Below are 60948 nucleotides of genomic sequence, written 5' to 3'. Positions count from 1 at the left end.
CCTATACACCAAAGGCTTGTACACCTGAGCACTTTCTAGGGAGCACACTCTCGCTCAAGAGTCCTCCGCTGGGGTAACTGGGAGTCAATGAAGAGCTACATGTAAGCCCGGGAAGGAATACTCAGAACCAGACTTGGTTTTCAGCAGCTCCTGTTTATACTCAATTGATTTCCAGCAGAGGTACCAAGGCAATCCAGTGAAGAAGGGATGTATTTCTCTACAAATGGTGTTATAACTTTCAGACATATATAAGGGGAAAAAAGGTGAAATGCTTGTGACCATAATAGGCAAATATTCCTTAGATAGCAGGAAAAAAAAAGCATAGATCATTGTTATGGGCTGAATTGTGTCCCCCTAAATTCCTATGTTGAAGACCTAACCAGCAATATGACTGTATTTGAAGATACGGTCTTTAAGGAGGTAATTAAGGTTAAATGAAGTTTAAAAATGTGGAGCCCTAATTTGATCAGACCAGTCCTTATAAGAAGAAGAGACACCAGAGAGCTCTCTCTAGCTGTGTGTGCACAGATAAAAGGCCATGTGAGAACAGAGTGATAAGGTGGCCCTCTGTGAGCCTGGAAGAGAGGTCTCATCAGGAACCAACAGTGATGACATCTTGATCTCAGACTTCCAATCACCAGAGTTATAAAATAAAACATTTCTGTTGTTTAAGTCAGCCGGTCTGTGCTATTCTGTTATAGCAGCCTGAGTATACTAATACATTCATAAAAGAACAATAAACTGAAAAAAAATAACAAATGGATACATTAAAAAACCTCTGCTCTTTGAAAAATATTAAGAAAATGGAAAAAATAAGCTGAGAGAAAATATCTACAAATCATGTATCTGAAGAAAGATTTTTATAGAGCATCTATGTCTCCAAATTGGTGAGAAACAATTTTTTTTTAATGGGAAAAAGCATGTTTTAAATGGGCACTTTACCAAAGAGGAATGGATGACAAACAAAAACATGCTTGTTATTAGACATTAGAAAAAGTCAAATTAAAACTGGGATGTAATACCAGTACAAACCTAAAACAATGGCTCAAATAAAAAACCTGATATTAAATGCTGGTGAAGATGCAGAGTAACTAGGACCCTCCCTCCCACATTGCTGATAGGAATGCAAAATGGGACAGCCACTTTGAAAAAACACTGACAATTTGACATCAGACATACAATTATTATGAGAGCCAGTAAATCCACTCACTCCTTCATACTAACCCAAGAGACTGAAAATATATTCACACAAAGAAATCTGTATATGAGTGTTTATGGCCAGAAATAACCCAAATATACATCACCTAGTGAATGGATAAATAAACTGTGGAACAGATGACTAGGGCTTCATAAAAAAGAACAAACTACTGAAACATGGACCTGAGATAGGGTGAATGGCACTGTCTTTGACTCCTGGATCTGTCACAAATAATTGGGCAAATTCACTGACACTCTCAGGTCTAATTTCTTCAAAGTTTTAAATGAGTCAGAGGCAGATGACCATGGAAACCCTTCAGGAACCATCACTGTGGGACTCTATGAAGTCAGGATAACATCACTAGTGCCACATGTATGGCACAGCATCTGTAAAGAGCAAGGTTGCTTAGGGAGAACGCAGACAAAATTTCCTCCCTGCGCCTGGTTATTCCTTGTCCCCAGATCTCACCCGCACAAGCTCTCCAACAAAGTCGCCTTTCCTGAGTAGCCTGCCTCTGGGCCACCCCAGCTTATCTTGCTCTTTTTAAGGCTGGCCCAAACTCCCAACTGTCACATCAACATCATGTGGTGGCTTCTGAATGTGTGGTATAACCAAGTCTGGTTTATTCTTGGCAGAAGGATCGAGAACTGCTTCTTGATCCTGTGCAGACCTGCTCCTGTCTGGGCTCTTCTGCCTCTCCTCTGTAGCTTTGGAGAGAGGTCTAAGGTCAGGGGTGCCCTCTTCCAGGTAAGACGCCTGATACTAGAGTTTCTCTCCTTCTTACTTTACAAGAGCTGCTTTGCTCTAAAACGAATTTCCCAAGAGCTGGGGTCTGGTTCTAGGCAACTAATTTTATGGCCACAAAACGGACCCCCTTTAAATTCACTATAATCTTAGACTAGAAACACAGCCTGCAGTGCATGAGGGGCTACTAGGCTCTGTCTGACTCAAGGGATCCAAGGACACACAGAAATCCTGAAATACATTTGACACATGGTAGGATTCCATTTACATTCACTTCCTATTATAGCCCTGGAGATTCGGGGACAGGTCTCTCTGTTAAGTGCTGTGAAGGCTGCAATGCTCATTTTTACCAGGTATGATATTTATACAATGCCTGAGATCGGAAGTAAAGCACCCCTGCCCTTGAATCCAGCCTCCCTTACTGCTAGCTCGTGACCTGAGCCATCACTCCACTAACCTGCATCTCGGTTGTTATAATCTAGATGGTTTTACCGACCGCAGAGAATGATTGTGAGGCTTATACATAAGCCATCCAGTGAAAACAACGAAGTGTCCTCTAAATATAATAGCAGTTGTCAGCTGTCCCGTACTCAGGGCTTAGTACCATGCAGTAGCCTGTATGATTTACAGGTGATGACTTATTTGAGTTTAAAAACGACACCACGAAGCAGTCATTATCAATATCCTCATTGACAGATGAGAAACCTGCCTGTTACCCAGGTTCCTTCCGTCGCCCCTGCTTACAGTTGGCACAGCAAGAATTTACCCGGGTCTTCCCGTCTCCACTGCAGACCCAACGCCTGCGCTTTCTGCCAAGCTCGCCGTACGCATTATGAACAAAAGCAGCACCCTTCTCCTCCCCACCCCCACCCCTTGGCCGGCGGCAGGGGATTTTCTCCGGTCGGGGTGCAGGTGGCGCCGGGCAAAGGATCCCCGCGCACTCCGGCACACTCCGCACACGCTCCTTCCCGCTGAGTCCGACAAGGGGTATGAGCCTGGGGGTCTCCGGGACGTCCTACTCCCGCCCTCGGAGTCACAAGCCCACTCCTCTCAGGAAGTTCCCGGGCCATGCCGGTTCCCCGACCCCCACAACCCATCCTACACGCATACAGTCAAGAACCCCAGCATCAACTGCAGGCCAGGGCCGAGAGCGCGGAAACAGGAAGGCGGGGCTGAGCCTGCACATGCGCAACAGTAGCCCAGGCACTTCCCAGGGGACTCCTCGGTGAGCCAACCGGATTCAAGACTACATTTCCCATAAACCTCTGTGCCTGAACGTTACTTTGCAGCTTTTCCTCTTCATTAGCCAGTTGAAAAAGATGTGCTGCATGGTACCTTTTCCTCAGGGTCTCTCAAAGCCCCCAGGTGTCCCGGGTAAACTTAACCTACAAATGCTACATTGCGTGGTCCTCCATCAGGTGGGGAAAACACGTTTCCAAAGAGGTTGGGAACAATTTAGGAAATTTGAATGTGGACTGCCAATTAGGAATTGAACATATCAATAGTATCAATGTATATAAGTTACTCAGTTGTTACGTGGAATTATATTGGAAAAGGTCTTGATTTTGTGAAGGCATGCGTAGTGATTTGTTTAGCACCGAAGTAATCTTTATTAGTTCTCTTTACAAAATTTCAGCAAATACTTGTTAAAGCAAATATGACAAAGGGTTAGGTTTCTTAAATCGAAGGCATGGCTATTTATGGATATTCATTTTCTACTTTTCTGTCGCTTAGGAAAAATTAATCAATAGGTGATCTAGAGGAGAGATTTTATTCAAGTCATCCTGCGGATTATAGACAGTCTTTCAGAAAACTCTCAGGACTATTCCGCTCGTCAGAAGTGAAGGGCACTGTCATGTACATTTTTGAGACAGAGGATGATACATCAAAATGACTGACATTTTACATAAAATTCAATACAAGAGGAGCGGTAGGGCACACTGCCCCTTACAAGTTTAAGGAAGGAAAAAATAATCCTCTAGAGAATTATGATGCTGGTATCAGAAGTAGGGGGGGAAAAAGCATTGATTTTTATGATGGAGCAGACATTCCCAACTTTGAGGAGGGCTGGTTAATGTATAATGCAGATGAACATTGCACATTAGGATGGGCCCAATGGAGGAAGAGAACATGTTATGGTTAAATTTTCTTGTCCTGCCTTAAAACATAAATTTTATTCCATCACTAGGAATGTTTTTCCAATTTTTGTTAATACAAATAAGAAAAAAGGGTAGGCATTCTCTTTCCATCAATGCCTGTTAAAACTCAAAGTTGCCAAGACAAGTTAAGAAACAAACGTCTTTTGGGAATAAGGCAACTAAGACACTGGAATATGAAACACACCAGTACCATAAAAGAAAATATCTATAACCAGCAGAATTCATCTCAGGAAAAGGAAGTAGGCAAATTTCAAAAGTGCATAATATATGAAAATACACACATTGCAAAATAAGAAAATGATTATCAAGCAAATCACTTATTTCCCAGAGATGACCGTGCTTAAACTTTAGTCAGCATCCTGTTTGTCCGTTTTTTTTTTTTTTCTTTCACTTACTTCCCAGATATGACCCTGCTTAAACTTTGGTGAGCATCCTGTTTGTTCTTTTTTTTTCATTAACCAAATTAGGCCCATATGGGCATAATATTAAAGGAACATCTTTTAGCTGAATTACACGTATTGAGCATGTATCTGGTTGACATTATTTCACATCCATCATTTATTTTATGACAATGATTTTGAAAGTTGGATCCTCTACATACGGGGCAAAAAGGAACAGTCATCAAGAAGTTCGTGCGGTCTGTGTGAACACACGCGGACAGCTTTGCTCATCAGCTGTCTGACCGATCGCTGGTCCCCGCCCCTATGCGGGAGCCCCGTCCCGACCCGAGACCCCCCGCCTTAGGGCGCTCGCTCGGGCGCTCGGCCTGCTGCCAGCACGGCGCTGCGGCTGTGGACGCGGCTCTGGGTCAGCGGAGGGTCGGGGGGTGGCGTGGGGAGGGGACACTGCTCAGCGGGCGTTGACAAGCCCTCCCCGCCGTTCCTCAGCCCCGCCACCCCCGCGGCTCCCTCGGCGCGTCCCCTCGCCTCGCGCCGTCTGGTTTGGGGAATCCTCCGCAGTCCTGAGTTCGGCCGCGTCCTCCGTTCTCGCTCGGCTGGACCTGGGGGCGTCCTCCCGCCTGGCTCGGCCGGGCCCGCGGGCATGTTCCGCCGCCTGGCTCTTGGGGGGACAGGGTGGGTTTCCCCGTAGCCCGAGTCTAGACGCGTCTGCCCTGGAGGTGGGGCTCCTGCCACTCCCCACCCCCTACCCCGCTCCGTCCCGGGTCAATCTGGGTTAAACCCCGCTGGGTAAGGAGGCTTCTCTGTTGGTCAGTTCCCGATGGTCATGGATATGTCCCCTTAAGCCGACTGAATTTTTCCTCTTTGCAAAAAAGGACCCTACTTGGTGTCATGTGGACTCTTTGAGAAGGACAAAAAACTAAACAATGCAATTGGTTTGATAACCATGAAGCACCCTTCTTTTTCATTAAGTGCGGCTTTCCATGTAAATATCCTTAAATTTGTAATGTGAAAGCTAAATGTGACAATATAGTCGGTAGATGGTCAACCCAATTGCATTTATTCGTCTTGTAATAAGCTTTGCAACTTGGTATTTTATCGTCCTTAAAAACTGCTGAGCAAGGCTATTAAATGAGCCTTGTAATTTTTTAAACACTTGAGCTATTCCTGTTTATTTTTGAAGTGTTAGTACATTTAAACGTTTCTTTTAAAAGTATAAATACATGCTCAATTTGATGAAAATGCAGCAGTGCATGATGGGATAGTGGAATTTCCCTCCTACTCTCCGTCCCATCTTCCAAGTAAAACCAATATTAACTGATGCTGAATTCTAGACTTTATGTTAGGGCTAACTGTATTTTTCCAAAAGCGTTGTTACTATTTATTTACAACTTGTTTTTACACAAGTTGTCTTCTCATCCAGTTATCTGGTCAGGATACTTAGAACTAAACCATTCTTTTCCTTAGCTGTCATTGTAGCGGTATATCCTGTTTATTTGATCAGTCTCTTTGTGGTTGATGTTCAGTTTGTTTCCAGTTTTCACTTTCATAAATAATATATAGCAAACATCATTGCTCATACATCTTTTGTATAAATATGTGACTATTTCTTTGGCATAAAAATGCCAAAAATGATAAACTTGTCCAATTAAAATGTGTACACGTGTTACAGAAACAACAGGCCAGCCAAGAAACAAGTAACACTTGGAGGGTTGGAGTACTCAGATTTTTTATGCTGGTGGGCTCAGAGGGGCTTCTGCTCCGAAGCTCTGAGCACCTCCAAGACATGCGCATGAGGTTTTATAGGGTTAAGTACAAGCTTGGGATATTCAGCCAATAGGCGTGGAACAGCTTTAGCAGCATCATTATCACAAAAGCAGAGGCAGGGAGGCAGCAAACTGACATTCCAAGGCCAGATATGTCTCTCTGAAAATCCAGCTGGCTAGCAAAAAAAAAAAAAAAAAAAAAGAGCAGGGAAATCAGCAAACCAACACTTATTAACTTAGATTTACGAGTTAGCCCAGCAGAACTCAGATCAGTAATCTGTCACTTGTCAAACTTAGATTTACAAGTTAGGCCTAGCCCGGCTTTTCCTTCACACACGTTAAATATTTTGTAGACGTTAACAAATAGTCCTGAGAAAGGCAGTACCAGTTTATGCTGTTTCCTCACATCCATCCCCCCAACACAAGACTGCTTGCATTTTTGATTACTAATTATTAGTGATGCTTAAGGAACTGTTCTTCATGTTCTAATGGAGTGAAAGTGGACCATTCATATATTCATTCAACAAACGATTTATTGAAAACGTGCTGTGTGACAGACATCATTCTAGATGCTGGGATAATATAAAAATATGTTAAGAGCTATATATCCCTACTCCTGTGGAATGTATGATCAGGATTGCTGTGGGCAATTGTTAAGAAACAATGAAACACTTAAGGAGATCTAATAAAACATGGGCAGGGTTGGTGAGACACACCCAGTGACTAGAGACCATAGGGAGCCAACATCACCACAAGGCCTGGAATGCGGGCAGGGAGTTTTACTAGAATTTGGCAGGAAAGACTGCCCCAACCGGAGCTATGGTCTTAAAGAGAGGAGCATTAGAATGGCCAACTCATGGCTCAGCATGGAGAGCCAAAGGAATAGACACCCAAACTTCACTTGTTTTTCACCCTCTCATGTCCCATCCCTTATTTACACCCTCTCATTTGGCACCATTCCTAGAAGTGCATCAACATGGTCTTCTCCAGGGTTCCATGTTAATTTTTCAGTTAGATTCTTTCCCAGTCCTGGACTACCAGTGAACTCAGCGAGCCATTGGTCGTGAATCAGTATGATTCTAAACATATTTCCTTCTATTCAAAGCGGACAATCAAATATGCCTCCCCAAATTCTGCCCACTAGGAGGATTTCTCTCCACCACAGCCTTTCAGGGCCACCATGCGGCCACCATGCCTTGCATACATATCTGTAACCTAACGAGTGTACTGTTTCCTCCTCTGTTAAATGTTTACAATGGACTCACTCCCCTTGGGGCTCTAAGAAGCGCTGAGGGTCATGTATTGAGGCAGTAGGAGTAAGAACCATGTGACTGTGAACCATTTAATTCTACAGTTTGCTTGTGCCTTCTGGTCCTGTTCTGGTCTGGTCTTGTATTTACCATCCCATTCAACAAAGGAATAGCCTTACACACATCCAATATTCTGATTCAATGAAGCAGATTACGTAAATGTGTAATAGATATTTTGGGTCCCACAGTCATTTGCTTTTCCATGTTCAGGAGTTTAGTCTCTATCAGGATCCAATGGCAAATCGGAAGTTGCTTTTCCAATGGAGATGGTTATGGTGAGTTAAAGGCATACCTTACTCCAAAACCCCAGTAACTTGAGCTATAGCTCAAGTATAGCTCATACTATTATTTACAGTTGCTCCCCCAAAATTCTGATTTGGGGGGGACCAAACATAAATAGTATGTTTTTTATTTCAGTTGCCAGTGTTCTTTGCTAATATATAGAAATATGATTGGTATTTTTGTGTTAACCTTGTATTCTATGACCTTGCTAAACTCAATTGTTTTGGGAATGTTTTGGTAAGTTCCTTGGGACTTTCTACGTAGACAATCATATAATCAGCAAACAAGGGTAGATTTTATTTTCCTTTCCAATTTGTGTGCCTTGCCCTGCCCTGCCTTTTCTTTCACGAATTCTTTAATTTAAAAAAATGGAACTATTCTTCTCAATCTGTTTCCTCATGCATGTTCATGCATGTTATTTTTTTAATTGAAATAATACAGCACAAAGAGAAAGTGCCTCTTTTAAGTAACTCCAAGGAATAGACCTGGTTTATATCCTCAGAGAACTTTAAAAAATGCACGGGCAAGAATGTGTAAGTCTCTCAGTATTCAAAAACATTGTATCAAATTATTCATATTGATCTCCAATTTGCTTTCTTCACTCAAAATTATATTTCATAGACACAACTGCATGTTTCTTCTGTCACAATTAGATGGATTGACTTTGAGAAAATGACTCACGTAACTCCCTCAGAGATCTATTTTTTCCCTTAGGGTTTATTCTTTTCAAAGTCATGTGGATTAATTCTAGCGTCTCAAGTAAAACTTTGGCTGTAAAATAACATGGTTGGCCAATGAAAACCACTTATGTACTCACAATTTTCCATCCACTGACTTTTGAACATTTTATAGGAGATTCCCCCTTCTCCTATGGCTGGTTTTGAGGAGAGCTCAAGTAAGAAATCTATTGAGCCATTTCTTTACTGGGAGATGGGGAAAAAAAGAATTAAAACACACAACAAAGCAAGGAAGAGACACTCTGAACTACCTTATCACACCAGATGTGGCAAATTCTAACTCGGGAAATTCAACTCAATTTCATTACAAAATGGGAGACACGAAGACCATAATCCTGAGTTTTGTTGGGTGAAATTATGTAACATGAAATACTTTCTGATTCTCTCTAAATGGTGGTTATTATATTTACTTCAATTATTGCTATGGGAAGCAGTTTGGGGTTGGAGAAATAAACTCTAGATCGTGGAATGTTTGGCGACTAGGTGGCTTCTGTCCTGAAGACTGAAATCCTGAAGACATTTCCTGTTAAAAGTTATAGGGTGGGGATCAGTCCAGAAAAGGCATTTAAGAAAAAATACCTTCACCCAAAATGTATTAACTAGACAACAGCAAAAACTTACTGGGGCCATCTTGAAATGTTAGAAAAATAAAAAGAATAAAAACTACTTTGTGTGTGTGTGTGTGTGTGTGTGTGTGTTGAGGGCTGTAAGGTGGAAATAACATAAGAGAAGGACTAGATGGGAAGGCGCAAAAGGGGTTATGGGGAACGTGGGAGGCATATGCATCAGGGAGAAAACCCCTATGATGGCAAATATCATGTGTCAACTCGGCCACGCTACAGTGCTAAGTGGTTTGGTCAAACAATAGATGTGGCTGTGAAGGTATTTTGTAGGTATCATTAGCATCTATAATCAGTTGACTCTGAGTAAAGGAGAGTACCCTTCATCAAGTGAGTAGGCCTCATCTAATTAATCAAAGGCCTTAAGAACAAAACCTGAGGTTTCCTGGAGAAGAAGGAATTCTGCCTCAAGACCATAACACAGTAATTATGCCTGAGTTTCCAGCCTGCCAGCCTTCCCCACAAATTTTGGGCTTGCCAGCCCCCACAACTACATAAGCCAATTCCTTAAAATTCAGATTTCGTTACTGACAGTGGTTCTGGAGGAAACAGAATTTTTTTTAAAAAATTGAGGTATAGTCAGTTACAATGTGTCAATTTCTGGTGTACAGCATAATGTTCCAGCCATGCATATTTATACATATGTTCATTTTCATATTCTTTTTCATTAAAGGTTTTTACAAGATATTGAATATAGTTCCCTATGCTATACAGAAGAACCTTGTTTTTTAATCTATTTTAATATACAGGGGTTAACATTTGCAAATCTCAAGAATGACTTTTCTGGATTAGTTTCTGAAATTTCTAATCTGATTAGATTTAAAGGCACTCATGACTTTATTTCTAGTGGTAAACAGAGCGCTGATAGTCCATGGCATGATGTAGCAATAGAGACACTCAAAATGTCACCACTGGATATTCCTAATCAAACATTCGCAGGAGGCAAGTTTCTGGGTGACTGTGTATTTGATACATTAGAACATTTTGGTCACACTAATGAGTGTGAGATTGGCTGTTTGCTTATAACTGCACTGGCGAAGTGGCGACAGGAAAGGATGCGCTCAGAACTTCGAACTCCTGACTCGGGTGCTGCATAAATGGCCACAAAGTTTCCATATCTGTCCTGAAAGAAATTCTTGTCAGTGGTAGCCACAGAGCTAAGATTTCTGAGAACCAAACCCAAAGTCTCATCCTGCAAATGGCTGAAATACCATGCTAATTGGATTCTCAGTCTCATAGGATACGAGCTGTTAAAGCGAGGGCATTGATGGGAAGGGATGTCCTGAAATTTGAAATGGGGGTATATGGACTGATGAAGCTGGGGATGTTGAAATCCTAAATTCTGCTGGTCTTCTCTGCCAGGAGAAGCAGCCTTCCCCCTCTCTGAGGAGGTTAACCCTGCTTTACCTGAACAATGCAGGCATTGGCTTCGCCTGTAATGGCCTTCCCTGAGATGGTTTCCTTGGTTTCCTTGCAAGACACTGATGATTCTCCTCAGGACCTGGCCCCACCAGCCCCCTTGGATTCTAGACTTATAACCAGACTTAAGTCCAATCAAGCCCTGAAAAGCGAGGTACAAAGAGTGACCCATGTGGAGGTGCACTACATCCCAAGAGAAGTGCACAATTTTTCCAATCCATACAGACATAAATCTGGGGAATATGAGTAGGAATGGATATTAAAGGCGTGGGATAATGATGAAAGAAACATAAAGTTAGATCAGACCAAGTTGACTGATATGGGCTCATTAAGCAGAAATTCTGGATTCAACATTGTAGCTTGAGGGGTTAGAAAGGACATTATTAATTTGGTTTGTAGGCTGAAATTTGGACCAAAAGGTGGCCTGCACTAAATGAAGTTGAGATGGTGCAACTGCCTTTCGTATAATGTAGAAGACTGTATCCAAAGTCTTCAGGAGATTGGAATGTTAGAGCGGTTTTATCATGTAACACTTGCTCACTCACGCCGGGAGGGTACAGAGAACACATCTTTCAGTATGACTGTGAGAAATAAATTTTTAAGGGAGCCCCAGCATCCTTGAAGAGCTCTGTGGTCACTCTTCTACAGATTACAGTGGTAACTGCTGCCACAGAACTGGGAGTCTTAAATGCAATGGCAACATTGGATCCTGGATGGCAGAAGCCAAAGATAAGGTAGACTTGGTTACCATAAAGGACAATGCAGTCAGTGCAGTAATTAGAATAGTCTGACTTGCAGAGACTATGACATTGGCTAACTGACCAACCATGGTGTCACTAGAAGAGATGTAGGTGGGCAGTCAACTAAATTCTTATTTGATTTGTGTAAGTGGAAGAGTTCTAGGTCAAGTAAGGGAACAGAGGTCTAACTTGAGTAACAATAATAATAATAATAAACCAGAGTCACAGCCCCTCAATCAGTCCCCAGACTTGAGACATTTTATAGACCCTCAAGCCCTTGAATGAAGTGGAGACTGGGGCCCCACACTATACTGCCAAAAATTTATACTCTTAATTTTTCTCCCAGCCTTTCTCAAAAGGATCAACAGCCTTTTACCAAGGTGACTATGCATTGGAGAAAAGGTGATAATCAGACATTTGGGAGACTACTGGATATTGGATCTGAACTGACTGATTTCGGGAGACCCAAAACATCGTGGTGTCCACGAGTCAGAGTAGGGGCTTGTGGAAGTCAAATGATCGATGGAGTTTTTGCTCTGGTCCATCTCACAGTGGTTCCAGTGTAGTTATCTCCCCAGTTCCAAAATGGATAATTGGAATAGACGTACTCAGCAACCGGCAGGATCCCCACGTTGGTTCCTTACTTGTGGATTGAGGGCTTTGACAGTAGGAAACACCAGATGGAAGCCAGTAGGACTGCCTCTGTCAAGCAAAAGAATAATCAAAAGCAATGACTCATTCCTTGAGGATTGTATAGATTAGTGCCACCATCAATCACCTGCAGAATGGAATATGAAAATGAATATATGTGTGTACGTATATGCCTGAAACAGCGTGCTGTACACCAGACATTCACACAACATTGTAAACTGACTACACCTAAAAAACAAAAACAAACAAACAAAAAACCCCTGAAGGATGCAGAGGTTGTGATTTTTACCACATTCCCGTTCTACTTGCCTATTTGGCCTGTCAAGAAGACAGACGGATCCTGGGGAATGACAGTGAATTGTCATAAACATAACCAGGTGGTAATTCCCATTGTAGACGCTGTTCCACATGTGGTTAAATAGCTTGAGCAAATGAACCCCCCCCCCTCGCTCCTGGTATATAGTTACTGATCTGGCGAGTGCTTTTGTCTCCATACCTGTTTAGAGCAATAAAAGCTGACTGTCTTCAGCTGGCAAGGCCAACAATACACCTTCATTGTCCTGTCTTGGGTGTATATCAACTCTTCAGCTCTATGTCATAATTTAGACTGCATGGATCATGATGCTTTTCCTTCCACGAGACATCACACTGATCCATTACATTGGTGACATTATGCTAAACGGAACTAGTGAGCAAGAAGCAGCAAGACTAGACTTACCAGTCTTACTGGTAAGATACTCACGTGTGAGAGGGTGGGAGACAAACCCTACAAAAATTCAGGAGCTTCCCATCTCAGTAAAATTTCTAGGTGTTCAGTGATGCAGAGCCCATCAAGATACCCCTTCTACGATGAAGGATAAGTTGTTGCATCTGGCCCCTCTGATAACCAAAAAGAGGCATAATGCCTCGTGGGCCTCTGGATTTTGCAGGCAACATATTCCTTATTTGGTTATGTGACTCTGGTCCATTGACCGAGTAACCCAAGAAGCTTGGTTTTGAGTGGGGCTCAGAACAAGAGAAGGCTCTCCAACAGGTCCAGGCTGCCATGCAAGCTGCCCTGTCACTTGGGCCAAGTGATCCAGAAGATCTAATGGCACTCGAAGTGTCACTTGGGCCAGAAGATCCAGATCTAATGGTGCTCGAAGTGTCAGTGGCAAAGAGAGAAGCTGTGTGGAGCCATTGACAGGCTCCAATAGGCAAATCATAGGCTTTTGGAGCAAAGTCATGGTATCCTCTGTGGATAACGACTCTTCTGAGAAACAGCGTTTAGGTTGCTACTGGGTCTCAGCAGAAAATGAATGCCTAAATACGTGCCACCAAGTTCATGAGCAGCTCATTAGGAATTGGGTGTTACCTAACCCATCAAGCCACAAAACAGCACTCCATCATCAAGTGGAAGTCATATGAGACTGGGCCTGAGCAGGCCCTCGGGGCAAAAGTAAATTACATTACAAAGTGGCCCAAATGCCTGTAGCCCCCACTCCTGCCTTCTCTCTTCCAGCCTGCACTCACAGCTTCGTGTGGAGTTCTCTACAATCAGGTGGCAGAGAAAGAGATAACTTGAGCCTGGTTTTCTGATGGTTTTGCGTGATCGGCAGGCACCAAGTGAAGTGGACAGCTGTAGCACTAAAGCCCCTTTCTGGGACATCCCTGAAGGACTAGGGTGAAGGATAACTCTCCCTGGGAGCAGAATGTTGAGCACCTGGTTGTTCATTTTGCTTGGAAGGAAAAATGGCCAGGTGTGTTACTATACACTAATGCATTGGCCGTGGCCATGGTTTGGCTAGATGATCTGAGACTTGGAAGGAACACAATTGGAAAATTGCTGACAAAGAGGTCTGGAGAAAAAAGGTATGTGGATAGAGCCTTCTGAATGGGCAAAAAAGCATGAGTGTATTTGCATCCCAGGCGAATGCTCACCTGACGGTGACCTCAGTAAATCAAGTTAATAGGATGACCTGTTCTGTGGACACCACTCAGCTTCTTTTCCCCAGCCACTCTTGTCACTGCCAATGGGATCACGAACAAAGATGGCAGGGTTGGAGGTGGGCCTACAGCGTGAGAATTTAAGCTCAAGGGAGGGACTGTGACTATTTGCTTTGCTCTCGTGTCCCCAGAGCCCACACAGTGTTGTCACATTTATGTAAGTGCCCAATTAATACTTGAATGAGTGAACATATGAAGCACAAAAGTTTAAAAAAAAATGTAGTGCTAAGGAAAGAGATCATGCATCAGCTTTTGGTCAGTTTCTTATTAACTTATTTAAAAAGGCGATAATCATGAACATTTGTGAAATTCCATGCTTAAAAGCGAAGTGATGGGATATCACTAATACTTGCTTTTTTAAAAATCCCGGTTTTCCTTTGCTCTTCAAACTTTTATATCAGTCAAAGGCAACTGAGATTAGGAAACAGCCAATTTCAAGTTTAAAAGGCAAAACATTTAACGTGGTCTTCTTAACGCTAACTTTCGTCAATCATAAACCATGAACAGAAATAGGCAGAAATAACCTTAATTGCTTAAGATTTTGTAAACATGCTGAGATGGTGATTGAAATCTGTGCTCTGAATGCAGGTTTCTTAATTACTGAGCCCCTTCCCTCCCCTAAAAAGGTCCCCAAGTGTCATCGCCACACATAAGCCAGTTCCTTCCCCGTATTTGCTGAATTCTCTCTCACCTCTGCTCACTTCCTTTGCAATTCAACTATAACAAGAAACTATATAGATTTCTGGACTATAGGAAATACTGGTAATAAGTCTGTACTTCAGATTTTTGTGGTGATGAAATCTGTTCCCAGCTCTATTTATTTCAAGTCTATTGGCTCCTTTGAAAAATCCTGTTAGAAGACAGAGACGGTTTGGAACATTTTGCAGGCTCAGTATATAGGCTTAATAATATACAGGCTTAATAATAGTCTTTGAAAGTCACAAAACATCAACTATCATAATTTAGACACCTGCGGGGGTCTTCTACTGTGACAGATTCGAACCTTTATTATTTAAATAAAAAGCCATCATACTTTCATTCAGTTTAGCACCCTGGATGTTTCCTTAGTCTGGAGTTGTTCCAGGATTCTGCAGACAGCACTGAGCTAGCCAGCTACTGCAAAGCAAGATGAAGGAATCCTTTCTCGGAGAAAACTCTGAACGTGGTAGACCGTATTTTCCAAAGATGGCAGTGGACCAAGGCCACTGAAGGTTTTGTGGGATAAAAGGTTCCAGTTTCCTCCATCAATCATTCTCTTCACAATGGATTATGGCTAGACGACGTATTTCCACAGCTTATGTCTTGTATTCCCTTGACTGGGAACATGAGATTTTTAAACATATACACATGTGCTTTCTTTAGCCTTGCCCAGTGTAGGTATATTTTTACTCTGTTTTTTCCTGCTGATAAAAATACATGGTTTCTGCAGAGCAGGTTAAAATCTGCGTATTTATAATGAGAAGATCCAGAGAGCCACTCAGTGTCCCTCTCCTAACGCACCATCGGCACATTCAATTATGTCTTCAGAGCCCAATTATACATCCCAACTACTCCAAGTTAATGCATTAAAAAGAGAATGTTCTACCTTTACATATTCAATTAAAATTTATTTTAAAAGGTAAACTTTCATATATTCTTTTAAAAAATGAAAATTCAAAAGTCTTAGTGTTCAACAATGAGTCTTCAACATTATAAAGCTGTAACAGTAATTAAAGTAGTGATAATATTTTACCCTTATAAAAATGTCATAGAATTCAAATCACAACTTGGATCCTCAATGATCCAAGTGTCTTATCTTACACAATAGGGGTTTGGGCAGTTTTAAGATAAAACTCCTCCAGATAATGCTGGTCTGAAGTCCTCTGTTGCCACCATCCCTCAGCTCACACAGTGGGGTAGCTGGCTGCTGTCGCAATTCCACAATGGTTGTTCTCGTCTCTGGCCATTTTCACGTAGCCGTTCAAGCCCCATTCTGGACCCCAGCTGAAAGCACAACACGGTTTCCATCTTACACAAAGAATCCAGTACACGTTATCTTCGTTAATAATGATAACATCTAATACTTCAAATAGGGCTTACCATGTACACTATTCTAGGTTCTGTTACATACATTTAGACTAATTCCTGGGGGTACTTCTCTTGATTTTTTAAGACAGGAAATTGAGGCAGAACTGGGGTTCCAATGTAGCAGTCTGTCTCCACTGGCTATACCTCATCTCAGTTAAAGAACTTAAACCGTGAAAACGGATCCTCACGACCCTCAAAGACCTCTGAGAGCAGGGAAGTACAATGCAATGGCAGGACATCAAATGAGCACAGGAGTGATGCACAGAGGCCACCGGACCCTTGGACAGCCTTTCACACTTAAAAGAATTAGCAGAGGCAGACGTCGCTGCCCACTATTCCTTGTTCAAAAATTAGAGACAGAAAAAGGAAACCAGCCCTCAAGTCTACAGGTACAAAATCCTTTCTCTGAAACCTTTAAAGCTAGGTGTGTTTTTTGAATTAAGGAAACGTTCCAAATTTAGAAATGCAATGTCACAAATACATAATAATACCCCCAACAAGCTTGCTACAGAGTCTTATAATCACACATGGGCATTTCTACGTTTACTCGAAGTGGGAGAAAGACTTCTGGGATTTCCACATTGAGCTTTTTTGAACCTGAAATCAAATGTTGATTCCAAACAAGGATTCCCTTTTCAAATGAAAATGTAACATTTGGACTTTTATACCTGTTCTTGACAAGCCAAAATTTATTGTTATTTGAATCTGTTCCTTCAAAGCCATAGCCAACCACCAAAACACCATGATCCAGGTCCTTGCTGCTGCAGTTGGGCTCGTAATAGATGCCTGGGAGAGGAAAATTCAGTGTTGGGGTAAGGAGCTCCAAGACCCAAGACAGTAAACCCACCCTTATCAACCAGTTAAGGGAGCCATCTCAAAATCCAGTGAAATGTCATAAGCAAATTCCAAATAACACTTAAATATTTGCCAAAAAAGAGTAACGGCTGATGAAAAGGAAAAAGGAAAACTCAGCTTACTAGAAATCAACAAAATCCAATGAAATCTTAGATATATTTGCTACTTAAAAAAAAAGATTTCCCATAATAACCTACTTATCAAGGCTAAAGTGATTTAGGCATTCATCCACCAACTGCTCATATTAATTAGCATCATACTTTCTACTCCTAGACGGCCAACTAAGAAAACAGCACAGAACAACAAAAAAATACTTGAACCACAGGGTTCTTTACAGCTCTGACTACAATAGTAAAAACTCTTTGGACAAAGGATCTAACAACTGGAGTACAGTTACATAAATTCAGTTATATATATAGAATTAATTACAGTCATTTAAAAATATTTATGAAGAGTTTGTCATGAGAAAATGCTTACGGTATGACAAATGGAAACATTACTGTGGTTAAATGCATACACTCAAAACTCTATAGTCCTAGAGAACAGGACCCCATACCACAGTCAATCATGGTGGTGGTTTCCAATTTTGCCTGCCTGAATTCTTACAATAAAAGACAAACACCTACCTGATTTATAGAACTGGAAGGAGGAGTGGCCTGCATCTATAGCAACAGAGATGGGCCCCACACTTGCCACTGCCTTCATTAGGGCCTTCTCCCGCTGAGGGATGTCCACGAAGCCAGTGTCATTGGCAGCAGAACACTCCGGCCTGTAGTTACAGTTGTTTGTATCCTTTTCAAGGTAAACAGAAAAGACACTTGATGACCACCACCCACCTCCCGGGGAGCATGGATTTAGGACAAGACTCAGCAGTGAGAAGTGTGCAACGGCTGATAACTGATAATGACAGCTCTGACAGTTTGCCTCTAAGCTGTGAATGCTGAATGAGGTGTCTGTTATCTCTGAAAATGTTCAACGTTCAAAAGCAGAGCTGGAATGACAAGAAAAGGAGCTTTTTTTTTGTTTTACCCTTGCAAGATATGGATAGGATTCCTCTGAGTCCAGGCCTCCATTGTCCTTAACATACAGGAAGGCATTATCCATTAGGCCACCATTGCAGCCTTGATTGCCTTGAGCCCGAGAGCAGTCCACCAGATTCTGCTCACTCAGTGAAACAAGTTTGCCAGTTTTCCGGAACATCTGGCCTTCAAGGGCGCCAGTGGCACTAAAAGCCCAACAAGAACCACACTGACCCTGAGAAGAAAAAAGCCATCAGTTTACAGAACACATACAAACACTAACTAATGGCTAGATGACGTATTTCCACAGCTTATGTCTTGTATTCCCTTGACTGGGAACATGAGATTTTTAAACGTATACACATGGACCTAAGTACTCTTAAGAAGATATTAATCTGAATACCGTCATACCTGATTTTTTATGGGAGTTACATAGCCCTTCTCAGTCCAATCCACAGATTTGGGGACTTCAAGAAAGAGAGGTTCACGGAACATCTTCCCCTTCCCCTTCCTGTGCTTCTGGTTTTGAAAGCCATTCATCACCTGCCTAAATTCTTCATTGGTCTTGAAGGAAAAGTAAATAAAATGTTCAAAAAGCAAGAGGTTATCGTTCTAAAGTGCTGAGGAGAGGACGCACAGAAACTCATGCCACACACTCACCATGTCACCAAAGGCATTCATGGCCATGGTGAAGCCATGTCTCCCTCCGCTGTACTCTCGATTGTGCAGTTCAATCATTTTCATATTCTTCTCCCACACTGCTCTCCTCCATCCTTCTTCATTCTAGAGGCAAAACACACAACTGATCATCTTGATTTCTACTTAAAACCCAACCCATGCTCACCAAATGGATTTAAAGACAACTGGGTGAGGGAGGGGTTTATACTTCTGGAAACTGTTCTCCAAGCTCTGACCCAGGGATATATGCCGATGCTGTGCTCAGAAACAGGTGCCATTAAATTACTGCCTTAGTAAAAGCTGACCTCCAGAAACTAGTCTCTGGCTAGAGACTCCAACAGCACGGATCATTCTCTGTGGGGGTCCCTCTGGACATTTTCAGATGTTACAAACCGTGGCATATAGTCTCCTGTGTGTTGCCTTCCACTGGTACCAGTGTGTATCTAAATTTCGATCAAATTTTGGAGTAGCTGAGGCTATTCCCAAGCATAGGGCAGTCAGGAAGAGTGAAGGATTCATGTTTCAAAAACCTAGGAAGGGAAAAGAAATCAGTATTTGATGAGGCCAATCCTTAAAAAAAAAAAAGGCCGTCTAACGTTCTCCTGAGATGTTACAGCCAGTATGGTGGGGTAAAAACATTTAAATGATCTTCCCAAATGTTTACAGAAAATCTGTGGCTTAGGACATGGGTGAAGAAAAAGAGGGCAAAGACTTACAAAATGGAGGTATTTGATTCAACCATCAAAATGGAAAACAGGCGCACACGTACTGTAGGAATCAAGACAGGCTTCTTTTTAAGAACGCAACGATAATTTAGGTTTTGGTAAGGGTCTCTGCCGTACCTTAAGGGTCGGAATTTTAAAGCAACAACTGGTAAACTGTTGATCCAGGTTATTTACTGAAGGTACGGAGGTGACCCGGGAATTTTATTTACCAGGACGCTTGATCATAAGTAGGGACATGGATTCCCAAGAGTTTGGTGGCCACCTCACACCTTTCTTCTTAACTACTTTCAGGAGGTGAGAGATGCCTTTGAATGAATCTCCGCTACTTTAATTGAAACCTTTCTGAAACGCCTTCCCAAGGAGAAGGCGGGCAGGAGTGCACCCAGGGCTCCACTGTCCCTACGCTTGTCCTGGGTAGCCCACCCCCATCACGTCCCCCAAAGCGGGCACGCGATCACGCGGCACGACGGCGCCCAGAGCCCCGTTTCCGCGCCCGCACAGGGCCTGACTCCCCCGGGGCTAACCGAACCTGCGGGGGCCGAGCCGGTACCGGCGCTGCAGGCGGGGCCGGGCCAGGCCAGGGGCGTGCCGTCCTGCTCCCAGAGGATGTTTACGGCGGCGCACGGAGTGACCGGCCCGCCGTCTGGCTTTCGGGGGTCAGACTGCCGCGGCCGACCCGGACGTGTGCCTCCACCTCCCGCCGACCCGCCTAGGACCCCCGGGCGGTCTCAGCTCCGCCCTGGGTTTCCCAATCGCCCTTCCCTCTTCCCCGGCTCGAGGCAGCGCCGACCCAGCCTCAGCTCCCGGCGGGCAGAAGCTGCCGTTCCCGGGAGTCGCGTCCGCCCACCCCCCCCAGCCCCCGCCCGAGTCCCTGGATATCCCCTCCTCCAGTCCCTGATCGGCCTCGTCCCCAAACTGGGTCGCTGACCTGTGGCTGCCACAGCTGCGCAGGCGCACTCCGCGGACGCACGTAGCTCTCCAGAGGTCGCCGAGGCCGAGGTTCTGGCCGGGTCGCGACTGACTCAGCCTTTAAGGCCCCGCGTGGCAGCCCGCCCGGCCCGGCTCCCGCCCCCGCCCCCACCGCCTGCCCGCGCCGCGATTGGCTGAGCTGGCCGGCGGGCGGGGCCTCCGGGTGTGAGTACTCCGAGCGCGTGACGCGACTCTGCCCCAACTCGTCCCCGGGAAGGCCTTGCCCGCCTCAGTGGAACCGAAGACTGAGAGCTCGGGCCCCCTGGGCAGCGCCGAGTGGGCGCGCCGGCGCCTCTGCGGGGACCCGGGTCAACCGGTTACCTCGAATTCCTGCGCCCTTTCCCGAAAAGAAGCTCACTGGGAGGCCCAAGTGGAGTTTCACCGTAACCCCGCGCATCCTCTAGTCCTCGCGTTTTTGGCGAACATCTCCGGGAGGGCTGAGCACTGTCTAATCCTGTCTAGTGGTGCCCGTGGCTCCCGCAGCGGAGGTGGGGCGGGTGGAGGAACGCGGGGCCCGCGGGCAGACGCGCTGGCTCCCGGGCGGGGGGTGATGCCCGCGGGGTTTGCGGAGAAGCCGAGCGGAAGGGCGATTCCTCGATCCCGTGACGCGCTGGTCCCGGCCCGGGTGCCCGGAGGGAAAGGGGACCGATTGGACCGGTCTCCGGAGAAGGCGTGGCGTTCTCCAAGGTATCTGCTGCCTTCCCCAGTCGGGGGGCCTTCGCGCCTCGCCCGCTTTTCTCAAAACCAACAGAAACGAGTTATTTACGGGGAAAATTGGCTTAGAAAGACTGGTGACAAAGGGCGGAAACTGTTTTTAAGATCATTAAGTCTCCCCCAGTATCCAAAGTGCTCTCTTGAGATAAAAGGAATGTAAAGGAAAAGTAGTTTAATTACATTTGTCAAGGCTTCGGTTTACGCGGTTTGAAGAAGTGTTTTGTATGGAAGAAAAAATGGAGCTAAACATTTAAGGAAATTAATCCAGAAATTTAAAAAAAATTCTTTTTAAAAGGTATGTAAGAAATTCATTATAGAAAATGCATCTTAGAAAATAAACACCCCTGTCCCCTCCCCATAACTTTTCTAGGCTTATCTATATATGTATTCTATATATACTGTTTTACAAAATGGAATCATAGTACATACCGATTTGTAAACTCACTTAAAATTAAATTGATAACCTTCGTAGAAGCACAAATATTTTTGAAAACCAGCTTATTAAAATTTTCTATTTCATGTCCTTTGAAGTTGAATCCCTCTCACAAACAACTAGGGGCACGAAGTTCTCATTGTTTGGCATATGGCTGGAATTTTGCTTCGTGTGTGTGTGTGTGTGTGTGTGTGTGTTTCTGTTTTTAAAATTAATCTTGGCGGTGATCACAAGTATCATTCACAGATGGAAATAAATGAAGACCATCTACATGGGAACAAGTTGCTATGATGACAGGGTTCTTGTCTAGGTAAGGAAAAGCTTAATGAAAACACAGGGACGTTTCCGTAAGCCCTGATTAGAGACTGTTATCATGGGGAAGCTGGAGGAGGAGTAACTAGAAATTGCACATTTTAGGGAAATGGTTTAGGGAGAATATTTGGTTTTCTCTGGTTTGTCCTTAAGTGGAAGCAAAAATAAGAAGTTGGTAGCCCTTCAGGATGTCCTGACTGCTCTGAAAGTGGTGGTTACCGCAGAGATTTCTTTCGTGGGTCAGAGTTCTAGTGTCATTTAAGTCGCCATTGTCCTTTTGTTTACTCAGTGTATCACAAGAGATCTAAGTTATTCTAACACGTGGGTTTTACAGTTGCCGTTGGGTCACGGCTCCAGGAGATTCCACAGGGTGGAAAAACCTGCTGTTTCAGGACTGTCTGTGCCTTGAGCAATAGCCCGACTGGAAGCTGTGTGGCTGTTGCTGCACGGAAGTGTGGCATCCTCTGTGGTGTTTCTTGGCATGTGATACAAACGCAATAGAGGGAAAAGGGCTCTTTTTTCTTTTTTTCATATAGCAAATATGCTCAAACCTATAATTAAATTAAGAAATATCTAAATTCAGGAGAAATAATAGGAGGAAGCCATTTAAGCAGGAGAGAGGATTATTGCTCCAACTCATGAAATCTGCTTATAGATTATCTGTTACATAATGCATTACAGAGATGTGCTATTACTGACCATTATACTTTTTTCTTCTTCTATGCCCCTTTCTTTGCAAAGTAACTTAGATGAGTGCTAATTATTAAAATGGTCACAAATTAGCCAAACAACGAAGCCTTAGCTCTGCCTTTGATAAAAACACAGTTGGTAGAACTTCCCAAATTCCTGTTTAAAATGCAGTGTCTGTGAAAGTATATTTTTTGTGTGCATCTGTCTCGATTTCTTTTGCTCACTAGTAACAGGATATAAATTCTTTACCCCATTTCTGGGAATTTTAAACTGTAGGGGAATGAACAAATTTTAGGTGATAGTATGCAAGCCCCCGAGACCACTTAACACCTCTCCCCAGTAACCCCCTCCAATTTGTTTAAATTCAGTGAGCCATGAATTACTCTTAAAAAAACATTATCTAGTCCATTTGTAAAGTGGTTACCATCTATAATTTATAATTATACCGTTATAATTTATAAAATTACCATTTATAATTTTATAGACAGGATTATGTTTACGATTAGGTGTTTATATGAAGCCACTTATGAAATAACTTATTTTTCTAAGCTACTGTAACCTTGCTCTTCCTGTAGTGTTAAACAGTCAGCCAATTTGTTGAGTACATCAATCCACAAGAATTAATTAAACTCTTACTTTGTGTTCACTGACCACTCCTGGAGTAACGTGTGCGTTTACTTAGACGCATGACACATTCTACATGTCGCTTTACTGGCAGTGTTTCTGAAGGTCAGCCTTTCCTTTTAAAATCTCAGTTTAAATACAGTCATCTTGATTTTATAGCACACAAGCACATCCATGATCAATATATTTAAATGAGATTATGACAAAGCATATTGGTGTAGTAGGTAACATAGGAGCTGACCTTGAAGGATTTTTCCCCACCCCTAAGACTATAATCCACAAATTTTCCTTTGGATGCCAGAAGATCTCTTCCTAAACTCTGAAAAAGTCTTTTCTTAAAACAAGGTGTGTTAGTTTCTTGTGGCTGCTGTAACAAATTCCCACAAACCTGGTAGCTTAAAACAACAGGAACTTATTCTCTCACAGTTATGGAGATGAGAGATCCAAAATCAGCATCACTTGGGCCGAAAACCAGGGGTTGGTAAGGCTTTCCTTACTCCTTTCAGTGGCTCCAGGGGAGAACGTGGTCCTCCCCTCTTCCAGCTTCTGGGGACTCTAGGCATTCCTTGATTTGTGGCTGCATCACTCCCATCCTTGCCTCTGTAGTCACATTGCCTTCTCCTCTTCAGTCTGTGCCACCCCGCCTCATCTCCTGTAAGAACACTTGGGCATTTAGGGCCCATCCAGATAATCCAGAGTAATCTCTCCCATCCCCCAATTCTTAATTTAATCACATTTACCAAATTTTTACAATATAAGGTAACACTTACAGGTTCCAAGATTTCAGACCTGATATGTCTGGGGGCCGTAATTTAGCTTACTACACATGGCATAGGTAAGAACCAGTTTCTTGACAAGGCTGATGCAAACTTGCATTTAACCTCTTTAGGCTGGCTTCACTGGGACATTAGGTTTCAAGACTCCCGTGCCAACAGTCTTGATTACCCCCCCTTCCCCCACTTACTCTTTTCACAACCATTTATTCCATGGTCTCTGCATATAAAAGCATTACTCACCCACTCCTTCCCTGAGACATTTCTGGTTTAGGCTTTGAGGATCTCCCTTTTGCAGATGTCCCCATTAATAAATGCACTTCCTTGCATTTTCCCTTGCATTTCCTTGCGTAAAGTCTTTCCCCTGACACCTTGTATCATTATGCGAAGTGGTCGAGACAGAGAAGACCTTTGTGCTGTTTAGAGAGTTTGTATATATTCATGAGGGTAGGGGGTCTGGCGGAACCGGTGTTCCACAGAGCGGGCATCCCTATCTGTGAGTACCTGGCACTCCTGGAAATTAAAGCATGATTAGAAAAGATTGCTGTCATGATAATGATGATTCTAATTGCTAAATAACACAGGTGCCGGGCAATGTTCTGAGCTTGTGTACAAACACCTTCATTGACTCTTCGCGACAACACTATGACAGTGGTTCTCAAACTTGAGGGTGCATCCGAATCACCCTGGGTCGGGGGACCGGGCGAGGGGCTTGTGACAACACGGATTGTTGACCTCCATCCCCCAAGTATCTGATTCAGTGGGTCTGCGATGGGGTTCCAGAATTTGCTTTTCTAACAAGTTCCCAGGTGGTGCAGATGCAATTGATCAGGGGACCCACTTGTAGAACTGCCCCAGGAGATGCTACTTTATACCCCATTTTACAGACCAAGATGGTCACAGCAGTGGGGTACATAAAATCAAGGATGGTGCCAGTTTCCTGTCGAAAGTGAAGAAATAAATCTGCTTCAGACCGGCAGAGCTTAGAAAGGGAAGCTGAGCGTTGGAGACTTTGCCCTCGTCCCTCACCCCCAGCCCCCATCACTCCCTTGGCAAACTGGATTCTGGGTGCCAGAGGGCACCAGGAGAATGGAGCATGAGCACTGAGGACATCAGAGATAAGGAACCAAAGCTCCCTGAGGCCAGGCTCTGGACTTCAATGCGGATGCAGGCTTACCTGGTGTCACCCTGAAAGAAGGAAAAGACAGGTGAGCCACACAGAAGACACGCTGCCCACACTAGGCTGGGCCTCTTTCCACTGGCTTCCAGGAGGATGTTTTGCCTGGTGCCTCCTGGGTGTTTTCTTCCTTGATCATTTCTCAGAGACAGAAGGTCTACGTCTTACCTAAGATCAATTCATTGTCAGATTTTTAAGCCTGCCTCTGATAACAGTGCTTCAATGACTCATGATTTTGAGAAGCTCAGGTATTAAAAAAATGAGGCTCATTCATTCACCAATTCTAAAGACATACCTAAAAATATTCCTCTTAAAAAACTGGGGCCACACAAAGGAAATAGAACCATACAATCAAGCATCCCCAATTCCCTATATGATCACCTCAAAAAACAGAACTGGGAAGAGTTTTCAACATAAGCTTTGGTAATTTTGCTGAGTTACTGACTCCACTCTGGTGGTTTATGTTTGCTTTTTGTGTGTGTGTCTGGTGTGTCTTCCCTCTGCCCTGCCCTCCAAACTCCAGTGATTGCTACTTCTCTATCTTGGTTTCATTGTTCTCAAAGCAGTCCTGTAGCTGTGGTCTCAATCACATCTAAAACTTTATCCTTCTAGCCATAGGATCCATTGAGGAACCCAGAATCTGATCTTTCTTGGGGATCACTGCTAACACAGCCAAAGGAAATAATATGTAAGAGTTTCAATATAGAACATACAGTTTTGGTTGAAGGAAGCAACAACTGCTTCTTTTAAATACATTTTATTATTCATGGTATCTTGTGCTCAGATGCTGTTTTTCCTCTCTAGGAGAAGAAATTAGGCAGGTGGCAGAATGCACAGGTCCCCCGAGTCTTGCAGCCACACCACATACTGAATGAGTAAGCTTTCAGTCTGGCTGTTCTGCCTGAGTGTTTCCTTACCCATCATGCCTGGTTTCTTATCCAGGGAGCAAGGGTCACACAAGGTGACCATCCCAAGACTAATTAGCAGCTACACTGTGGATATGGCATATGTGTCTTCTGAATCTACACACCCTTTTCACCCCTAACACACACTTTCCCAGTTTCTAAATTTCCATGGGCTCAGTGTAAAAAGTTATTGTCATGCAATGCTCAGTGGTGGTGTCTGGCGATGGTTGCTTGACTCTGTGGAAAGTGAGTGGAATTTGAGAAAATTTGAGAAATGGTGAAAGAAGAATTTTTTTTCTCCAAATTCAAAGAGAGAAATGGAACTAAATAATAATTTGAATGATAGGAAATATCGTGTTGGGGTCCCCAGTGTGTGACCGACATGCAATAAACAACACTGCAGAATGACAATTATTGGGCTAAAAGAGGAATTGTTGCCAGTTTGGCTACAATTTCCTAGGGACCCTGGTACTTGGCCCAGAAATTAGTGGGTTTCAGGTGGATTTGGGAAACTTCTCTTGCCCTCAGGACACAGAAATCCTAGACTCTTCTTACTGTCCTTGAGGTGCTTAGAAATGCCACAGGGAGCTCAGAAATGCTTCTTTCTTTAGAGAGTCCCCAAGACCAGGAACTAGCCAACAAAAGTGCCCTGAGGCCTCACCGCCATCCTCAGGGTCCTGGTGGATTCCGGAACTCTACTGGAGTCCACCAGGGAAGTCCTGGAGGTCACTGTGGGTGGCCTCTTGGGATGGTAAGCCAAGTAGTTATCATTACCTTCCTGACCCCAGGGATGAAAAACACTCCCCTCCTGCCCCATCTCCTAGGAAAACCCTAGAGGGACATTAAGGAAAAAGAAATAGTTTGAGGTACACGAGAGAAACGGTAAAAACAAGTATGGAGGTTAAGACTCATCTTAATCAAGTGTTTAATCCAGTGATTTCCAAGAACACATTGTACTAGCGTAAGATTTCATTTGGTACAATGTTGTCACATTTCCCCCTTTTGAACACTAAAAAGATCTAGGCCTTGAATCCAACAGACAACGAAACCTTTCTGCAAGCACAATGGGGAGTTGCCATTTGAAAACGGATACTTTGATCATTTTGCCCAATTAATGAAAGGGAAGAAAATTGGGCACTTGTCTGAACTTTTATTTCTGTTTTATCTGTTTGGTTTTTCTTTTGATTTGGAGAAGCAGTAAAAATCATTTATACCTTCTCTCCTTCCTGTTTATTATTTTGATTGAGATGGAGGAGAGAACCAATAAGGAAGAATGTTTTTCTGGAAATACTAAACTTTGATAACCAAATTACTCAATATCCCAAAATGTCTGCTTTAAAACCTTTCTATGTTACAACCATGTCTTCATTAAAACAGTGGGAAAATGACAAACCAATAAAAGCAACAACTTTCAGTACCTCTTGACCCTTCCTGTCCAGTTGCACTGTCTTCAACATGTAGCTAACACCAGTCTTGTCTTTGGTAGGCATACACTTTGTACAAATAATTTATCCTTCCCAAGCTTTGGTTTTATCCACTATAAAATGTGGGTAGCACAAATGACCTCATAAGACTGTATTAAAAATTAAATGAGATAACATGAGTATTGACATAAGGGGCTACTTTACAGAACTTCTCCCTCAAAAATGGGCATATCCTTGATAAATGACATTCAATCCAAAGGCATACTAACATTGTAGTGACCTCTGTTGCCTCTGACATATTGTCTATGGATCATGATTATTGCTTTTAGTATTCATCTAGAATCCTACTGTGAGACAGTAGAGAACTTTGTACCTTGATTCAGGGAAACAGCCCTCAATTACCATAAAACCATGGGAGCTGGCATCCTTCCCATCCAGGGTGGTCCTCTAACAGATTTCTTCCATTTTTTCACATGGTAGCCCTAGGAAGGTCTCCCATCTGGGGACTCCCATGAACTTATGAGTGGATTTGAGACAAAGGATCTTGAGGAGTTGAAGCCTCGTCCACACAGCGCTGGCCTAGGGAGCCAGGCCTGGGTCTAGAGTGACCCAAGTGGCTGGGCCTTGCCTTTACTGCCAGCACCTGAGCCAGATCTATGGGAGGACTGGGTGTTGACTCCATTTCCTCTCCACTGTGTTCCTCCTGGAGATACTGTATAAGGTGCTGGAGTGGAAGGGCAGGGGTCTTGGGATAACAGCACGATGGCTGGATTCAGGCAGTGATGTTTTGCCATTTATCTATTCTAGAAGTCCTTCCTGAGTTCTCCCCCCACCCACCTACCCACTTTTATTTTTTCCTTAATGGAGGTACCAGGGATTGAACCCAGGACCTTGTGCATGCTAAACAAGCACTCTACCACTGAACCATGCCCTCCACCCACCTTGCTGAGTCCCTTTTATGCCAGGCCCTGAGCTGAGGAATCAATGCTGAGCAAACACTGATACATTGCCTGTGCTGAAGGCACTTATGTCCATGCAGGAGGCATGGAGCAAACATTCCCTTTGGATAATGTATAGACTTGTGCTTCCTGTCTTCCCCATTGACCCAATGATCTTGGCAATTTCCCATTTGGAGAGTCCCTGAGTGATGAAGTTTCCGTGTGGCCATCCCATCTCCCTGGTAGAGAAATCCTTGGAAAGTGTTGCAGCCTCCTCTTCCCTGGATTTCATCATGAAAGGAGGAGTCCTGAAAGACGTTCAATAAAAGACATCCTGACCAAGGTTACCTAGTGCCCTTCATCATGGATCAAACGCGTCTGGTTGATTCACATGTTTCTGCCGTAACCACATGGCCCACCGTCTGCCTCCTGGCTCTGCTCGGCTTACCCGACTGTGACCTGGTGTCTGGCCTCAGTCTTCAAGGAGTCATCTCACGGCACCGCTGACCCTCTGGCTGCCCGTGTGGCATCCCGTGGCGACCTCACTGTTGCCCTGTGCAGGTCCCCATGTGTTAACAGAGAAGACAAGAGCCAACATTCCAATCAGAGAAGACAGTGCAGGAATGGTGCAGCCTTTGAGGTCTTTAACCAAAACACCATCACCACCTTGAGGTTATTTCTCAGGGGCAAAATGTTGATTTTCACAATGGGTAGAGAACCTATCCCCTGTTCACCACCAAAGGTATTATCAAAATGTCTAGAATCATAAGGGGCTTCAGTAATACACAATTCTATTTTAGATCCAGTACTGTACCTTGGCTATCTTTCCTTGTCAATACATATAGCCTTCCATTGTTTGACTAGTCAGAATTCCTTTAAACACTCCTCTTTTATTGATGGGCATTTAGATTTGTTTTTCATCTACAAATAATAGCGTAATGAATATCTTTGCACGTGTATCTTTATAGATATGTGTAAATGTTATAAAAGAAATTCCTGGAAATGAAGCCACTTGCTGAAGAAATTTATCCAATACACACTCCTGCCTGGAGTGAGAGAGAGTGCATTTTCTCACGACTTTTAGACCAGCTCATTTCTAAGCAAAATGTGATCTAATTGTTTCGCAACATGGGGGACCCAGTGTGTCTGGGACTTTACATACACAGCTGGAATTGGCAATTTAATTTATTTCTCCCAATAACCGCATGAGGTAAGAATTGCTAACTATTTTACAATTGAAAAACAAAATGTGAATTAGCTGTGTACTGTTAGGCAAATAATTTTAGGCAACACTCAGTGTTTCCACTCCCCTAGTAAAAAAATGCAAATTGTCGTGCTGTCCTTACCGGCTGTATGGGTGTGATGGTCAGTTTTCTGTGTCACCTTGGGTAGGCTATGGCCCCTAGCTATTCAATCAAAGCTAATTTAGCTGTTGTTATTGAAGATGTTTTAAAATGAGATAAAAGTCCTTATCAACTGACTTCAAGTAAGGGAGATAATCGCAGATAACCTGGATGGGGATTGATTTAATCAGGCGAAAGATCTTAAAAGCAGAGCTGAGGCTCCGCCAGGGAAGAAGAAATTCCACATATAGACTCAGAGAATTCCCTCGGGTTTTTCCTGATGGTCTGCCCTGCAAATTTCCGACCTGCGTAGCCAGCCTCATAATTGCATAAGTGAATTCCTTGCAATGAATCTTTTAATATATATTTCTTACTGGTTCTGCCTCTCTGGTTGAACACAATGGGGCTGTGTTAAAAATTAAAGGACAATATCTCTGCAAGGTATTTTATGATGCCCTATGAATTGGGTGAAACGTGATATATTTACAGTTTGAATGTGCTGGGGACGATGGCAGGTTAGAAAGAAGACTGAAGTGACTAGGTGCTGGGGTGTGGTTTTGCCACCGGCAGGCTGTATAATTTTAACAAATGACATCATCTGTGGGCCTCCGTTTCCTTGTGATAAAGTCTAGAAGTAGCCAGTTGCACTGGATTATCTCTAAGGAACTCTTCAGGGCTAAAAAGTTTAGAAGTATGAGTTTGCCTTATATCCACAATTAGGCTTTAAAAACTTTTTTATCTTCAGCTTTGAGGTATCATTCACAAACAATAAAATTCACCCATTTTAAATGCACAGGCTGATGAGTTTGACAAATGCATCCAGCCGTGTGACCACCACCACCACAGTCATGCTGCAGAACAGTTCCATCTCTCTGGGACCCTCCCTCCTGCCCCTTTGCCCTTTGCAGTCTGCCCCTCCCCCAAGCCCTGCCCACCGATCTGCTTTCTGTCACTATAGCCTTGGTGTCACTAGACATTGATACAAAGGGACTCATACAGTATGTTTTCCCTTGTGTCTGGCTTCTTGCACTTAGCACTGTGCTTTTAGAGATTCACACCTTTGTTAGTGCGTTTTGTTGTAATTTCGTATTGGCTCTTTGTATTTCTTCTAAAACAGATTGTTTACGTACTTCTCCCATTTTTAAATTTTTAATTTGCTTTCTTCACTATATATTTATAGAAGTACAGTTTTTAAAAGTCAGTTAATAACATGGAAGTTGATTTTATTTTTCTAAAGCTTCCTGAGTGTCTTTTTCCACACAATGGCCTCCTTGGAGCAGTGATGGCCATAGATGCCATCTTCTTGCTCTCTTCTTTCTTTGGAGGTGCTTCCTTCCTTCCACCTCCCAGCTTACCACAGGGGAGCACGCGCTGGCCAGCTGCTCTCACTGCCCTGGAAGGACTGAGGGGCCTTGGAAGGGGAAAGGACAGGACAGAGCCTCCGTTTCCACCCTTGCTCCTTGGCACCCATCTGGGGTGATTCCCCAGCCACAGACTTATATCTCCTGACCCCGCTGGTTTTCCCTGAGTCTGTGCACCTGGTCCTGGGACCGGAAACCCTGCATGGCCAAAGCCTGGATTTGCTCTGACCTGCAGCCAAGCCTCTTTTTAGTCTTGTGTGGTAGGGTGTACCGAGGGGTGGAGGAAGGACTGTCGCCCTCATCACGTTCTGCCTCATCACCCATCATAAAGCCTGAGAAACTTACACAGGGAGGGGCATTCTCCGCAGTGGCCATGTCCAAATCCTTAGCAAAGAGGGAAGGCTGGGCAAGTCTGCGGGGCTGGGAAACACAAGGTGATGGGGAATCTGCTGGGACAGACAAGGTCACTCTGGCCCCACTCAGCCCCAGAGCCACCTAAATGCCACCCACATGTCTCCTCTTTCCCAGGCTGCACTGTCGTGTTGCGATGCTGGGAAGAGTCAGCATCTCTCACTGCCCTGCAGGACTTGGTCTACCGCCCTGGGACAGGTGTGTGCCTGGCTTCTGGGGAAATCTTGTCGCCCACAGGGGTTAGGTTTTATAGGGTGCCATCAGTGTGCCACTACTTAGGGTGCACCCCAGGTCACTGGGCTGCCCTGTACCAGCCTCAGTGCCTAACCACCAAGCACTTGGCACTTGGGGAAAAATACGTCTTATTTTCCAATCAGCCCATTGGCCACACACTAAGGACACATGACCTGCTTGTAAACTGGGGTTACCATGCTTAAATCTCATGTAAAGCTTAAGAGTACTTTTCAGTCAGGCACAGGTGGATTTTATTTTAATGTTCCTTTTTATTCTGCCTGTATCTAGTACAAGTTGGAACTGAAGAGGGTTTACAGCAGCAAGGAGTAATTCGAAATTAAAACAGTGACCGTGGGGGAAAAAATAGTCTTAATTCAATTCCAGTGCCCATCTAAAACCTCTTTTATTGAAAACTATGACCTAGGAAGTATTTGCATAACTCTCTCATGATAATTTCAAATATTCCAGAATATCTTTATGGAACCCTCCAGAATTCCCATCTCTTAAGCAACTGAATCTTCCTTAAAAATCTTCAGAGTCCCCAGATCTTTAGAGACTTGATGGGCACTGTAAAAGGATTCTGGAGATTTCAACTCAACAGTCAACAAAGTCCTTCCCAAATCTTTAGTTGGACTCTGGCATCCCCAAAAAGACTGGGATCTCTGTCTGGCTCTTGGGGTCCCCAGAAACAGGGAGCCGTCCTCAGCATATTCCCTGTGGAAGGAATCTGCTCTGTTTTCTGTTGCAACACAAATAACACCATGAAGCTCAATGGTGAGTTTCAATACGTTTATTTTACCGCATGTGACCCAGGTAGGCTCAGACTTACAAGTATGTTTGTGCTATGTTTCATATTCAAATGCACAGCTCTGATAGTTCACTTAGCAAGCTGCGCTCTTTGTCTCCCTTGACTTCTATCAAGCACCAGATATAGTGTCATCTCCGTGTGGGTGCTCAGCAAACACTAATTGATGGTGATCAGGATAATGCTGTTGACAAATGGCTCCATGAAACCGATGAATCATTTGCTGGAAGAGGCCACGTACAGCAATTATGTTGTCTTGCTTCACCAAACAGGTAATGTTTCATACCTCAGAGCAACACAGAATATTTTGCCTGCCAGTGCCTAGTCACTATTTCCAGTCAGTGTCGAAAAGGTGTCTTTGAAGAGAGCAGAACTTTTGAAACATGGATCCCGTAGGCAGACTCTTAATGTGAGAGATACAGCTGTTTCCTTTGGTTCAAGCTACTACCAAAACCTGGCTCCCTCACGAGCTGGCAATCGAATAAACAAAAAGGTGAAGCAAGAAGTTTGAATCAGCTAATAAAAACAAATGAACTAATTCGTATGAGTATTAACACTTCAATGGTATTGCTCCCACCCCTCTGTGGAAAGGTCTGGACCTTTTAAAATAAATTGGCTGTGGGATAGACAGGTTTACAGAAAAGCTTTTGATTCATCCATATCAAATTGCACGCATTCAACTGTTTTTGACCTTCAAAATGGCAAATTCGTGTGGTTCAGCTGAACGAAAGATTTAAAAATTCTCTTGCACAGAATGTGTCTATATAAACATAGGTAAATACTAAAGTAAAGAAGCAAATTCTTAATAGCTGCTTCCTGGCAAATTTATAATTAAAACAAAAAAAAACTGCCTTAAATATTAAAATTTTGACCATAAGGGGATTTTTTTTTTCTACAGAAGCCAAAATCTGGTATTTGGATGTATTTCTGTGGTCAGTCAAAATCTTTATCATTTTAGATCAGGGGTTGGAATATCCCAAGTGGGATTTGGTCCGCACAGTCATGAACACTTTTTAAAAATATGAATCCTTTAGATAAGGGTAGGATTCTCCAGTCACCAAAGGCCTCACCACTCTGTACTGTTTCCCTTCAGTGTTTAGTTACATTTTCCTGGGAGGCCCTCAAAATGTTTCAGTTTGCAACCTGTCTTAGATGGCATCATATCTCACCGCTTTGGGTCCTCCGATGGGATGAGAACTTTCTGAGTCAAGGAATTAAAAGGGGGTGCCCTGCTCCCTCCACAGATTCCACTTCATGGCCTGTTTTGTTCTGAGTATGAATAGAAGGAGATGAAATACCAGAAAATGCTCATCCATTCTTGTAATCCAGCAGCTACAAATTAAAATAAGATGTCTCTATTTTTTTTTATTGAAGTATAGTCAGTTTACAATGTTGTGTCAATTTCTGCTGTACAGATAATAGTTCAATCACACATACACTTACATATATTCATTTTCATATGTTTTTCATTTATTTCATAGGTTAGTACAAGATATTGAATATAGTTCCTTGTGCTATACAGTGGAAACTTATTTATCTATTTTTTATATAATAGTATCTGCAAGTCTCGGACTCCCAATTTATCACTTCCCACCACCTTCCCCCACCAGTAACTATAAGTTTGTTTTCTATGTCTGCGGAGTCTGTTTCTGTTTTGTAAATACGTTTGTTTGCATTTTTTTAGATTCCACATATAAATGATATCATATGGTATTTTTCTTTCTCTTTCTGGCTTAACTTCACTTAGAATGATAATCTCCAGGTCCATCCATGTTGCTGCAAATGGCATTGCTTTATTATTTTTCATGGCTGAGTAGTATTCCATCAAATAAATATACCACAACTTCTTTATCCAGTCATTTATCGATGGACATTTAGATTGTTTACGTGTTGTGGCTATTGTGAATAGTGCGGCTATGAACACTGAAGTGCATATATCTTTTCAAATTTGAGTTCCCTCTGGATATATGCTCAGGAGTGGGGTTGCTGGACTATATGGTAAGTCTATTTTTAGTTTTTTGAGTAATCTCCATACTGTTTTCCATAATGGCTGCACCAAACTGCATTCCCACCAGCAGTGTAGGAGGGTTCCCTTTTCTCCACACCCTCTCCAGCATTTATCATTTGTGGACTTTTTAATGATGGCCATTCTGGATGTCTCTCTATTTTTAACCTCTCAGTTTTGCAAAAGTAAAAAGATCGATGATATTTAGGGTTGGTGAGAGTGTGAAGAAATGAAAATTTGTTGGTAAACTGATGCAACTTTTTGATCAGAAAATAGGATGTGTTTATAATTTTGTAAATGTGTGTACTGTTTGCCTCAGCAAATCCACCTTTTCCTACAAAAATAGTTACAAAGCATGGAGACTACATACATCACATATTTGAAGACTTTTATCGTAGCATGGTTTGTAATACTAAAAGCTGAAAATAACCTAAATGTTTATCAATAGGTGAATGTTCAATTACTGTTACATACCATGGTTAAAAAGAATGAAGTGTACCTGTGTGTAATAGAAAGGTGTAAAGGATGTAACTCTGCAAAAAGCACACTTCAGAACAATGTCTATAATATGATCCCATTGAAAAACAAAAGAAGATAATTATACATGTGTATTTTAATGGGCAGATGTAAGTCTATGTATAGAGAAAGCCCAGAACAGTGATACTCAGCTTGGGGAGATTTTGCCCCTCCCGCCAAGAGGACATTTGTCAATGTCTACAGACATCTTTGAATTTCTTGACTATGGGAGGGTGCTATTGGCATCTGGTAGGTAAGAGACCAGGGATGCTGCTAAACACCCCTCTATGCACAGGACACCCCCCCCTTCTCAACAAAGAATGAATTGACTCAAACATCAGTAGCATAGAGGTTGAGAAACTCTAGTCTATAAGAATATGTAGCAGACTATTAGCAATTATCTTTAGCAATGTTGAAGAGATTAAGATATTCTTTTTATGTTAGTTAGTATTTTGCTGTATTTAAGTAAATTTCTTTTTTTTAAATCAATGTATTCCTTTGAAATTAGCACAAATGAGAAATACTAGTCCTTGGCTGGGAGGAAGTGGGTTACTCATTTTCATTCAGAAGTGGTCAGTCCACTTGCAGCAGTTGGGAAGCTAAACGATAATTTTTAAATTGAGACCAAATAGCTCTTTCGGGCAAAGAAGTATATATTAACAGATAACAAACGTTCCCTGTCAATCCTGATTTTGCTCTGTTTAGAAAGATGGTTCCACATTTTAGACAATCAGGGCTTCCTTACTCTGAAATGCCTGTGTAAAGCACTCCAGTGCTCCTGCTGTAAGCAGTACCCAGGACTGACAGCCCACACGCCCACATGGCAGGGAGCTGAAGGCAGCCTCGGGCTGACGGCCACTAGCAACTGAAGCCCTCAGTCCCTCAGCCTTTGTGGAACTGAAATCCTGCCAACATCACATGAGCTTGACAGTGAATTCTTCCCTAGTTGATCCTTCGCTCTGACAGCCCGTCAGACACCTGGGTTACAGCCTCAAGGAGATGCCCCAGAGCAGATGACCTGTATCTGGACTCCTGACCCACAAAAACTATGAGATATGAAATGTGAGTTGTTTTGTGCTGCTAAGTTTGCGGTAATTTTTTATGCACCAATAGATAACTATCACAGTTGTGAAATCTCACAACTTCTGACAGTGAGTCAGAGCCAGAGCAGCTCCTAATCACTGAATTTTCCTTCACCACAAAGGGCACTGTAATGTCATCCCACGGGCCAAGAGAGCTTGGAACACAATATCTAGGGTAAGAGGAATCAGTGCAAACAAGTAAAATTACCTTCATGACAAGTTGAGGCATTTGGGGTATGTGTTTATGACTGATATATACACTGTCCTCAAGTGTGTTTTCACTCTAAAATCTTTGAAAATCTGATGTGTGGCCATTATTCTGGATTATCCACAGAGAGCCCAGGGATGGTGGTCCACCAGGCTCCCTTTGGCTCCTAACAGCTTCCAGAGGAGGAACGCCCGATGGGGAGGGCACTTCTATTGCCTTTGTGGAAAATCAGTTTCCTAGAAACTGAACACACTGAAGTATTTTCAGGTGAATCGTGTCAGTCAGTTCCCAGGAGCACATGAGACCTAAGGTTTTGAGATTTCAGGAATGGGAACTCTCAAAAAAGTGATGTTCTCATGGCACGAGGACCTCCCACACAGTTATCTCAATGTCTCCTTGAGCCCTAATTTACTTTCGTGTTTTATTATGAGTTATGATCTTTCTTCAAGCTCCTTGAAGGAATACAGGTCATTACTCTGAATTTTAGTAGTACTAATAAAATAGGTAATGATACGGTATTTACTTTCTGGTAGCTTATTCTGTGCCAGTTATTGTCTCAAGTGACTGACATAAATTACCTAAGGGAATATCCCCTAAAAGGACTGTGGCTGATAATAATTATTACCATTTCACAGAGGAGAAAACTGGGCCTATGAGGGAGATGTGACTTGCCCAAGACCACACAAGGATGGGGGCAGGGAATAAACACCCAAGTGAGGTCAGCAAGCAGTTTGGTAAGTTCACAGCTAACTCTGTCTCATCACAAAATGAGGTCCTGAAACTCACCTGTATCATTTTTAAATCAATTGAGGCATAATTTATATACCATAAGTTGTATACGTTTTCCATACACTTTGAGTTTTAAATATTTATATAGCTGTGTAGTTACCACCACAATGTAAATTTAGACCTTTCCATCCTCCTAAAAGTTTCCCTGTTTCCCTGTCTATCTCCACCCCAGGCTGCAGGCAACCACTGATCTGTTTTCTGCCCCTCTAGACTAGTCTTTCCTAGAATTTCCTATGAGTAGAATTATAGAGTGTTCTCTCCTGTGTCTGGTTGTTTCTTCACTCAGCATAATCTTATTGAGATTTATCAATATTGTTACATGTGCCAGTAATTTTTTTTATTGCTATGTGCTGCTCTTTTGTGTGGTTATACATTTGATTTATTTTAGGAAGAAGTCAGCATTATCCTTATAACAAAGGCAGACGTAGATGTTACATGAAAACTAAACTAAAGGCTAAAATCCCTTGTGAATATATACAACAATCCTCAATGAAATATTATTAGCAAGTGGGATTCAGAAATATATAAAAAGGCTCGTTTCTGATGCCCAAATGGGATTCATCTGGAGAATTCATTTACATTTGAGAATCAATCACTGTAATTTATCATATTAAGAGACTAAATAAGAAAAAGCTTATAATCATCTCAATAGATGAAGAAAAAGCATTTGACAAAATTCAACATTCATTCATGATAAAAGCTCTCAGCAGGCTAGGAATATGCCTAGGCTAATCTTATAAAAATGTACAGCTAATATCATAATCCCATAAAATTAGTAAAAAGGCAAGAAATTCTTATTCGACATTGGGCTGGAAGCTCTGGCTAGTATAATAAGGTTAGAAAGAAAGAAAGAGAGAAAGAAAGAGAAGGAAAGAAAGAAAGAAAGGAAGGAAAGAAAGAAAGAAAGAAAGATCATACAGAATAGAAAGAAATAAAACTCTTTATTTGCAGACAGCAGGATTGTCTATAGAGAAAAATCTGAACAGATCCCTATGAAACAGCTCCTAGAACCAATAAGTTTGCTTATCAAGGTAGGAAGATATAAGTCACGCATACAAAAGTCTATTCTATTCATATAGAACAGCAATAGACAAGTGGAATTTGAAAATTTTAAAAAGTGCCATTAAAATGGCATCAAAAAAAGTTACTTATACATTTAACAAAATACGTGCATGGAGAAAAATACGATGTTCATGAGTTGGAAGATTCAATATTGTTAAAATGTCAATTTCCCCCCAAATTTGTGTAAATTCTAGTACAAGTCTAATCAAAATCCCAGAAAGCTTTTTTCTTGTAGATATTGACAAATAAATTCTTCAGATGTTAAAATTATGTTTATTTTACTTTTTTGATTGAAGTATAGTCGGTTTACAATGTTGTGTCAATTTCTGGTGCACAGCACAATGCTTCAGTCATACATGAATTACATATATTCATTTTCATATTCTTTTTCACTGTAAGCTACTACAAGATATTGAATATCGTTCCCTAAAATTATGTTTAAAAAAAGCTTTTGTAAACACCAAAGTTACCATCCATGAAAGAAATAACTGGTAAACTAGGCTTCATTAAAATTAAAAACTTCTGCTCTGTGAAAGACACTGTTGTGGGAATGAGAAGACAGCCACAGGCTGGGAGAAAATATTCGCAGTAAACATATCTAATAAAAGACTGTTATCCAAAAATACGTAAAGAAACTAACAATAAGAAAACGAACAACCCGATGAAAAAAATGGGCCAAAGATCTTAACAGATACCTCACCAAAGAAGATACGCAGATGGCAAATAAGACTATGAAAGGATGCTCCACATCATATGTTACCAGGGAAATGCAGATTAAAGCAACGATGAGCTATCAGTACACACGTATTAGAGTGGACAAGATTGAGAACATTGACAACACCAAATGCTGGTGAAGATGTGGACTGATAGGAACCTCATTCATTGCCGGTGAGAAATGCAAAATGGTACAGCCACTTTGGAAGACATTTGCAGCTTATAAGTAAAACTAAACATACTCTTACCATAAAATCTGGCAATTGCACTCTTCGATATATATTCAAAGGAGTTTAAAACTTATGTCCACACAAAAACCTGCACACACCTGTTTATGTCAATCTTATTCATAATTGCCAAAACTTGGAAGCAACCAGGATGTCCATCAGTAGGCAAATGGATGTAGGATGTTGATAGTAGGGGAGGGTATGGCAGGAGGTATATGGGAACTCTCTGGGAAAGTATGTGGGTACCCTCTGCTTAGTTTTTTGGTCAAACTTAAACTGCTCTAAAATATGAAGTCTCTCTTTATAAGAAGCTTTGCCTGTATAGGAGAATGCTTTTGATATGCTGACAACTGAAAATTCATTTAATGCCATCTATTTTTTCTATTTAAAGATGATTATAAGAAGAAATTATAATAAATTACTGATGTCCAAATATTAAGTGCGCATATCTATATGACAGACAAATGGATGCTTAAAATTTCTTTATACTAATTTTTCCCATTTTTGGGGAATATTCAAGTGTTTTTCTCATCAAAGTTCTCCTGTAACTATGCCATCAAAGGCTATTTAGGTCTGTAGTCAATATCCACTGAATGTTGGAAGGTAAAAAAGTGTAAAAAAAAGAGTTAAAACAGCAAGACTGAGATGGTCATAGTTAGAATTTTTGCAAAATTGACCCTTCACTGGCATCTTGAAACAGATATTTGAGGGTTTCCATCATTTCCCGAATGGGTAAAGGTGGTTTACTGTGCCTAAACTCTTTGTGCAAACAATGGTTTATGTTCAACATTTGCTTTCCTTCTGGGAGTCTGGAATTTTGGTACATGTGCCGACTAAAAATTGGCATTTGCCACCTGCCTCTACAAGGATTAAGTCTCTAGCCACCGCAGACTCTGGCCTTCAACACACCCTGAAAGGAGTTCAGGGTGGAGGTTGAGAATGAGGCACTGCGTGCGCTGGGAAAAATCGGCAAACGAGCCTTCAGAGAGTTAGATATTTTCAGGGGAAGATTTTATGAGCCCCAATTTTTCATCTTCTCATATCTAGAAAAGCACTCAAATCATTAACAGTGACACCTGCTCCTGATGACTAGCAACAAGCCTCTGCCAAAACGTGTGCTTGACTGCACGTACCCCCCCTTATATATAATACTGACTTTCCCCCATACCTCTTTGGAGCAGTTCCTCAGCGCTATCTGAGATGCTGTCTCCCGGGCTATAGTCCTCATTCTTCCCCAGATAATCTTAATTTACAGTTCTCACATTGTGCTTTTATTTATTTATTTAATTACTTATTTATTGGTCAACAGTGTTAGGCAGAGGGTACCTATGTGACCAGCCCTCAGTAGAAATCTTGGACATTCTCTTAGTCAGTTTGGACTACCATAACAAATTACTCTAGACTGGTTGGCTTAAACAACACACATACATTTCTCACAGTCCTCGAGGTTAGAATGTTCAAGACCAAGGTGCCAGCAGCTCCTGTGTCTGATGTGCTCTTGCCTTCTGGTTGCAGATGGCCACCTTCCCCCTGTATCCTCACAAGGTGTAGAGCAGAGAGGGGAAGAAAGCTCTCTTATATCTCTTTTTGTAAAGGGACCAATCAGTGTTTTGTAGTTCTCCACATATGTCTTTCACCTCCTTAGTCAAGTTTATTTCTAAGTATTTTATGTTTTTGATGTTTTGATGTTTTACTTTCCTTTTCCTCCTATTTCATTGTTAGTGTAAAGAAATGCAACAAGTTTCTGTATGTTAATCTTGTATCCTGCTACCTTACCAAATTTTCTTCTCAGCTCTAGTAGTTTTTGTGTGGAGCCTTTAGGGTTTTCTATATATAGTATCATGTCATCTGCATATAGTGATAATTTTACCTCTTCTCTTCCAACCTGGGTCTGTTTTATTTATTTTTCTTCTCTGATTGCTATGGCTAGGACTTCCAGGACTATGTTCTATAGAGAATGGCCATCTATGTCTTGTTTTAGAATTTAGTGGAAAGGCTTTCAACTTTTCACCATTGAGTATTATGCTGGCTGTGGATTTGTCATAAATAGCTTTTATTATGTTGAGATATGTTCCTTCTATACCTACGTTGGTAAGAGTTTTATGTTGAATTTTATCAAATGCTTTTTTGTGCACATATTGAGATGATCATATGATTTTTGTCTTTTATTTTAATTGATGTGGTGTGTCACACTGATTTGTGTATGTTGAACCATCTTGTGTTCTGGAGATGAATCTAACTTGACCATAGTGTATGATCTTTTTTTAATGTGTTGTTGGATTTTTTTTGCTGATATTTTGTTGAGAATTTTTGCATCTATAGTCATCAAAGATATTGGCTTGTAATTTTCTTTTTTGGTAGTTTCTTTGTCTGGTTTTGGTATCACAGAGACAGTGGCTTCATAGAATGAGTTTGAGAGTGTTCCCTACTCTTCAACCTTTTGGAAGAGTTTGAGATTTATTGGTATACATTCTTCATATGTTTGGTAGAATTCCCCAGTGAAGCCATCTGGTCCTGGACTTTTGTTTGCAGGGAGGTTTTTTTAGCTGCTGATTCTATTTCATGTCTAGTGATCACTCTGTTCAAATTATCTTTTTCTTCTTGATTGTTCTAGTGGACTATATGTTTGTAGTAAGTTGTCCATTTCTTCTTGGTTGCCCAATTTGTTACCTTATAGTTGTTCACAGTATTCTCTTATTTTTTTTTTTTTTAATTTCTGTGGTGTTGGCTGTAAGTTCTCCATTCTTATTTCTTATTTTGTTTGTTTATTACCTCTCTCTTTTCTTCTTGTTGAGCCTCACCAGAGGTTTGTTGGTTTTGTTTACTCTTTCAAAAAATCAGCTCTTGGTTTGATTGATTTTTCTATTGTTTTTGAAATCTCTATTTTATTTATTTTGTCCCTGCTCTTCACTACTTCTTTGTTTCTGCTGACTGTAGGTTTTGTTTGTTCTTCTTTTTCTAATTCTTTTAGGTGGTAGGTTAGGTTGTTTATTTAAGATTGCTCTTGAGTTTTGAGGAAGGCCTATATTACTATGAACATCCTCTGAGGACTGCTTTCACTGCAATCCATAGATTTTGTGTGTGATTGTGTTTTTATTGTCATTTGTCTCGAGGTATTTTTAAAATTTCTTCTTTGATTTCATTGTTGACCATTGGTTTTTTTAGTAGCATGTTATTTAGTCTCCATTCAGTCATTTTTTCTCATTTGTTTTTCTGTGGTTGATTTCTAGTTTCATGTCATTGTGGTCAGGAAAGATGCTTGAAATAATTTTTATCTTCTTAAGTTTTCAACCTAGCAAGACAATTCTATAGAGCAGAAGGAGAGATAAAGAACTTCTCAGACAAGCAAAATCTAAAAAAAAAAAATTACAGCAGTACTAAATCTACCTAAAAGAAATATTGAAAATTCTTCTCTAAATAGAAAGGAAGCATAAAGCCATGGAAAAAAGAAAACCAAACGAAAAATCTGATAACTACAATAAGAACAAAGAATAAACATGAAGATGTAAAAGAGGACATCAAAATTATAAAATGTGGGAGAAGGGAGCCACCCACCAGTGACTGTGCCACTCCAGAGCAAGCCAGAAGGCTGCTGTATCTAGACCTCACCCCTCCACTCATCAGAGTGCGCCACCAACAATGACGTCAAACAGTGCCCTCTGGGCTAGTGGAGATGACTGGGCTGTGTTGCGCCCTTCCTTCCATGTGAGCTAGCAGTGGAGATTTCTATGGTGGACCCAGGCTGCTCTACACACACTCCTAGCCTCAGCCCATACCACACTCCAGTCCCCTGAGGCTGCCTCTGTGCAGTCAACCCCAGTCCTCTACCCCATTCATCCTTTGAAGCCTGAGCTCCAGCGTCTAGTCCCAGCCTGCATCCTCCAGCTTCAGTATTGGACTAGGGATCATATGGACCCTCTGTGCTGGTTTTACTCTGTTCTGTCTGCCAAGCATCTGCTAGTTTCTCCTCCTAGCCGCTGTAGCTCCCTTTCTGTCCCAGCTGACCTCCACACTGGAGAGAGGTCTTCCTAAGGTGAGGGCACTTTTCCTCCTTTGCTGCCCCCTCCCTGTGGGCTGCGTCCTGCCCCAATTTCCCTTTTCTTTTTCTCCTACCTGTTTTTTTTTTTTTTTTTTAGGATTTTCCTTGTAGTTCCGACTGTAAGAGATATTCTGCCAAAGTTTGGTAGATATCCTGTGAGAATTATTCCATGTTCAGGTGTAGTTTTGATGTATTCATGGGAAAGGGTGAGGTCCATGAGCTTCTACTCCAGCATCTTAAGGCTCCTTCTCTAAGCCCAGACTCTTGTTTCTTCCATACATGGTGTTGATGAAAAATTAATCAGTCAATCTAAGAAAAAAATGGAAAAATTTATTTAAGCCAAATTGAGGATTATAACCTGGGAACAGCATCTCAGAAAGCTCTGAGAACTGTTCCACTCATTAGAAGCCAAAACACAGTTATATAAGTTCTTTGAGACAGAGGGCTGTACATAAGATGACGTATTATTGACAGTTTACACAATCCATATCTGCAAGTACAGTGATGGGGCATCGTGACCCTTTACAAGATCAAAAAGGAATGTTATCTTTTAAGGAGTCATCATGTTGGCATTAGGAGAATGTTGCTGTTTGTGGTTGAGCAGGTGTTTGTGCCAGCGGCGGAGGTTTGGTCAATGCAGAAGGCAGATACACCATGCACAGTTGAGGGGAGAGAGAAGTCTAAATGGCAAAGGGTAGAGAAAATTGCCCATGTTTTGCCCGTAATATATGAATTTGATTTCACAATGGAAAAGTGTTAAATACATGAAATTGAGATTTTTTTTCCCTTTAATTAGCAGAAATCTTTTGATGTCCAACCACCTAGATTGTTTTTGTTTCCTATGTATCCTGGCTCCTTGCTTTCCTCTTTGGAACTGTCGCTCGGCTGAGAGGGTGTCTCCAGGCTTAAGTCCTCAGTGTGTCTGCCAGGTGAAACATAATTCTCAACTTTCAGGTTGTGCATTTTTAAAGTCAACACCTATAAAAAGTTCAATCAGATTCCAGGGCTATAACAAAGCTTTAGATAAACTAGAAGAAAAAAGAAAAAAAAAAACAACGCACTTCAAATGCTTCTTCAATCCTTCCCCACTCCCCTCCCCACCTCCCATTCTAGGAATTCTCTGGCAGCTATGAGGTTAACCTTGTAAATGCTAAATTTGCTGCTGGAGATTTGAGTAAATTTACTCAAATGAGAGGAAAAGGAAAAGTTTAAAAATGGCTCTATGTTTTATGGCTATGATAAAAACTAATATAAAATATGCTATGCCTATGTTTGTAATTTCAGAAGTACTTTTCTGATTAGAAAGGCTAAAAACAAAACAAAACAAACAAACAACAAAAAAAACCCCAAGAAACAAAAACCCAAAATGGTACCCAACCTTCTTTCTTTTTGCTGCTAGTGAGTGGATTGAAATGTACAATTCTTGAGTATTAAAAATAAGATAAGTTTCTATAAGTGGCGATGCTTGCAATAATTTTTACCTATTAGAGCCTCTGAAAAAGGGAGACAATATGAAATGAGAGGTGGTCTCTAATTAGAGATACACTTTGGAATTTGAAAAAGCAATTTTAGTTGCTAATGAGCTCTTGTCAAATCAGACATCTGATAGTTAGAGCCTGATAATTTTCTGGTTTCTGTGCACATTTTCAAATGGGTCAACTTGGACGCTGAGAATAACAAGATTAACAGGGGTTTAGGAAAGCTTGCTTTGTCACTTGGACTTCGAACACTGCTGCTGGCTGTGCAAGGTTTTTGTTTTGCTACAGGAGAAAAAAAGCCACTTTTTTTTTTTTTTTCCTGGAATCTTGCCTCATAGATTCTAATTGCCTGAACTTGACTCTAAGCTGAAACCTGATACCGTGGGCTATTTCAGCCTCAGCACAAATTGTGCTGGACTAAAAGCAAACAAAATTCAAGACTGTGTTATCACTGCAGATTCAGGAGACTCCTATTGTTGCTGGCAGATACAGCTTGTGTCCAGGTTCTTGTCCTGTCCCAGAAAGAATTCAGAGACAAGACGTGGAGGTTAATAAAGTGAGGATTTATTAAGGGATGGATAGCACACTGTCAAGGGGGAGCAGGCAGGCTCAGGTGAGCAGCTGCCCTGAGTTTCTTCAGCAAGTTAGTTACATAGGGTGTAAAAATGAATGGGCGGAATATTTATTTGGGAGGGAAGAGTGTGGGGTCACATTCCCTGATTTTCATCCCAACTCTACCTTCCCAAAGGGAGAGTTTTTGTCCTTACTTAGTCTGGATCGGAATCAGTGCATGACGGGTACTTCTAATCTGCAAGGCTAATTTTATTAAAATGAGGGCATAATGAGCAAAAAGTTACATTCAGATACGGAGATTCCTGCCTTTTTCCACCTTTTTTTTCAGCCTCCAGGCCAATGGTCACCCCAAAAAGTAAGACCACTATCAGCCCAGAGGTTCCTGCTTTTCTTTCTCTGCCCAGGGACCCCTGGTGCTTACATGATGAAGGGTTTCCTGCATTTGGCCCCCTGCCCCTCCTTTCTGCCCAGTTCCTTCCATTTAGCCTGTGTCCCCGCTTCTCTGCTCAGATCTAGCCATCTGCCTGCTCTAACACTACGTGGGGCCACAGGCTAAGAAAACATCATGGATGCTGGCTGGACCGCCTGGATCACACAAAAAACGTCCCCAGGAAACGGCTTGTTCTCTAATGGGACCACCTGAAAGCAGGCTGCCTATCAGCTCTCTATTACTCACACAAAAAGTAATTGCATTCTTAACCTGTGATTTCTGCCTCGAACTGCAAGTTTGGGGAGGACTGTGAACTTCCTGCCCACCCCTGGCTGACTGGACTCCTAACCCCTCTCAGGGATGGCTCTCTCTCATTGCAGATTATGTTTGCCTTTCCAGATTAGCTTCAGTTCGCAGCAACAGCCTCGTAAACTGCCCCAACTCTCCTTGTACACGTACTTTAGTAAAGCAAGTTGATCATTAAGGGCAGCTACCCCTTAAAAGGGATTAATCTTTTTCTAGGTGCTCACTGGATGCATCACCAGTTGAGGGAGGTTTTGAAGATCTATTTTGAAATTTTTGAAAGTTCAAGATTTTTTTCTTGATCAATTCCTGAAAGTGCTGTGTCTTTCTTAGTTAAGTGGTATAAAAATGTGAAAATATGTTTTATTCCTTTTGCATACAACTCTTCCTGATGAAAGGTCTGGATAAGAGCAGGAAATGATTAAAAAATATGAAATTATAATGGCTAAAAAGGACACACCGATTTGGCAACAATGGGAGAAAAACCAAAATCCTAGTGGTATCTGGAAGGCATGGAGAGATGTGGAGGGGCTGGTGGTCGGCGGCACATTCATGATCTTTGTTTTTTAAAAAAGATTTTAGGAAGCCTTCTCCTCTTTCAGAAGAAAAACCCCTCCTGCGTCCTTTCCAAGCAGCTGAGAAAATTCTGAATTCAGACTGACTGTTGAAACCTGATTACTCACAGTGCTGGCAATGGGACAGTGTGGGTGGCCCCGGCTTCTGCACTTTTCCTGAAAAACATGCAAAACTAGAACTGACTGCCTCCTCACAGTCCTTCTAAAGCCAAGGACTCAACTGAAAACTTCCAACCGAACAGGAAATCCTAGGGCAGGGCAACGGGGCAGGCTTCGTTAACCCGTGGGGCTTACTGTGTGTCCTGCTTGCGGTGCGCTTATAGCTGAAATGCACACTTGGGGATTTTAATTTTTTGTGTCTCCCCTGAGCGTTATGACACTGCTTTGCTGGAAGGCATTCAGATCAGCTTCAGTTCATTGGCCAGGGTTATTCTGTGCCTGAATTGCTGCCTTAGGTCACATAAAAAAGATTCATATAGAAACTTGAGGAGGAAGCCCTGTTTTGTTTTGTTTTTTTAAATAAAGCTTTATAGTTAATGGGATTTATTTTACCCCTGAGTGAGGAGGGCATATCTGAGATCAATAATGTAGGTTGGTCTTACCTGCTGCATGGGGGTCCTGCTGATGCTGGAAAAATGGATGTGGGGCATGAGGGAGGGCCATGTCCCAGGCTTCGGTTGAGCCCCTGGGGCGTGTCCCGCCAAGTGTGGATCCTTGGCTTCGCGCAGGAAAGAATTCAAGAGTGAGCCACAGTTGAGTGAAGGTAGATTTATTCAGAGAGATACATTGAAAGGCAAGAGAAAGGCCGCGACGTGTGGGAGTTGGCTGCTCAGATTAAAAGTAGGTACACATTCCATAGAGAGTGCAGGCTGTCTCTGAAGAGGGAGAGAGAGAGAGGGGCAGCACTAGGCACTGTGTTGCCAGTTTTTATGGGCTTGGTGGCTTCATATGCTAATAAGTGGAAGGACCAGTCTAACTAGCCTGGGGAAGGGGCTAGGACTCCCAGGAAGTTGGCCATTTCCCACTCTGACCTTTTGCGGCTAGCCTTGGGACTGGCATGGTGCCTGTGGGCACGTTATTCACCATGCTAATATATTACAATGGGTGTATAACGAAGCTCAAGGTCTACTAGACGTCAAATCTCCCACCATCTTGAGCCTCGAGGCCAACTGGGGGTTGAATATTCCACCAGCTTGATGTTAATTGCTGTATCATTCCTTGAATGGCTGTGCCCTGCCCCCTTCCTGTCTCACTACTGATAACCGTTTTGCTATAAAGACAGTTTGGCCAAGACCAAGGGGATGGCTTGTGCTGAAAAGAGTTAACACAGCAGGCCTGAGACATCATTCTTAGGAAGGTTTGCCTGAAAGGGGGCCCTTGGCTGGTATCTGAGAACATGGATTTTATATTAGTTCTCACCAACCCTAACTGACATGGGTGGCTGGCTCACTGTGCCTGAACCATACAAACAATGTGGTTTAGTGCTGAATACCTGCTTTCCTGCTGGGAATCTGGAATTTTGGTACATGGTAGGCAAAGGGTACCTACATGACCAGCCCTTAACCTTGGCCACTGAGTCTCTGATGAGCTGTCCTAGCTGGCATCACTCTGCATTGTCACACATCACTGCAGGAGGAATTAATCCGCCCCCCTCCATCAGATGTCAGCTTCACTTGGAAGCAGTGCTTGGATTCCTCCAGAATTTTGTCTACGTGCCTTTTCCCGTTGCTGTTTTTCTTCTGTATCCTTTCACTGTGATAAATAGCAATTGTGGAATAGGACAACTTTTGGGTCCTATGAGTCCTTCAAATGATTCATCACGCCTAAATGTGACCTGACACAGAGGACTTTACCTAAACACGTTCTTTTTGGAAAAATATATGGAATTCTGTGATGCTCACAGGTCATTTAAACAATCTTTCAATAACATCTCCCTTTAGTGATCTCATAAATACCAGAAGAGAATATCTCACCAACATCAAAGTGTCAATGTTATTGAACTCAGATCTGGCTGTGTGCCACTTGAAAATCAGTATCCGAGAGGCAATTGTTGGTAGAAAGTTGCCTTTAATCAAAATGCCGACTATCTGGGGAGAAGGCAGAATTGTGTCCCCCCCAAACCAACACTGAAGATTCTGCTTGGCCATGAAAGTTTTTCATGGGGAATAGGGGAAGTAATCTTAGTTAATCACTAAGGTCGGAGGTCAGAGTTGTCACCATCCCCTGCTGCATGCAGCCTTGTCAATTTCTTGTGAACTTTCTTTTCGATGCTGTCTTGTTCACACATTTTGTTCATGAGATTACTGAAAGGGATCTGGTCACCTATTAATAACTTATTCTTCATTTTCGCTTCTTTGATCTATGGAAAAATCCAACAGGTTAGGCAAGGTATAGTGTGATCAAAAGTGTGCTTGGGCCGGAGGTGAGTAGAGCATGGGAGTGCCTGGTTTAAAAGTTAGTTACAAATAAAAGCAAATTTATACTGTATAGCACTGGGAACTACATTCAATATCTTGTAGTAACTTAAAATGAAAAAGAATATGAAAAGAAATATATATATGTACGTATATGACTGAAACATTGTGCTGTGCACCAGAAATTGACACAACATTGTACACTGACTATATTTTAATTAAAAAAAAGCAAGGCTTATGAAATACCATGGTGTTGGGGTATGACAGTCTGCAAGAAGATTTGCATGCAGGCAAACCTTTATTCAGAATAAGTGTCTGTTTCAAGGTAAGTTTCTCTCTCATGATAGAAGCAGTCCAATGTAATCAACCTGCCACCAGATAGTTGGCTGATCACCCCAGGGAATGGTGCCATACAGGAGACTCAGTGTTGGTCTCTGCTGCTGGCAGGTTGAGCATCCATAAATGGCTGTAGCCCGGGTTGGATTTGGTGAGTGGAAGTCCATGTTGTTGAGCAAGTAAGCGTATAACCTCCATGGCTGTCACCACGGCCATTTGTTCATAAGCTCATTGGGCAATGACAGGAGTGGCTGGAGTAAAAGACTGACTGGTGTCCACAGAATGGATCATTCAGCCCCTTAATTATCAAAATCCCCCTCTGCAGAGGTCACTGTTTGGTGCGCATTCACATGGGGCTCTAATTTCTTCACATTTTTCTCTCATTCAGAGACGTCTACCTACATACTGTATCTCTAGACTTCCTTGTCACCAATTTCCCAGTCATGTTCCTTCCAAGTCCCTGACCAGGTAACACCCAGTTCATGATGGGCAGCTCAGGTCTCATGGTAACCTGGTGGCTCTGATTAAGTGTTCAGTCCCTCTAAGGCCCAATGGCAAACGGAGCTCTATCTCAAAATGAGAGCAGTTATCCACAGAGGGTGACAGGGCTTTGCTCTAAAACCCTAAAGGTCTGTGCTGCAATCCACTTAGAGGGGACTTGCCAAAGTCTTCAAATAGCTTCTTTATCTGCCACGGGTACTTCAAGCACCGTTGGAACTGCTGGATATGGTCCAACTGGCAGTGCAGCTTGAACAACAGCCTGGGTGTGTTGCAGAACCTTCTCTTGTTCTGGGCCTCTCAAAACTCACAGGTTTTTGGATCACTTAGTGAAGGGGCTGGAACAGCACATGCGAGTGAGTCCAGAGGCCCATGAGGCAATGTGCCTTGTTTCTGAATACAGGAAGGGCCAGATGTGACAATTTATCCTGCACCTTAGAAGGGATAGCATGAAATGCTCAACATCACTGGGGTAGAATTTCACTGAGGTAGAATGCTCCCTGAATTTTTATCAGATTTATTTCTCACCCTCTGACAAGCAAACCTCTCACTTAATAAGTCGAGAGGAGTTGCTACTTTTTGCTCAATATATCAAATCAACATAATGTCATCAATATCAGACCAGCATGACGTCTTAAGAAGAGAAAGGTGATCAAGATCCCTATAAACTAAATTATGACATAGGGCTAGAGAGCTGATATACCCTTGAGGTAGGAGCCTGAAGGTGCATTTTTGGCCTTGCTAGCTGAAAGCAAACTGCTTTGATGGTCTTTAGTAACAGGTATGGAGAAAAAAGCATTTGCCACGTCAATAGTTGTATACCAGATATAAGAAAATGTGTTCATTTGTTCAGGCAATGGTACCACGTCAGCTTTGGAGTCGTTGCCTGGTTAAGCTTAACATAATCCACTATCATTCTCCAAGATCTGTTTTCTTCACAGGCCAGACAGGTGAGCTGAATGGGGATGTGGTGAACGCCACAACTCCTGCATCTTTTCTGGCTATGTTGGTGGCATATGTGTCATTACTTTTGGTTTTTTATTTTTCTGGGTAGAGGCAGTTTTAGTGGTTTCTGCTTGGTCTTTCCAACCATAATGATCCTCACTCCACAGGTCTGAGAATCAGAGGAATCCTGCCAGTTGCTGTTCCCAATGATTCATTCCAGAACTGGGGAAAGAGCCACAGGATGGGTCTGGGGACCCAGATGACCCAGTGTGAGATGAAGATGAGCTAAAATCTTATTGATCATCTGAACCCCGTAAGCCCCTACTCTGACTGTTCAACCACAGAGACATTGTCACTCGGATAAAAGACCAATAGGTACCTTTATGGAGAGAGATTAACAGTATGTTTCGAAGATGTAGCATGGTCCTTCCTCAAGGGAACCCAGCTTCCCCTTCATTCAAGGGGTTACATACTTTGTAAACTGGCTCAGTCTGGGAATTGGTTGAGGGGCCATAACTCTGTTTTTGTTTTTAAATTCCAGTTAGACTTCTGTTCACTTGATCTAGCGCCCTTTTGCTTATACAGATCAAGTAAAAGCTTTAGAAGATCGTCCATCTATTTTACTTCAAGGAATGCCATCATCTTTGTCCATGAGGGCTGCTATAAAAAGATACTACATACTGAATGGCTTGTAAACAATAGAAATTTATTTTCCAGTTTTGGGGGCTGGAAATCCAAGATCAAGGTGTCAGCATGTTGAGTTCCAGAGAAGGCCCTCTTGTCGATAGTAGAGTGCCAGCTTCTCTCTGTACCCTCATATGGCAGCAGAGGCAAGGGAGCTCCCTGTAGACTCTTTATAAAGGCATTAATCCCATTCATGAGTGCTCTGCCCTCATGACTTAATTACCTCCCAAAGGCCCCACCTCCCAATACCATCACCGTGGGGTTAGGTTTCAGCATAAGAAGTTTGAGAGTTCATGGATGTAGACATCTATCAAATTCATCAAATTGTACATTTGAAATATGTGTAGTTTGCTGTACGGGAACCATACCCCAATAAAGGTGTTAAAAAAATTTGAGGGGACACAAAAATTCAGACAATAGTGACCACGATCAACCTGCCAGTGCTTTGACTCTTCTGTCCATCGTGGTGCCCATGCTCACCTCACCTTTGATGGTTAGGTGCCCCTGTTTGTTCCCTGCCATTCTGGGATCCAATTCTTCCCCATTGCATGTAGGTTTCCAGTTCAGTGGCAGCAATTCCCACTGTGACTTGTGACCTACAGAGAAATCTTTGATGCTCTTCAACGATCTGGGGGCTTCCCGCACAAATTTATTTCTTGCAGTTGTCATGAAAGGCGGGTCCTCTGGACCCTTCTGAGATGAATGAGCAGGTCTACCATGATAAATCCACTCTAAAATTCTAATCTCTCTAAAGACTTTGGACCCTTTCCTCTGTAGTATATGGAGGCTGTCTGATGTTTCAGCTTCATCTGGTAGGCAGTTGGTTCCTGCTTCAGTCAACCAGTCAAACTGCCAGACCCCCTTTCTATTCCTTTGAGCTGTAGCATTGAATTCAGAATCTCTTTAGTAGGCTCATATCAGTAATTTAGCCTGATCCAACTTTGTATTCTTTCTATTATTTCATAACCTTAATGTTCATTCTCACACATACTCCCCAGAATTTTGTTTGTATAAATTGGAAAATACCATGTATTCTTTCGGAGTGTAATGCACCTCTTCATTGGTCATATTTTGTATCTCACTTTTCAGGGCCCGCTAAGGCATCTAGGACAGGTGTAGAAGCAAACAGGGGTAACAGAAGTGGGTCCAGAGAAGCTGCAGTGTCTGGGTCATCTCAAGTATTTTTCATTGGCACCTTCCCCTTGATTTTGGATCACATTAATTTTATATTTCTAGTAATGAATGATTGAATGCCAGCCATTGTAGACAATATATTGCATAATTTATGAATTAGATTTTCTTCCTTTCTAAGAATTTGAATTTCATGTAGGTAGTTGAGTTACCTACCTAAATGCATAGCCTAGAAGTTAAGAATTATGTTTTATTCAGTGTTTTTTTTTTTTTAAGACTTCAAGCCAGACAGGCAGCCTCTCAGATAGCTCTGAGGGAACTGCTCTGAAGAAGTAAGGGAGGAGCCAGGATATATAGGGGGTTTTGCAACAAATACCAGGTAGTTGGTACCTCCAAAGGTTATCATAATTAAAGAAAGCTAAATATCTCGTTAATAAATGTAGCACTTTTCTAAATATGGGAAGATGCAAAAGTCTGGGCTCACTGAAATCCTTGCTTTGACGTGCATCTTAGCTATCTAGGGCCAGTATCTTATTCTTTCCCATCCTGATTCCCCTTAGGGTGCATCCTTTAGGGGTGGCTGCAGTGGCTAAGGGCTTGGCAGCAGGCAGTCCATTTGTCTCCATCCTGAGTTCCTTCAGGGTTCACGGTCAGAGGCAGCTGTAGTGGCCTGATGGCTGCACCCTTGGTTTACTGATATGGGAGGCAACATTTTCCATTCACAATACCCATCACTTTACATAGTTAAATTTTATTTTATTTTACTTTATTTTATTATTTTATTTTATTTTATTTTATTTTATTTATCATGTGGTGAGAACATTTAAGATCTACTCTCAGCAACTTTCAAGTATATAGTACAGTATTCTGTCACCATTTTGTACATTAGATCTCAGAACTTTTCTATCTTATCACTGAAATGTTGTGCCCTTTACCACACTCATTCCTTTCCCCCATCTTCCTTCCCCTAGCAACCATCAATCTACATTTTACGTCTATGAGTTTTCTTTTTTTTTTTAAGATTCCACATACAAGTGAGATCATACAGTATTTGTCTAATTCTGTTTAACTTATATCACTTAGCATAATGTCCTCAAGTTTCATCCATGTTGTTGAAAATGGCAAGATTTCCTTCTTTTCACGGCTGAGTAATATTCCACTGGGTGTATATACTACATTTCCTTTATCCATTTGTCTGTTGATGACACAAGTTGTTTCCATGTCTTGGCTGTTGTAAATAATGCTACAATAAACATGAAGGTGCAGATATCTCTATGAGATATTGATTTTATTTTCTTTGGATATATACCCAGAAGTGGGATTGGTGGATCACATGGTAGTTATATTTTTTATTTTCTGAGGAACCATTATATTGTTTTCCATGGTGGATGTACCAATTTACATTCTCACCAACAGTACAAGCGTTTTCTCTTTTCTCTGCATACTCACTATCACTTGCTATCTCTTGTCTTTTCAATAATAGTCATTGTAACAGGTGTGTGGTGGTGCCATATTGTGGTTTTACTTGGCATTTCCCTGATGGTTAGTGATGCTGAGCAGCTTTTCATGTGCCTCTTGGCCATCTGGATGTCTTCTCTGGAAAAATGTCTATTCAGATCCTCTGCCCATTCTTTAGTCAGGTTGTTTGTTTTTCAATGTTGACTTGTATGAGTTCTTTGTATATTTTGGATATTAACCCTTTATTGGATACTTCATTAGCAAATGTCTTCTCCTATTCAGCAGATTTTTTTCTTTTCGTTCATAGTTTTCTTCACTGTGCAAAAGCTTTTTAGTTGGATCTAGTCCCTTTTGTTAATTTTTACTTTTGTTTCCTTGCCTGAGGAGACATATCCAAAAACTGTATTACTAAGACCGATATTAAAGGCATTATTGCCTATGTATTCTTCTAGATGTTTTGTGGTTTTACTTCTTGCATTTAAGTCTTTGACCCATTTTGAATTTATTTTTGTGTGTAATGTGAGACAATGGTCCACTTTTTTTTGTAGGGGGGAGGTAATTAGGTTTACTTATTTATTTATTTTTACGGAGGTGCTGGGGATTGAACCCAGGACCTGGTGCATGCTAAGCTCACACCTTCCCACTGAGCTATACCCTCCCTGCTACAATAGTCCACTTTGATTCTTTTGCATGTAGTTGTTCACTTTTCCCAAAACTTTTCCCCATTGTATATTCTTGCCTTCTTTGTCTGGATTAGTTGGCCATATAAGTGTGGGAGCACTTCTGGGCTGTCTGTTATGTTTCATTGATCTGTGTATCTGTTATTGTGTCAGTACCATACCATTTTGATCACCCTAGTTTTGTAGTATAGTTTGAAATCAAGTAGCATTGTACCTCCAAATAGTTCTTCTCTGTCAAGATTGTTTTGGCCATTCAGGGACTTTTATGCTTCCATACAAATTTTAAAGTTATTTATTCTAGTTCTGTGTATAATGCCATTGGTATTTTGTTAGGGACTGTATTGAATTTGTAGATTGTGGATATGTCATCTTAACAATATTGATCCTTCCAATCCATAAACACCATTTATCTTTCTGTTTCTGTCATCTTCAACTACTTTCATTAGTGTCTTACAGTTCTCCAAGTACGAGTCTTTTACCTCTTTAATTAGATTTATTCCTAGGTATTTTATTCTTTTTGATGTGATAGTAAATGGGATTTTTTAAAAATGGAAGTATAGTTGATTTACAATGTTTGTTAGTTTCTGATGTACAGCAAACTGATGCAGTTTCTCTCTCTCTCTCTCTCTCTATATATTTTTTCTTTTCCATTATTCTTTTATTACAGGATATGAACATAGTTTCCTGTGCTATACAAGTGTGATCTTATAGTTTACCTATTTTATATATAGTAATTTTTATCTGCTAATCCCAAATTCCTAATTGATCTCTCCCCCACCCCCTTTTCCCTTTGGTAATCATACGTTTGTTTTCTGTGTCTATGAGTGTTTCTGTTGTGTAAATAAGTTCTTTTGTATGAAACAGTTTTGCAAAAGCATCAGAATGCAACAACTATCTATAAATGACAAAAGACTTAAAAAGGCAAAGTTAAAGACCTGATTACAAGGCAGTTGACAAATTTGGTTACTGCTCTGTGGCATATAACATTTTAGAAAATAAACAGAATTATGACTGATAACATTTAGCAGGACATAGCAAATTTTTAGGAGTTTCATATAATTTCTAGATATCTGTATCTTTTATTTTTTTAAATTTCATTTTATTGAGTTTTAGTCAGTTTACAATGTTGTGTTTAGAATATCTCTGTTAATAATGGTTACCTTAATGATAACAACATAAAAAGGTTTATCACCACTCACTTGCCAATGCTTCCCATGTAATTTAACATACCGACCGAGTGTGCATACATACACATTTTCTTAATCCAATCATCTGTTGATGGACAACTGGGTTGATTCCAAGTCTTGGCTATATAAACATCGGGGTGCATGTATCTTTTCAGATTAGCGATTTCATTTTTTTTTCTGGGTATGTGCCCAGGAGTGAAACTGCTGGATCCTATGATAGTTCCATTTTTAGTTTTTTGAGGAATCTCCATACCGTTTTCCAGAGTGGCCGCACCAATTTACATTCCCACCAGCAGTGTATGAGGGTTTCCTTTTCTCTGCATCCTCTTCAACTTTTGTTACTTGTAGATTTTTTACGACAACCATTTCGACAGGTGTGAGGTGATACCTCGTCGTGGTTTTCTTTTGCATCCTCTGATAATCAGTGATGTTGAGCTTTTTTTTTTAAGCCTCTTGTCCATCTGTATTTCTTAGTGGGAAAAAAATATCTGTTTACCTCTTATGCCCATTTTTAAATTGGGTTCTTCATTTTTTGACTTTGAGTTGTTTAAGCTGTTATTAATTTTGGATATTAATCTCTACTGGTCACATCATTTGGCACGGCTCTGTTGCACCCCTCACACACACCAGCAGTGCTGTTTTTTTTTTATGGGGGTCCCAGGCTGTTCTGTTCCACACCCACCCTCCCAGCCCTCCAGTCCCCTGAGGCTGCCTCTGTGCCGTGGCCCCCTGCCCCCTGCCTGGGCTCCTCTCCCATCTCCAGCAGCCAGTCCTTGCATCTAGGGACGGGGACCGCAGGGACCCTCTGTGTCAGTTTCCCCTACTTCTGTCTGCTTTCACTTTCTCCTCTGAGCCTCAGAAGCTCTGCTTCTGTCCCGCTGACCTCCCAGCTGGGGAGGGGAGGTCCCAGTGTAAGGGTGCCTTTCTTCCTATGCCACACTCTCCTTTCAGGACTGGTACTGCACTGATTTGTTTTCTTTTTCCTTTTTTGTTCTTAACGGATTTTGTGAGAATCCTCTTGTATTTCAAAATGAGAGACACTCTGCCAGAGTTCAGTAGGTGTTCTGTGCAATTCAATGGGTTTGTAGATGTAATTCTTGGCGTATTTGTGGGAGAAGGTGAGCTGTGAGTCTCTCTACCCCACCATGTGGGCTCTGCCTCCCCTGGTCTCAATTTCTCATGTTCATGTCTGTCTTTTGCAGTGAAGCCACTAGGTGTCAGCAGAGCCTTGTGCCCTAAGATAGAGTCTGAACTGGTCAAGCTCTGGTCTCTCTTGTCAGCCTACGAGGACACACTTTATCTTTAAATAAGGGTTTCATGATTTCTTCTCATGGCATGATGTACTGCACATGTAATCTGAATTCAGTATAATTTTTTCCTTTGCTTTCTTATTTGCTTTCTCCCATGAGTAAGAATGTAATAGAGAAAAGAGTTGGAAGGATTTTTGACCAAGCTTCCTTGGGTGGATCCATCCTTCTGTCAGCTCAGATCTCAGCTTGAACCAGTATTGGTGGCGCCATGGCTGGATCTTCAAAGCTCTTCTCTCAGAGAATAATTTTTTTAAACAAATTATTTCCTCCAAAATTTTAACATGAACGTCAAAGGCATATTTACAAGGGAAAATTTCCTCAATAGACTAAATATAAAACAAATAAAAAGAAAATAAAATATGTTTAGTTGACACTGTATTTATTTTAATTTCCTATAAAATGTTTATTCACTCAACAAATATGGATCAAGGATCTACTTTGAGCAACTGAGATCGAAAGAAATTACAATCTACTTAGCATGAATAGGTGATCAGAGGTAATAACAACTTAACGCTCCGTCTTTCCCCCTTCTGAAGTAGAAAGGAGAGAGAAGGGAAATGAAATGCACTGAGGGAGTATTTGACAAGCTATGTTTTTCATACAGTATTTTGCATAATTCTAACAAATTTGCAGGTGAGGTAACTGGGGCTGAGAGGAGCTATGCTTCTATTGTTGGGTCAGTTTTCAAAGCATTTGCATCGCTGTTTAGACCAGCCTTTCCTGAGCACCAAAAGTGGCCAGCCTGGGACCATGGAGGCGGTCTACCAGTTTTCAAAGCCTGTGGAATTACGTAGGGTCATCTCCATGTCTTCACAGTTCAGAGGTGAGCCCAACTATTCATGCACAACTTGGAATCACTCTTTTGATCTCTGTCATCTACTCTCCAGTCCTGTTTCGAGAAATGTGGGCGTCAGTTTCCCAGCTCTACGCTTTGCATCTTACATCTGTATCTGTATCCAGAGCCAAGTGACACAAGCACAGAGAAGGAGAAAAAGCACCAGGGATTCACTCTGTGTTCTTGGAAGCACAGCTTCTCTGGTTAAGAGAGAAGAGCCCCTCTCCTGAGGGTTAGGTGCCGTCTGCTCATGGCTGTCGCTGTCCCTGCCTGGCTGCCACACGACACTGTGGTGTGGCCTTGGTTTTGTCAGAAAGGGAAACAAAAATATACTAGGGAATTCACCCCTCTCTTTCTTACCTGTAGGGTCTTATTTTTTTTTCCCTCTTAGACCAGAAAGGGAGAGATTCTTTTGGAATTTTTTCTGTCTGTACTGAGGATCTGTTTAGCTTTCTCTAAACCTCCTCTGACTGACCTGTTTTGCATTTGCTTGTTCTTAGTTTTCAAAGTAAGAAAAATTGTGTGATTCTTCTGATGCTCCATAAGCCTAGGTTTTTAGATTAATGCAAAAGAAATTAAAAATGTGTTTTCTCCAAAAGTGAAAGGGCTCCAAACATTCCCACTTTCCATTTGCCCTTGGGTCGTTTTTACACGAACATCTCTGTAAAATCTGAAATTGAGTATTGCTTCCAGGGAATATGGAGTAAGCACGTATAACCTTGACTTTCCCACTGAATACAGCCATATATTCTAGACAGAAATCATGGAGCAGCTGTATGGGAACTATGCAAACTGAATGATAGCAGACAGCCTGGGAAAGAAGAGCAGAATTTGAAGCTTCATCAAACAGGTGATGAATTCATTTTCTCCTTCTGGCATCACTTGCTCTGTGACTAATACTGGCAAGAGGTGACGTGGCTTGATCAAGGGTGGTAGTGATGAAGATGGAGAGAAATGGCAGGTCGGGGTGCATTTCATAAGTTGATTCAGACCTTGATGGGAGATGAGCTAAATGTGGGAGAATTAGGAATCTAGGGTGACTCCTGATTCTGGCTGGAGTGACTAGATCAATGAGGGTAACATTTGCTGATAGCGAAGATCCAGGGAAGGAGAAGATTTGATGTTTGTTGTAAATATAATAAATTTGAGCTGCCTACTGTATAGCTAATGGGAGATGACAAGTAGGTTGTTTATGTATGGCTTTGTGGTTCAAGAAAGACATCACAACTGAACGTTAACATTTGGGACTATTGGACATATATCCAAAGTAATGGTCACCATGACTTTGAATGAGAGGGAACCCAGGGAGAAAAGAAGGGGCTGAGGGCATGGTCATGTGGCTGCATCACTCTCGGACACGTGGATAAGGGGGGCTACAGAGAAGACTGAGAAGCAATATCTCATCATATAGCGCATGTATTTCAACTTAGAGATGTAGAGATATTTAGATTTATTCTTTACCAATCCCAAGGATCTTCTTTAGAAAAGCTGCCTTTTATGAGAGTGAAAGATCATCTTTCTAAATGGGAAAGTCAACAATTGCAATTTAAAAAGTATTATGTGTAAAATTCTTCCTAAAATTCATATGCGATCTCAAGGTACTCCAAATAGCTAAAACAGTTCTGAAAAAAAAAAAAAAGAAAAAAGAACAAACTTAGAAATCTCATACTTTCTGATTTCAAACTTGCTACAAATCTACAATAATCTAACAGTATAGTACTGGCATAGAGACAGATACGGATCGGTGGAGTAGAATGGAGAGCCCAGAAACAGATCTTTGCACAGATGCTAAAACCCACCACCAAAGAGAAGAAATTAACTACTTGATGACTGAGAGCACATGGCCCGCAGACCTTCTGGTGCCTGAGGGTTGGTAGTGTTGCCCTCCCCGTTCCCTCAGCATCACCCAATCAGCGAGTTGTGCACGAGCTGATCACATACACTGCGACCCCTCCCCGACTTACCTGGCCTTTAAATATGCTTTGCTGAAACCCTTCAGGGAATTCGGGGTTTTCTTGGGCATGAGCCACCCCATCCTCCTTGCTCAGCCCTGCAATAAACCTTTCTCTGCTTCAAACTCCAGTGTTTCAGTTTGGCCTAATGGTGCGTCAGGCACGTGAACCTGCCTTCAGTAACAGAAAGAGTGCCTGTTTTTACACACAGTCTCCTGTGCCAGGCAAAGCCTGTTTCTTAGTCTGTCTCTACTGGTAATGCTAGGGCTTTGTGTAAGATTCTGAAGTGACCTGTGCATCCCCATCCTGTCCTGGCAACGACATTCCCTTCCAGTTGGGAGCAGTTCCTTGATTCCTGAGGCCCTGGATTGTCGCTTCTGGTCCCCCGCCTCAACCCCGCCTTGACCCAGTCCGGGGCCTCCATGAGAGGATCCCAGTCCCTGAGCAGCAGCGGTTAGTCAGGGCACTTGCCTGGGGCAGCGTCTTTCTCTGAATTGACACCCAGACTTTGAGAGCCAGAACATCTCTTTTCTGATGGGAGTAAAGGGATTGGAAGAATTGGATCTGGGATTGGAATAACCATTTCCCCCTGTAACAGGCAGGAAGCCCAACTGCTTTAGGAAGAAATGAAGCCAAGAAAGAGGAAAATAAAACCAAGAAGGGAGAAAAAGCACTGATGTCATCACATGCATATGGACCGTAAGAATCTTTTACAACAGGAGTTGTAAAACAAACTGTTAGGTAATTAGATAAGTGGGGGCACCGGGCAGATAGGTAGGAGAGAGAGAGGATGGTCCAAAAGATGACATTATGCCCGCCTCCAGCATAAAGAGATTTACTTCTTCTAAATGAGTGCCCGCAAGAAACCCATTAGAACCCGACAGCCATGACTGCCCGGAGGCAGAAAGGCCTGAACTGGACGAAACCCAATGTTCATTGCGTTACAGTTAATATTGTGGTTTAGTTCCCCACCCTGGGTTTTTCTGTGTACACCATGTGTAAGGACGTGTGCGAAAGGGCCAAACATGACTAAACGTTCCAGGGATAAGA

The 60948-nt window shown here is 42.0% G+C and overlaps 1 protein-coding gene across 2 annotated transcripts; it reads right to left on the bottom strand.

The window, feature by feature from the left end:
* Positions 1 to 15596: 15596 nt before the first annotated feature.
* On the bottom strand, positions 15597 to 20756 carry LOC102544875 (procathepsin L). Of its 2 annotated transcripts, none has more exons than XM_072959136.1 (8): positions 20645 to 20756; positions 19023 to 19159; positions 18612 to 18734; positions 18363 to 18515; positions 17962 to 18186; positions 17559 to 17724; positions 16746 to 16863; positions 15597 to 15993 (listed from the first exon to the last, which is right to left on the bottom strand). In XM_072959136.1, exons 2-8 carry the CDS (start codon positions 19146 to 19148, stop codon positions 15894 to 15896), a joined length of 1011 nt encoding a protein of 336 aa, XP_072815237.1. In that variant the 5' UTR covers positions 19149 to 19159; positions 20645 to 20756; the 3' UTR covers positions 15597 to 15893. The 2 variants fall into 2 exon arrangements, with proteins under 2 accessions (XP_072815237.1, XP_072815236.1); XM_072959135.1 differs by lacking the exon at positions 20645 to 20756 and adding an exon at positions 20283 to 20418.
* Positions 20757 to 60948: the final 40192 nt, after the last annotated feature.

Source organism: Vicugna pacos, chromosome 4, assembly GCF_048564905.1.
Source record: "Vicugna pacos chromosome 4, VicPac4, whole genome shotgun sequence".
Classification (NCBI taxonomy): Eukaryota; Metazoa; Chordata; class Mammalia; order Artiodactyla; family Camelidae; genus Vicugna; species Vicugna pacos.
This window is presented reverse-complemented; position numbering and strand designations above follow the sequence as displayed.

Coding starts and splice junctions, on each gene's coding strand:
- LOC102544875 (XM_072959136.1), bottom strand. CDS start 19,148: ATGAATCCTTCACTCTTCCTGACTGCCCTATGCTTGGGAATAGCCTCA. Junction 18,735..19,022: donor ACAGGAGACTATATGCCACG/GTTTGTAACATC, acceptor TTTTGCCTCTAG/AATGAAGAAGGATGGAGGAG. Junction 16,864..17,558: donor CTTCCAGTTCTATAAATCAG/GTAGGTGTTTGT, acceptor TTCCTCTCCCAG/GCATCTATTACGAGCCCAAC.